The 68,560-nt window shown below is 35.1% G+C and overlaps 14 protein-coding genes across 23 annotated transcripts in view; 8 read left to right on the top strand and 6 right to left on the bottom strand.

Annotated features, from left to right (window-relative positions):
* Positions 1-4,887, top strand: part of LOC111809927 (D-2-hydroxyglutarate dehydrogenase, mitochondrial) — a 9,380-nt gene extending 4,493 nt beyond the window's left edge. The window contains exons 6-15 of one of the 2 annotated variants that reach the window (XM_023696402.1): positions 673-791; positions 1,065-1,160; positions 1,256-1,365; positions 1,727-1,807; positions 2,855-2,955; positions 3,508-3,616; positions 3,832-3,937; positions 4,016-4,101; positions 4,184-4,309; positions 4,410-4,887. In XM_023696402.1, coding sequence (XP_023552170.1) covers positions 673-791; positions 1,065-1,160; positions 1,256-1,365; positions 1,727-1,807; positions 2,855-2,955; positions 3,508-3,616; positions 3,832-3,937; positions 4,016-4,101; positions 4,184-4,309; positions 4,410-4,499 — 1,024 coding nt within the window. In that variant the 3' untranslated portion in view covers positions 4,500-4,887. Of the gene's footprint in view, positions 1-672; positions 792-1,064; positions 1,161-1,255; positions 1,366-1,726; positions 1,808-2,854; positions 2,956-3,507; positions 3,617-3,831; positions 3,945-4,015; positions 4,102-4,183; positions 4,310-4,409 lie in introns of those variants that run through there. The other variant, XM_023696403.1, reaches the window with a different exon arrangement.
* A 2,334-nt stretch (positions 4,888-7,221) lies between these two features.
* LOC111810876 (probable ubiquitin-conjugating enzyme E2 18) lies at positions 7,222-10,374 on the top strand. The gene is made up of 6 exons (XM_023697694.1): positions 7,222-7,355; positions 7,533-7,636; positions 7,945-8,047; positions 8,167-8,230; positions 9,827-9,915; positions 10,015-10,374. Exons 1-6 carry the CDS (start codon positions 7,326-7,328, stop codon positions 10,108-10,110), a joined length of 486 nt encoding a protein of 161 aa, XP_023553462.1. The 5' UTR covers positions 7,222-7,325; the 3' UTR covers positions 10,111-10,374.
* Positions 10,375-11,619: 1,245 nt separating this feature from the next.
* LOC111810614 (peroxidase 72-like) lies at positions 11,620-13,617 on the bottom strand. The gene is made up of 4 exons (XM_023697345.1): positions 13,339-13,617; positions 12,498-12,689; positions 12,262-12,427; positions 11,620-12,195 (listed from the first exon to the last, which is right to left on the bottom strand). Exons 1-4 carry the CDS (start codon positions 13,615-13,617, stop codon positions 11,780-11,782), a joined length of 1,053 nt encoding a protein of 350 aa, XP_023553113.1. The 3' UTR covers positions 11,620-11,779.
* Positions 13,618-18,189: 4,572 nt separating this feature from the next.
* LOC111810682 (pentatricopeptide repeat-containing protein At5g44230) lies at positions 18,190-21,616 on the top strand. Its single transcript, XM_023697428.1, has 2 exons — positions 18,190-20,310; positions 21,325-21,616. Exon 1 carries the CDS (start codon positions 18,277-18,279, stop codon positions 20,227-20,229), a length of 1,953 nt encoding a protein of 650 aa, XP_023553196.1. The 5' UTR covers positions 18,190-18,276; the 3' UTR covers positions 20,230-20,310; positions 21,325-21,616.
* LOC111810683 (dehydrin DHN3-like) lies at positions 21,500-22,213 on the bottom strand. Its single transcript, XM_023697429.1, has one exon. It carries the CDS (start codon positions 22,121-22,123, stop codon positions 21,707-21,709), a length of 417 nt encoding a protein of 138 aa, XP_023553197.1. The 5' UTR covers positions 22,124-22,213; the 3' UTR covers positions 21,500-21,706.
* Positions 22,214-24,620: 2,407 nt separating this feature from the next.
* LOC111809796 (bZIP transcription factor 44-like) lies at positions 24,621-25,792 on the bottom strand. Its single transcript, XM_023696224.1, has one exon. It carries the CDS (start codon positions 25,237-25,239, stop codon positions 24,784-24,786), a length of 456 nt encoding a protein of 151 aa, XP_023551992.1. The 5' UTR covers positions 25,240-25,792; the 3' UTR covers positions 24,621-24,783.
* Positions 25,793-27,928: 2,136 nt separating this feature from the next.
* Positions 27,929-29,672, bottom strand: LOC111810714 (mitogen-activated protein kinase 7-like). The gene is made up of 2 exons (XM_023697470.1): positions 29,258-29,672; positions 27,929-28,890 (listed from the first exon to the last, which is right to left on the bottom strand). The coding sequence occupies exons 1-2, from the start codon at positions 29,670-29,672 to the stop codon at positions 28,205-28,207; spliced, it is 1,101 nt and encodes a 366-aa protein (XP_023553238.1). The 3' UTR covers positions 27,929-28,204.
* A 5,958-nt stretch (positions 29,673-35,630) lies between these two features.
* LOC111810337 (GTPase ERA-like, chloroplastic) lies at positions 35,631-39,985 on the top strand. Its single transcript, XM_023697049.1, has 9 exons — positions 35,631-36,130; positions 36,204-36,349; positions 36,429-36,569; positions 36,653-36,766; positions 36,882-37,007; positions 37,949-38,047; positions 38,140-38,241; positions 39,297-39,377; positions 39,517-39,985. The coding sequence occupies exons 1-9, from the start codon at positions 35,737-35,739 to the stop codon at positions 39,601-39,603; spliced, it is 1,290 nt and encodes a 429-aa protein (XP_023552817.1). The 5' UTR covers positions 35,631-35,736; the 3' UTR covers positions 39,604-39,985.
* A 208-nt stretch (positions 39,986-40,193) lies between these two features.
* Positions 40,194-44,265, top strand: LOC111810336 (pentatricopeptide repeat-containing protein At5g66500, mitochondrial). 4 transcript variants are annotated; one of them, XM_023697048.1, is made up of 2 exons: positions 40,194-42,130; positions 43,532-44,265. In XM_023697048.1, the coding sequence occupies exon 1, from the start codon at positions 40,326-40,328 to the stop codon at positions 41,964-41,966; it is 1,641 nt and encodes a 546-aa protein (XP_023552816.1). In that variant the 5' UTR covers positions 40,194-40,325; the 3' UTR covers positions 41,967-42,130; positions 43,532-44,265. The 4 variants fall into 4 exon arrangements, with proteins under 4 accessions (XP_023552816.1, XP_023552814.1, XP_023552815.1 ...); XM_023697046.1 differs by having other exon boundaries at positions 43,524-44,265; XM_023697047.1 differs by having other exon boundaries at positions 40,194-42,284.
* Positions 44,266-47,553: 3,288 nt separating this feature from the next.
* LOC111810408 lies at positions 47,554-48,240 on the top strand. The gene has a single exon (XM_023697115.1). The coding sequence runs from the start codon at positions 47,554-47,556 to the stop codon at positions 48,238-48,240; it is 687 nt and encodes a 228-aa protein (XP_023552883.1).
* Positions 48,241-52,997: 4,757 nt separating this feature from the next.
* On the bottom strand, positions 52,998-55,180 carry LOC111810662 (salicylate carboxymethyltransferase). Its single transcript, XM_023697406.1, has 4 exons — positions 54,591-55,180; positions 54,073-54,483; positions 53,700-53,972; positions 52,998-53,422 (listed from the first exon to the last, which is right to left on the bottom strand). The coding sequence occupies exons 1-4, from the start codon at positions 54,663-54,665 to the stop codon at positions 53,090-53,092; spliced, it is 1,092 nt and encodes a 363-aa protein (XP_023553174.1). The 5' UTR covers positions 54,666-55,180; the 3' UTR covers positions 52,998-53,089.
* A 779-nt stretch (positions 55,181-55,959) lies between these two features.
* Positions 55,960-68,560, top strand: part of LOC111810667 (monoacylglycerol lipase ABHD6-like) — a 25,586-nt gene continuing 12,985 nt past the window's right edge. Inside the window, exon 1 of the mRNA XM_023697413.1 lies at positions 55,960-55,963. The gene's annotated coding sequence lies outside the window, so the exon portion shown is untranslated. The remainder of the gene's footprint in view (positions 55,964-68,560) is intronic.
* Positions 61,204-65,460, bottom strand: LOC111810665 (gamma carbonic anhydrase 1, mitochondrial-like). Of its 4 annotated transcripts, none has more exons than XR_002817422.1 (6): positions 65,233-65,460; positions 63,672-63,815; positions 62,774-62,899; positions 62,538-62,689; positions 61,604-62,082; positions 61,204-61,398 (listed from the first exon to the last, which is right to left on the bottom strand). XR_002817422.1 is itself a non-coding variant. In XM_023697410.1 (5 exons), exons 1-5 carry the CDS (start codon positions 65,345-65,347, stop codon positions 61,804-61,806), a joined length of 816 nt encoding a protein of 271 aa, XP_023553178.1. In that variant the 5' UTR covers positions 65,348-65,460; the 3' UTR covers positions 61,204-61,803. The 4 variants fall into 4 exon arrangements, 1 of the variants encoding a protein (XP_023553178.1); XR_002817423.1 differs by having other exon boundaries at positions 61,204-61,386; XR_002817424.1 differs by having other exon boundaries at positions 61,204-61,343.
* Positions 66,691-68,560, top strand: part of LOC111810663 — a 2,802-nt gene continuing 932 nt past the window's right edge. Inside the window, exons 1-2 of one of the 3 annotated variants that reach the window (XM_023697408.1) lie at positions 66,691-66,937; positions 67,491-68,357. In XM_023697408.1, the coding sequence (XP_023553176.1) occupies positions 67,498-68,357 (860 nt within the window). In that variant the 5' untranslated portion in view covers positions 66,691-66,937; positions 67,491-67,497. Of the gene's footprint in view, positions 66,938-67,425; positions 68,358-68,560 lie in introns of all 3 variants that reach the window. The other 2 variants (XM_023697407.1, XM_023697409.1) reach the window with 2 other exon arrangements.

The raw sequence follows: 68,560 nt of genomic DNA, 5'->3' as shown, positions 1-68,560 counted from the left end.
TATATTCTCTCTCTCGCTGGTTCTTCTGTTGTTTCTTGGTTTTGTTTATATACTTGATTAACACCTTTTGTGGAAGTTTTGGAAACCCTGTTAATGAATATTTAGGAAATTTTGAGTCAGTGTGCCAACTCCAATGGGATTAACCAACCTGAGGATAAATGCAGTGGCCTTACCCAAACTTTTGATTAACTATCTTTTGGAAATTCAAGAACAAAAAATAAAATTTGATCTTTCTTTATGTGTATATATATATGTCAACACAGATTCAAACACAAATAATTTGTATATAAACGCATATAATGCTTTTAGAAAATAAACTATATAATTGATGAGTCAAATGAAAAAATTGCATCCATAACATTATTGGAATTACTAATCAGAAAGTTGAGTGTAAAAGTATCTAAAGACGATCCTTCAACATTCTACCTTCTAATATTGTAATGATAATGAAAATATTAATGGTAATACACTTGATGCAATGACCTTACTTAGATATGATCTATTCTATAGGTTCTAAATCTGTGTACTTGTTGATGCATGGGGAATGAGTATAACATGATATCATATTTACTAGTTCTTTCATTTTCCTGTACCTCCTCCCTGCCTAGCTGAAGAATTCTTGTTCCTGTTCAGCATCAAATTTATTTCATGATATTTTATGTCTCCATTCAGATTTATAATGCCACTGGACTTAGGTGCTAAAGGAAGCTGCCAGATTGGTGGAAATGTCTCTACAAATGCCGGCGGTTTGCGCCTTGTTCGTTATGGATCTCTTCATGGCAGTGTACTAGGTAAGGATTGCATATGTTCATTCTGATTCATGATTTACATAGATATTGCATCTCTTGTTTTAATTGATACGTGCGTGAACCACAAAGAAAAGTAGCATTAGATGCTCTTGTCCATTCTTATTGAAGAAGAGAATCATAAAGGAGCTTAAGCTTTGATGACGGTTCTGATAAGTGGCTTTGATTTATTGCAAATGTGGGAATTTGAATTTGGTGCTTGCAAAAACTTTTCTTTGAAAGTGTATGTACTCAGCAAGCTTTTGTCCAATCTTCCAGGACTTGAAGTTGTTTTAGCAGATGGTAGTGTGCTCGACATGCTGACAACTTTAAGAAAAGATAACACTGGATATGATTTGAAGCATTTGTTTATAGGTGTGTGCTTATTATGTTATCTATTTCATATTTAATCTATAAATATACATCTCCATAAGTGGTTGTATCAGCATTGATAATGTTTTATCTTATAGGTAGTGAAGGTACCTTGGGAATTATAACCAAGATTTCAATTCTCACCCCATCTAAACTACCTGCTACTAATGTAGCATTTCTTGGATGTAAAGATTACTCGAGCTGCCAGGTATCCCACCTCTGGGTTTTACGTTCATCATAACTCTACTTTTTCTGAATAATTTTAGTTGATCCAATCAAATTATGAACCAATGGTATCTCAACTTTCAAAATCTTTGATATGTATGGTTAGATGGAAGGTTATTGATAATTGAAAATCTTCAACCTGCATGATTACTCAAAAGAATAGGTAAAAATGTTCAAGATCTGCCAATTATCAAGTCTAAGTTGTTATTATAAACTTATCGTTTGGGCCTTTTATGAATCCTTTTGCTTCTCCATTTTCTTTTTTGACAAAAAAAAAATTCCTTTTGTTTCTTTCTTTGCAAAAATATGTATTTTCTACTGACATTTATGTTCCTATTAAATAGAAACTTCTAGTGGATGCAAAAAGGAAACTTGGGGAGATTCTTTCAGCATTTGAATTCCTGGATAACATGTCGATGGATGTGGTGAGTTCTTCTTCATTCTTATTTTCTCCTTCAATCGTGGATATCTTAATAGTTTGGGACATCTTACTTGGGGATAGTTTTCTTGTTTGGATATGGTAATACTAGTGGAAAGCTAAGGGCCTGTACACTGCATGATCCGCTGAACAAATTATTTTTAATTTTTAGAGAAAATAAAAACATTGGACAAAAATTGAATCTAATGTTTTTAGTTGTTTTCGAAACACAATTATTGATTGCTGAAGGATTTTAAAATAATAGACTTGTTTTGTTTGTTCTCTGAATATTTTCAAGAATTCATTTTAACAAATATTAATCATTAACCACTCGCAGATGTATAGGAAGTTGTCCTTTGACTTAATTGATTTAGGGATGTATTATTTGTGTGCCTAATTATTTTCCTGACTAAAACTTGTTAATGTGGTTAACTCTTCAGACCCAACAAGTACCAGGGTAAGTTGGTCTTGAATTGGAATTCGTAGTGTTAGAACAACCTAAAACTTGATAGATTAGATTGAGATTCTTTTCTAAGAAAATATTGAGAATGTTCTAGAATCTTTTTCCAAGAATGATATCATTAATGCTAGTCTCAATGACTTATGTTTGCATTGTCCGAAAGAAATAAGACGTATAATTGGTTTCAGAGAACAAATAATATAGGAAAACACCAAAGACAACTATATTGCAATGTCAATGAATAAATTACAATAGAAATAAGTAATCTGAGATACTTGCACCTTCTCTCTTGTGATCTCTCCCAAGCCCTTTTTCACCCACCAAATGTTTTAACTCTGGTCTGACAGCTGGTGGATACAACACAAGTTTAGAAGTGGTTTTCATTGTGAGTAACATTTGAAATATAAATTTCTTTGACAGGAATGTTTGTATTGAAAATGAAAAAATAATTATGAACTAATCATATTCACTTTTTTGTTCTCATTTTCTCAGTGAACTAGTTAGGATACTTGCTCGTAATCTCTAAAGGAGATCTGTTTCTATTTTCTATTTTTATACTTTCAAAACGCCGCTCATTCATTTCACTGTGCATAGGTTCTCAATCATTTAGAAGGTACACGGAATCCATTGCCTTCGACAATGCACAACTTTTATGTTCTGATTGAGACGACAGGCAGTAATGATTCATATGACAAGTAATCTTCCACAAGTTTGTAATTCATTTATCTGCTTGGACAGTTCTCTATTGGTGTGATAAAAAAATCCTTGATGATTCGTCATTTTTGTATGCATTTGGAATCACGTGTAAGTTCAAAAAAGAGAGGAAATATATTGAGTTGTGAAGATCTACGAAGTTGTGAGAGATGTATATAATCCATCAAGATTAAAATGGAAATACATAAGCTCTTCGCAGCTAGGGTTGCTAATACATCTCTGTCTGCTCATGTGCTTTCACACTGTGAAAGGTGTTTGAAGTTTAGTACTGATAAGAAAAAATGCTATACATGGTCAAGGACTTGCTGAAATATTATTGCTTGCCTTAATTTCGTTCTGAAATCAATAAAAAAATCGAGTAGAAATGCATTGTCATTAACAAGGGATTGCAATTTCTTTTCTTTAACATAATGTCACAAATTAAACCGAACATTCGTCATGGACATTAGAGCCTCATGCTTAAAAACTTTAAATGTTGCTGCTGTGGCATGTTTTTCCAATCTCATTTGCTTCTATCATATTTGGATTACCAGGGAAAAGCTTGAAGCATTTCTACTTCGTTCGATGGAAGATGGTTTAATCTCTGACGGTGTTCTTGCACAAGATATCAACCAAATATCCTCTTTTTGGCAGATCCGTGAGGTATTTATCCCCTCTATACTGCGATCTTCAATCAATATTGCTGTCAGTTAAGGGAGTGAATGCTATATGGTACTCTAGCACACCTCTATTCTCATTCATTGATTACCCTCGAGATACTGAGGCATTAAATGTCATTAGGAAACTGACTGGCTTGTGTTCTATTTGCAACTGATTGCATATTTGTCTTCTCTAGTTTGATCTTTGTCCGACTGTAGGGCATTTCAGAGGCATTGATGAAAGCAGGAGCTGTTTACAAGTATGATTTGTCGTTACCTGTTGAGAAGATGTACGATATTGTCGAGGCAATGCGAACACGACTTGGTAAGAGGTATTCCTCACAGGAACTTCTGATTTCTGAAGGCCACTATTCATAGACAATTCAAAATCTGCTCTCTTTAGGCAACTCTGCTATAGTAATTGGTTACGGCCACCTTGGAGATGGTAATTTGCATCTGAATATTTCAACTCCACAGTATGATGATGCGGTAATCCCACCTATTTATCCCGCCCAGCTGAAATTTTTAGGTATTTGGTATCAGTTTTTATTCACATGTGATACCTTTTCAGGTTTTGGCACAAATTGAACCCTTTGTCTATGAATGGACTTCCAACCATCGTGGAAGCATCAGCGCAGAGCATGGCTTGGGATTGATGAAAGCCAACAAGATTTTCTACAGCAAGTCACCTGAAATTGTTCGTATTTTAAAAACTTATTTAAGTTTTCTATTCTATTATTTATTCATCTATGTATTCGTTTTATAACATTTTAAACTAAAGCTACCAATTTAAACAGGTACAAATCATGGCTTCTATCAAGAAATTGCTGGACCCTCGTGGCATACTCAACCCCTATAAAGTTCTGCCGCACTCCCTCGGTTCCTAACCTGAGCCAGGTTCTCGACTCGTCTCTTCTTATCATGAATAAATGTCTCGAGTGTTTGAGTTTTAGAAAAGCATTTGATAGCTGCTTGTGAAATAAATAATCCACAACAAACCAAAAATAATGAACAAATCTAACAAATATTGCTTTAGAATTCTGAAGGGATGTTGTAGGCAGCCAATCATAAAATTAAGATGCAACTCTATGGTTTAGAGCTTCGGTTTATTATATATATCAGACATTAACTGATTGTATTATATAGTGAAGTACCTGCCATGTTTGAGTCTCACTATTTAACTTTGGTATATGTAAAAATAGCTTGAAACGTATAGTCGAAATAGCTAAGCGCTGTTCGATCACGTTTATGTTGTTATCTTCTGTTTTTAAAATTCACACTTGACTTAATATTCTTCTCTGTTCTCTAGTCTAAATTAAAAAACAAAATTCAAAATTTAACAAAAAAATTAGAGAACTTAGAAAACGTAGTTTTCAGAGCCCTGTTTCATTTTCAAGGATCTTACATTCGAAATCGGATTTGTATTCTTGTAAGTTTGAAATTTTATCTTATTGGAATGATGTTCACCAAATCTGCTTTGTGGAAGTATGTGTAGGATTTTATTCTGCCTTTTGTCTTTACAAATAGTCTAGAGGGTACCAATTCCAAGTTTTGTGTTTAGCTTTGGATTGACGCATGTTTGAATGCGTGTAAATTTGCCTTTATTTTCATCTTTTTCTTCTTTTTCTTGTATCGATTTGGTAACCCATAATTGTTTCTGGAGGGATTATTTGAAGTTGGTAACGATTCTGTTCTTAAAAACATTAATTTCTTAACTTTAATTCATGTCAAATGATTGTGGGATATAGATAGATGAAAATTAATATTCTATCCCAACCCCTAGTTTATTCTTGTGCACTTGAGACTATACAATGTTATTTCGAAGGTAATCAAGACTCTTTTTAACTCTTTTTTCATATATAAAAAATTGTCTTTTCATCTTGTTTCTGAGTGGATGATATTCTTTTGATTAGGATAGATGAAAATTAATATTCTGCCCCTACCCACAAGTTTATTCTCGTGCCCCTCAGGTTATACAACGTTATTTTGAATGTAACTAAGACTCCTAACTCTCCTTTCTAAGTGGGATGGTTATTTTATACTACTTAGAATAGCTAAAATGAAACTTTTGAAATAAGAAGAGTGATTGAAACTTACGTAAGTTTTGGGACATAATTGAAACCTATCACTTTTGTTGTATATATCACTATTTTACGGGTCATGTGATATTACATTTTAGTCATAATTTTAAAAGTTTATAGTACGGAAAAGTTAAAGAAAGTTTGGTATAAAGGAATTAAAACATAAATCTTTATTGATTTATTTTCTTATCGAGTCAATATGTTCGAGGTCCTCTTCCAACCATACATGATTGAGAAGTTTGGAATTTTGACTCCTTTGTTGAAGAGATAATGTGATATTTGGAAATAGAATCAAATTCTCCCATCAAAAGTTTAATTATTGCATTAAAGCATATAACTTTACCAGCTACCAATTTCTCCCTTCAAAATAATTATTTAATCATAATGTGTCAAAGGAACAAAGACCCATTTTATCAAATAAAATTTCAATTATTATTAATTAATTGTTAGTGACTTATTTTCATAGATTTAGTAATTAAAGACCATAAAAGTCTGTATTATTTCTTCATTTTAATACTCCATATGTATTCCACATAATAGTNTTTTTTTTTTTTTTTTTTTTTTTAATATTAGTGTAAATTAACAAATTTGATATATAATTTAAAAAAAAAAAAAAAAAAGAATGGCCTAGGACTTTTGGTTACAAGGCTTTGGACCATATAAAAGGTCTAGTCAACAGATATCCAATTTAAAAATAAACCAGATAATTGACTAATAATTAAAATAAAAATCCTAAATTATGAGAAGAACATAATTAACCTAGTTCNCTCTTCCATCTTGTCTTAGTTTACTTTTATGTATTCAACATTTGGGTGACGTTTTGAAGAATTTATGGAGAATTAAACAAAAAAAATTATGATGGTATGGAAGATAAGATCATGCAGATCCTATCAGCAACATTAGATCGACACGGTAGACAGGATTTCTTTATCCTTACTTTTTTTACTTTGATAAATTTTAGATTTGAATCTTGTTATTATTTTATGAATATGAACCGTTAAATCTTTTGATCTTAGAGATTAATGTAGTTGTTAGATTTGTAACTAGAGATGTTCACGGGGCTGAGCGGGATGGAAAAATCTTCCACTCCCCATCCCCACATTCTTACTCCTTGTAAATTTCATCATTTATTTATATATTTGCGTGAATTGGATTCTGGGTGAGTTCTACCTCAACCAAAATTAAAAATTTTCGATTTATTTCACACAAAATTAAGTATTTATATATAAACTAGAGACTAAATTTAAAGAAATTTACGTGAAAATAAGTAAATATTACGTTTAATGTATTAAAATTTCTCGTCGATAATTATATCAAACACTTGTCTATTACCAATTTCCAATTTGAACTTAGCTCAAAACTCGTCTAAAAAAATAATAATAATTTGACTAGATTGGAAAAAGAAAAGATATTTAAAAAGTAAATGGGAAAGGAATAGGAAAGGAAGAATGGGAGTGGCGGTATATATATATATATATATATATGTATATGTATATATAAATAATATATATAATTATATAAATATATATAAGGTCGTGGCCGCTCCACTTTGTCCCTTTCGTCTACATCTTCGTCACATTCACCATAAAAACTCTCCCCTCTTTCTCTGCCATTGCGGAGCCTAACCCAAGCATGACCAGCTCCTCCGACTCCGCCCGCAAGGTTCCTTCTTTTTCTCTTCTCTTCCCCCATCTTCATCATCTTCATCCTCCTCCTCCTCCTCCTCCTCTTCGCCTTCTTCGATTCATCAATCCACTGCCTTCTAATTCATCTCCCCTGTCTCTTCCTCTTCTCCCTTTCCGTTTCTGATTTGATTCATTTTCCTTCTTTGATTTCCAGGCTCTGAGTAAGATTGCCTGCAATCGCCTCCAGAAGGAGCTCGTTGAGTGGCAGGTTAACCCTCCCGCTGGTTTTAAACACAGGGTCACCGATAATCTTCAAAGGTATTTCTTCTTCCCCTTTCCTCGTAGGGTTTTTTTAAACAAAATTCCGTTTACTCGCTTTCTAGGTCGTCGTTCATACTCACCGTCGTAGAAAAACAAGGCTACAATTCTATTTAATTCCGTGCAATTAGTGGTGGTGGCGTCTTTGTTTAGGTCTGATTGCGTCGTCCTTGGCTTCATTTTTGTATCACGACGAAGTTTTCTTGTTCCTGTTATTTCCTGTAGTCGGTTCTGTAAGGAATTTTTGTTGTTGTTGTTGCTTTTAGTAGGAATTTCACGTTCATTTCTGGGTTTTTTTTTGTCGGAAGGTGGGTGATTGAAGTCAACGGAGCCCCTGGAACTCTCTATGCAAATGAAACCTACCAGCTTCAGGTGGATTTCCCCGAACATTATCCAATGGAAGCCCCACAGGTCTAAACATAATCATCCAACTCTGAGATCATTTCCATTCCATAACCCTATGGCAGCTTTGTTTATTTATCGATTGTATTATGATTGCCTTTGATTTTGGCCTGCCCGTTTCATTACAGGTTATATTTCTGCATCCAGCTCCCCTGCATCCTCATATCTATAGCAACGGTCACATTTGTCTAGGTTGGTATATCTATTGTTTTCTCTTGGTGCCTCTACTGGTGGCAGTTCTGCAGGATTATTGAGTTCTTATTATATTCCTTTCTTCTCTCTGTTGTTTGTGTTCATACTTTTGTCCCCTTTCCAATCTACACTGTTTTGAGTTCAATGCTGTCTAAGGAGTTTTGCTTAGAATATTTGTGTCAGGAGAGTCGGAGTCATAAGGTCTGAGTTCAATTGAATTTCACCCAAGTAGTAGATATCTCAATGGGGGGTGGGGGGAGGACGTTTCTAGACTTTCCCATTATATAGTGGCACGTTGCCTGCAGCCTTATCACTGACCTGTCATGGGGAACCTGAATGATTTGATGTTACAGGAAGGTTTTGGTATACATCCTGTCCTTTTAGTTCAACAGTAAGAACATCACTTTTTGTTGATGCGACAACAAGTGGCTTGCATCCATTCACTTACTACTTTTCAATATAAACTAATTTACAGAGAAAGTACCGCTTGAGTTGGAATTCGTTTCTTCTCTTTTTTTTTTTTGGTAATAACAAGTTTGTATAGATGAGAAGACCCTCTATGCTGATAATTTATTGTAGGATCGGTGTTTATTGTGTCATGTTGTTTACTAGGATGTTCATTGGTCTGGTTTGTTTTGGAATCTTTGAACCAGTTATGTACATACATTCACACACACACACACATAAAGAAAAAGAACAGAACCAAGCTGCTCAAACAATAAGTACTAACGTTGAAAAAATCCCAAACATGTTAGATTGTAATTGTTTTTTAATGTTTGTCTTTTCAAACTTGCCTTTGGACTTTACAAGACATCATTAATTATATTATATTTTGTGTTATTTAGGAGTTAATATGTGTAACAACTCAAGTTCACCGCTAGCAGATATTATTCTCTTTGTGCTTTCCTCTTCTGGGCTTCCCCTCAAGGTTTTTAAAACGCGTATGCTAGGGAGAGGTTTTCACGCCCTTATAAAGAATGTTTCGTTCCCCTCTCGGTTGGAGATGTGGGATCTCACCATATTTGTTTATTTTGGCAATCTATGTCTTAATTCTTTGGTTTGCTTTAGATGGAATTTTTTTGAACTGAACCAAACTATAAATGCTGGAACAAAGGGAAAGAAACCTCAAACCAAACCAGTTTAGCTTGGATCGTTGGTTTGATTTCGAACGCCTCTATAACTTGCAATTGATGTAGTTGTTCCGATGCACTTTACATGTGTGACTAAGATGATGCGTTTTTTTCATAATATGGTGGTGTATGTAACAGTCCAAGTTCACCGCCAGCAAATATTGTCTGTTTTGGCCCATTATGTATTGCTATCAGTCTCTCGGTTTTAAAACGTGTCTGCTAGGGAGAGGTTGCCATACCCTTATAAGGAATACTATGTTCCACTCTCCAATCGATGTGGGATCTCAGTGTAGTTGTTACGTCGGTTTCTTTTCCTCTGATATATGTTTCTAACCGTTGTGAATCCTGTTAATCTATGATATGGGGTTATATGTGATCTATTGGCTTTTGTCTGAGAGCTTAGTTATCACCTTTGTAGCTAGCAAGACTGACCATTATGACTTCCCTGCACTGTGAAACTATGTAGATATTTTGTACGATTCATGGTCGCCGGCAATGACTGTAAGTTCCATCTGTATCAGCATTCTCTCCATGCTGTCAAGCTCCCCCGCAAAGGTCTGATATACAAAATCAATATGTTTTTCAGCATTCTTTGACATTGTTAAGATGTAAGAAGCAAATCGATGTGTGATGGTCTGTTGTTTTGAATTGCAGCAACGCCCTGACGATAACGATCGTTATGTAAAGAATTGTAGGAACGGAAGGTCTCCAAAGGAGACGAGGTGGTGGTTCCACGACGACAAGGTGTAACGTAACCTCTTCCATTGTGTTATGGGTGTGGCTTCCGTTGTTTGTAAGTTGAAAAGGAAGTAGAAAATGATTATGGAAACGAAAAAAGGAAGTAAAAAAGTGGAAAGGCGTGGCATTTTGTAAAGGAGGAAGATGAATTTGTGCTGTTTTTTTTGTCTTTTTTTTTTTTACCAATTTCTGAAGAACAACAGAAGTAGTAGTCTGTTCCTTCCTTGGCTTCATAAATCATCATCACTACTAATATGCCTCCTTCCTTTCACATCATCATCATACTACTATGAATTTTTTTTAATAAATTAATAAATATGTATTATGTGTAATTTAATACCTCTTTTTATTTTAGGTTTTGTATTTTTTTTTTTTTTTTAACTATGTTTCTGATAGTTATTTTCTAAAAATATTTGGGAAAAAAAAAAGTTCTCAATTATTTCATTTCATTTTCATTATTTGAATCTAAATTGTAAAAATATTTATTAACTTTGTCAACTTTACCTTTAAATATTTTTTCAAACTTCACTAAAATCTTAAAAATACTAAGAGTTTTTAAAAGTTTTGTAAACATTTTTATATAAATTTTTGTTATTAGCTTTTTGGTGTACGTATTGGAACTGATAACGAGATTATGTGGGATTATATACAAAAGATTTATCCATTTTCGGCAAACTCCATTTATCCATTTATTCGGGTGTGGATGGCAGGCAGGCCTATATTTCTTGGGAACTTCAGGCCTATATTTCTTGGGAACTTCATTTACAGACCTATATCTGTGGGTTTCAATAAGACTCTTTACGACTTTACGAGCTTGGGAACTTCATTTATTCTAGTGGATGGCAAGCAATCTGTGGGTTTCAATAAGACTCTTTACGACTTTACGAGCGAGCGTTGTTTCTATCTACTATCATCTTTATCTACTACTATCTCAAACTAATCAAGTCTACTATTAAACCAAGAAATAACCCTTCACGTGTGAAATTCCTTACGAGCGTTGTTTATATTNTTTGAGTTTGACATTATGGTTATGAGAAGATATTTACATGTTTATAAATAAAATAATATAAGATTGTTAACTACTATTATTAATAAAATGCTAAACATACACGTTTGTATCATTTTTCAATTGTGATAGTAATATTTGAAATGTGTGTTTTTTTTTACTCTTTTTTTAGTTTAGCTTTTAGAATCTATTCCTTTATGAACTTACCCTTAAATTGATTAAATTNAAAAAAAAAAAAAAAAAAAAAAAAAAAAAAAAAAAAAAAAAAAAAAAAAAATTACAACTTCTTTATAAATGTTAAGAGCGTTGATGAGATTTTTAAAAGTTTATAGGTATTTTTTAAACATGTATTAAAAATAAAAGTATTTTTGTTAAATCTCGATCCAAAACTAAGGATAAAGTTATTTTTGAAATGTTTCAATTGAAACTTATAAAAATTCAAGAATATTTTTTTAACTGATTCCTTTCTCGAGACCGAGACAATCGAAACGTTCTGTGTGAGGATCAAATTTATGAGATAAAAAGGTTAATGATTGAAGGAACACACAAATACATGAACTTCTGAGTTAAAAAACAGACCATAAAAACATTGAAGAATTTGACAAACAAACCAACAAACAACAAACTTCTCACACACAAACACATTCAAACACCTTCACCTTCATCTTCATCTTCCTAATCTTTGTTAACTCTCCTACAATGCTTTCTGATCTCCCCCCTCGAACCCGTGAGCGGAGAAATGTTCCCCATCTTAACCATCGACCTCGCAAACTGCTCGAAAAACGTCTCCGAATTCTCTGCATATGTCTTCACCAACTCGGCGGATTGTTGGTTCTTTGTCAACAGAACTTCATCCGAGTTCAGTAGTCCCTTCCCAGCCAAAAGGTTCTTGAAGTAGTAGTTGTCGAACTTGGTCGGGCTGACCAAGTCCAGGAAAAACAGGTTCTGATCGCCCCCTGATCTTGGGCATCGTTGGCGCAATTCAGCTGCATACGACGGATCGAGTGATGGGTCGGGTTTGGCATTGCCAGTTTGGTTGTAGAGCCGTTGTCTAAAGCTAGTGCATCGAGAGTTCCCGATGGTGTGACTTCCTGTATTCGTCAAAAGTTATAGTATTGTCTTTGATCTTTTGTAAACGTTTCAAAATTAAGTCTTACCTGAGAGAGCGACAAGGTCGACTATGTCGAGGCCTTGTCTCTTGAACTTTGTGAGAATGGTTTGGAAAGTGTTGTTTGGAGCTGGAATGTCATTGTTTGAGCCACTAAGGCTAGCTCCTCTTGAGTCTCTTCGCCCTAATGGAACCTCCCAACTCGGTCCTCCTGTCTTTTGTACCAACAAATTGGCTCAGTTTTAAGCTTAAATAGACGAGGGAAAAAGAAAGAAAGAGGCTTACTATGACGGTCGAGTCTCTAGCAGCAATGGCTAAGATATCAGCACAAGAAACAGTGCGAGGACACTCTTTTTCCAAGGCGGATTTGATCTCGTCAATGACTTCAAAGCCTCGAGCGGAGTCTCTGTTTGGGTTTGACCTTTTCTCACTCGTTATTGTCCCACTACTATCTAACAACAGGGAGGCATCACAGCCCTGAAAAAGTCAAATGTTTAAGAAGATGAAATTATTAGACTCTCGAGAAGCCTTTCCTGTCTCCATCTCTAAAAAGCTAAATGTTTAAGAAGATGAGACAGGATAGAGAAGCCTTTTCTGTCTCCAGCCCCGCTTCCTATTTCTACAACAGCTCAAGCCCACCACTAGCAGATATTGTCCTCTTTGAGCTTTCCCTTTCGGGATTCCCCTCAAGGTTTTTAAAACGTGTCTACTAGAGAGAGATTTCCACACCCCTAGAAAAAAATGTTTCGTTCTCCTCTCTCATCAATATGGAATCTCACAATTTCATTCTCTACGAACATGACAAGTACGAGGACAAGGAATGTAATTCTCGTCCCTGTTCCCATTTACTCAAACTAATAAAAATCTCTCCCCCATCTCTCCCTCGTTCTCCATTTAAACATAGATTCTCCAACCCATTTGGAGTTCGTCCCTACATGACCCAATCTCGCAGATTAAACAGACATCCTCATAACCTCGTATCTTCAATTATTTCACAACAATAACAACTTCTCCGTTCAAAAACTCGTTCTATTTCTAAACAACCCGATACCCATTAGTCTCAAGCAACTTTAAATTCTTAATCAAATTTCAAATTCGAAAAAAAAAAATAGAGTTAGAAATGAACCTTAACAAAGCAATCATGGAAATGAAGCCTAAGCAAGGAAGCAGCCATGCGAGGATCCTTAGCAAAAGCCTTACCCACTATGTACTTCACTATCTCTTGAGCTCTTGGACAAGAATGGTCATAGAATTGTGAATACAAATAATACCCACCACCACCACCACCACCACCACCACTCCCGCCGCCACCTCCGCCGCCACCGCCGCCAATCTTATGAGACAAACCACCAGAAGCCATGGCAAGAAGAGCCAAAGCAAAGACAAAGCTCATAGACATAGCCATAATAGGTCTTAGAAGGAAGCTTCAAAGTATGATCCAAAGAAGATTATGAGATTAAATTTATAGACAGAGAATTAATGAAAGCAATGGGAGTTGGTAGCTAACAACTAAAAAAGCTTTACGTAACAAAGAAATAAAGGATTTGGAGTTGTTAATTATGAATGTTTTACTTAATTAATCAATTCTAAGCTGATTAAGGAAGGATTAGCAAAAAACCCTTTTCATTTTTGCTTAATCATATCATTATTATTGCTACTTTAATTGTGTTCTATAATTCATAAGTCGCACGTTTTAATTTAATTTTTTAAAACAAAGTTTAATTGCTTCGAAAGTTAACGATACCTTGTTCTTAATGTTTCCATTAAATACAACATTTTTCTTTAGTTTTCCCGTGTCTAGAATAACTTAGATAACACACAAATCGAGAAATGGTATCAAACATAGACACTAAGTAGTGTGTCAGCGAATACGTTAGGGTCGAGAAACAAAACATTCCTTATAAGGGTGTTGAAAGAGCACAATATCTACTAGCAATGGGCTCGAGTTGTTACAGTTATTTAAAATAAATCTAAAAAAAGTGTTTAAATTAAAAGATATTCCGACCCAACTCGTATATAGTTTAATTTATTGTGTATTAATTCAAAAGTGGTGTACCAATTTAAAGGAGGTATAGATTATAATTTATGTATCAAAAAGCATATGGAGTGGTATTAATCATGTAACCTAAGCTTTTTTCATTAAGGTCAATAATTCATTAAAAAAAAATTAATATACACATTTATTCTTTAGAAATAAAAAATAAAAAGTTATATTGGACGAATAAAATTAAAACTTTAGCATAATTTCAATTTAGTCTCTATAATTTAATTAAATTTTATCGACTAAAATTCACTCCGAGTAACCAAAATTTTAATATTATTGAAATTAATAAATTTAAATTAAAGAGATTTTTTAGTTTTTTTTTTTTAATTTGTAAATTTTTAAAATTTTCACCCAATATCCACGAAAAACGACGTCGTATTGATAGGTATATTGCCACGTAGCTTGGAATCTTTTTTTAATATTATTTAATTTATATTTTTGTAACGGTGTTCTTTTCACTTCAAGCCACCTAATTCCCTTGATAATTGAGTTGCATTATTATGAATTAGGGTGAATTTGGTATAATTTTTTTTTTTAAATAATTAAAAATATATTTGGTCAATTAATTTATTAATATTTATATTACTTTTGTCTTATTCAAAAAGAAATATTTTTAAATTTTTCTAGTAAAAAGTTGATTTTAAAATTTAAAAAAAAAATGCAATAATAATTAGATTTAAATTATTGTTGGGAATTGAAGGGGGAAAAGTAGAGACACATTCAACTGCTTTGTTGAAAAACCTAAACCATATTCGAATCGTGTTCAACTAATCCAACCAAATCAACAAACCGTTCGTGTAAAAAAATTGATACTAATTTCGACCGATTTTAACGTAGTTCAAAGATAGAGATACCCAAGAAATCAGAGCTTTGAATCTCAGTTTGGATCGCATCGATAAGAGAACCATTGTAAATAATATCAACGTTAGATACTGAGTGGTGTATCAGAAAGGACACTGACCTCCAAAGAGGGTAGATTGTGAGATCCCGAAGTTGAGTTAAAATAAAATTAACATTTTTATTTAATTAGGGTAATTTAAGTTGAAAATATTAATTAAATTTATAAAATTGTGAAAAAGAAAATCAATGAAAAATCACCCATAATTTGGCCAACAACAACATAAAATGTAAAACCTAATTCTAAATCAAGAAGAAGGAGACAAAAACAAAAATCTAAAAATAACAATAAAAAAATAAATTCTTAAATTAAAATTTTAAAATTGTTCGTGTCCGATAGTTTTCACTCATAAAAATAATTAAAGATAAGTGGATAAAGTAATTACAATCGAGAACCCATAAAAAATAAATTAAAATATAATATTTCGACTTAAAAATAAAGCACCAAAGCATAAATATAGCATATTCCCTCACCTTTATCTCAATTAAGCTATGAAATAATTATTTAAAAAAAAAAGCTTAATAAAATAAATAGCACTCTTGGATAATTCCCACATGAAACCCATGCAGCTTAAAATATATATATATATATATATATATATATATATATCAAGTTGAAAAAGAAAAAGTAGTTTTTAAGTTAAATTAATAAAAATACGCGAGCATATTCATAAACTTTCAAATTTTTTAATAATATTATTAATTTTTTTTAAAAAAACGAGTCTATATATATACTCTTATCATTAGTTTTGGATGAATATAAAAAATATCCATAAATTTTAAATTAGTTTTTTAAATCATTTAAAAGTTTAAAAATACTTACGTTTAAAAAATATTCATAAAATTTTAAAATAACATTAATATCTTTTTATCTTTATAAAAAACAGTTTTTTTCGTGTCGTATATGTTCAAACTTTTTAATATTATTTTTGAATGTTCGAAAATATTTTTGACGTAAATATATTTTTTTAATTTTTTTTAAAAAAAAGTTGAAACTTTTAAGTTAAAAAATGAACTTTTAAAAGTTGGGATCATTTTAATTTTTTTATTTCTATTAATTAAATTATAGATTATATTAATCTTTCTTTGCTTTGCCTCTAAGTCATCCCTATTTTTAAATTTGATAAAGACATTACACATAATATTTAATAAAAAAAAGGGAAAGAAATACCCCTACCACTTGATTAGATTATTCCAATTATTCTCTTTTTAACTTTTAAATTTAATTAATTAAGTTACGTAAAAAATACTATTGTGAATATTTTACGTCGAGTTCAAACGTTCAACAAATTAAGAAAAAGAACACAAACAGAAGATGAATGAAAGATACTTTGACGACACAATGTGCTTAAATGACCGACGAAAACGAACACTCTATCTTCATTGTTAGTGAAGTGAAAATAGTTTATAGATACTCTTCAATGAAGCGGAGACAAGACGATATGACATACTATGATAACGTACAAAAGTGCTACCTTTCAGTTTCGGTTCGATAATATAGAACATCTCAACAACTATCTGTTTCTTCGATCGAGCAGTAGTTCTCCACGGTTGACAAATAGAAATTTAGGCAGTAAAAGAAAGATCCCGACCTAACGAGTTTGACTATAATCTTTATTTTCTATTAAATTTCTCGTTTTAAAATTTATATTTTAGCAAATGTAACGTTAAAGCTTCATATAAAGGGAGTAAATTGTTGATAAAGTAAACCATAAATAAATCACTTTATTAATATATTGAATTGCAAATAAAATATTAAAAAAATTATAAAACTACGGGAAATTAGGTAACGGGAAGAAATCAATCAATCTAACCCAATGTTCGGGAAGTTCATTTAAATAAATAAAAAATAACTTAGAGTTAGAACGAATAATCATTAATTTTAAAATATATATTTTTTTCTTACTATGCATATATTTATTATAATTTTATTTAATTCTATCTTCTTTATTGGAGGGGATTCTCGGTTTAGACGGGAATAGGAGACGAGTGTAAAACATTTTTCTCAATTATTGGGATCGAAGACGGGATTATATTCCTCGTACCCGTTCGCGCCCAATTTCTCCCCTTAATATAAATATATTTTCAACANATATATATATATATATATATATATATATATATATATATAGTTGACGTTCGTTACTCAAGTTAACAAAAATAAGACTGAGGACGATAGGGGCATTACTAGTAATTGCTAAGGTGCTTTTTTCAGTATTAACCCTTGGGTAGCACTCATCTCCAGCTCGGTTTCCAGCCTTTCATTTCATATACCATTCCCGTCTGCCATACCTCTTATTCTTTCTTGCTATACGTCCAAGCCTTCTCTCATCGGTCGTTGGAAACAGAACTGAGACTTGATGTAACTGAAGGAACGAAAGGGGATATAGATACGGTTAGGAAGCCACGGTTAAACCGGTAAATATATATATATAAATACTCAGTAAGTGTGCCACATCATTTTTCAGATAAAGGGCAACGCGCACTTGTACGAAGGACGGCGGCATCGCGAGCAGAGACTGTGGCACATGCATAAGATAGATTCATATTTAAATTCTTAGTTTTAAGTTAGAATAGGGTGTTTTGCATCCATTATTTTAAATTACCTTGTATTTGTTTTTATTTTCTCTAAACTTTAGTATTCTGTATTTAAACACGTAAGACTATGGTTGCATTTTCCAGAGAAGAAGTTGTTTTAAACGTTTTTGAAGTTTACGTTATAGATGATGTTCATGTAAGAGTTATATTTCCGTTTTATAGATGAGCATGAGACGTTAGTGGCGACTTTAAATATGTGAAAATTTATGGTCGTTACAGTTATATATATATATATATATATATTGGTTAATTTAATGCCTAAAAAATTATAATATTTAAACGGTGTAATATTAAAATTTAAAATTTTAAAAATTAGGTTCAACATATTATATTATATTATATTTATATTGATTTATGGATTTATTAAGATTTTTTTTAATATTTTAAAATAAATATTATATTAAAATATAAAAAAAAATAAATTGCCCTAACTAATCGAACCCTTGTATGTGCCCCGTCTAGCGATTTATCGAAGTCGCCGGAGTCACCGTCGAACGGTCCGCCTCCAATGCCTGCAACTTTGTAATGATTGGTCTCTCCCGCAACTTCTCCACAGTCTGCAAGCTTAGTCATTTACAGCCCAGCCAGACACAGGCGACGTCAAATTTCATACCCTTTTCTCAGCTTCAACAGCAGCGGAAGCTCTTAGAATGGCGACTCATAAGTATTCTCCACGACTGCACGGACTTTTCTCAAATCAAGCAAGTTCATGGCCAAATCATTTGCAATGGCTTGAGTCAATGCTCTTACGTCCTCACCAAACTCATTCGCATGCTTTCGAAGGTAGATGTCCCAATGGATTGCTACCCACGTCTGGTTTTTGGACAGGTTAATTACCCCAACCCCTTTCTTTGGACTGCCATGATTCGTGGGTATGCCCTTCAAGGACCCTTCACTGAGTCTATTAACTTGTATACTAACATGAGGAGAAATGGCGTCAGTCCTGTTTCGTTTACGTTTTCTGCGCTTTTTAAGGCTTGTGGGGCTTCTCTTAATTTGGATTTGGGTAGGCAGGTGCATGCTCAGACGATTTTGATTGGGGGTTTCGCTTCTGATTTATATGTTGGTAATACGATGATTGATATGTATGTGAAATGTGGGGTTTTGGGTTGTGGGCGGAAGGTGTTCGATGAAATGTCTGAGAGAGATGTGGTTTCATGGACTGAGCTGATTGTTGCGTATGCGAAGTTTGGGGACATGGAATCTGCTAGGGGCCTGTTTGATGAATTGCCTTTGAAGGATATGGTGGCATGGACTGCAATGGTCACTGGTTATGCCCAAAATGCTAGACCAAAGGAGGCATTGGAGTATTTTCAGAAGATGCAGGATGTCGGTATCGAGACCGATGAAGTTACACTTGTTGGTGTCATCTCAGCCTGTGCACAATTGGGTGCAGTTAAATATGCTAACTGGATTAGAGACATTGCTGAAAGATCAGGCTTTGGATCTTATGAAAATGTAATGGTGGGATCTGCTCTTATCGATATGTATTCTAAATGTGGCAGTCCTGATGAGGCATACAAAGTTTTTGAAGGAATGAAGGAAAGAAATGTGTTCTCGTATAGTTCAATGATTGTGGGATACGCTATGCATGGTCGCGCTCATTCCGCTTTGCAGTTGTTCCATGAGATGTTAAAGACTGAGATCACGCCAAATAAGGTTACTTTCATTGGGGTGCTTTCAGCGTGTAGCCATGCCGGTATGGTCGAACAAGGTCGACAGCTATTTGCTAAGATGGAAAAGTATTTTAACGTAACGCCTTCACCCGATCATTATGCGTGTATGGTTGATCTCCTTGGTCGAGGTGGATGTTTGGAAGAAGCTCTTGAACTCATTGAAACCATGCCAATGGAACCCCATGGAGGTGTATGGGGAGCACTGCTTGGAGCTTGCCGCATCCATGGGAATCCCGACATTGCTCGGGTAGCTGCCGATCAATTATTCAAGCTAGAACCAGATGGTATAGGGAACTACATTCTGCTATCGAACATATATGCATCAGCAGGAAGATGGGACGAGGTGTCGAAATTACGGAAAGTGATTCGAGCCAAAGGCTTAAAGAAGAATCCTGGCTGCAGCTGGTTTGAAGGAAAGAAAGGGGACATTCACGAATTCTTTGCGGATGATGCAACCCATCAACGATCAAGTGAGATTAGACAAGCCTTGAGGCAACTCCTTGAGAGATTAAGAGCCCATGGATACAAGCCAAACTTGAGCTCTGTGCCTTATGACTTGACCGATGACGAAAAGGAACGAATACTGATGAGTCATAGTGAGAAGCTGGCGTTGGCATACGGGCTGTTATGTACTGAGGCAGGGGAAACCATTACGATCATGAAAAACCTTAGGATATGCGAGGATTGCCACAATGTCATGTGTGCTGCATCTGAAATCACTGGAAGGGAGATCATTATAAGGGATAACATGAGATTTCATCACTTCCACAATGGGACTTGTTCTTGTGGTAACTTTTGGTGATCCAAGCCAGAGCCCTCTTAATTCCTTGCGCTTTCATCGCCTGCTAATGCTTATTGTTGATCAATCATCAAGTTCCGACAGGTATCAGAAATTCTTCTTCTTCTTGTTCTTCAATTGTAGTTGGCTTGTTGTTGAAATCCGTTCAGTTTCCTCTGTCACTCAAAAATTTTGTATTTTATATGGTGAAAATTAAGGAATGTGAAAACACGACGTGTAGCCTTAGTACCGAAAGAAATTTAAATCTCAATGGACTCAGTCTGTAAGACGAATTGGCTTTATGTACCATGTACCAAAAACAAAGGATGGTTTGGATGGTTTGGATGGTTTAGAGAAGAGAGTCCACATTGGCTGATGAATAGGGTCGATCATCCGTTCATATCAGTTCATAGATAAGGAATATATCTCTAGGTACATTTGAGAAAATTAAAAGAAATACCATGAAAGCTTATACTCATGGACAATATCATATAATTACAGAGAGTCGCGATTCCTAGCATAGTATTAGAATTATACTCCTTTGAGAAAATTAAAAGAAATACCATGAAAGCTTATACTCATGGACAAATATCATATAATGATAGAGAGTCGCGATTCCTAGCATAGTATTAGAATTATACTCCTAAGTTAGTCATGTCAATAGAATCTCGAAGGTGTAGTCAAAAGTAATTCAAGTATCAGACGAAAGGTATACTCCGGACACTTTAGAAGAAGTCGAGCCTCGATTAAGGAGAGGATGTTCGAAAACTCCTCAATGATTACTTTGTTTGAGAGGAAGATTGTTACTAAGAGAAGCATTTCATATATTGACTAATTAAGAAGTTGATCGAGATGGATCTTGTAAATCTTTTTCGACTTTTTATCTTTTTTTTATCTTTTTTTTATGTTCACTTGATTCCTTCCCATTATTCAGTTCATATCTTTTTAGAATGAAGTTTGATCCCATTAATTCAGTTCATATCTTTTTAGGATGAAGTTTTTGATCAAAATAACTATCATGATGTGATTATGGCCTCTTCTCTTTGAGTTCATATTTGGTTAACATTGTTGTGTTCTACATTCACTTCACGTTAAACTTGAGACCGTGTAATCCATCAGGGGAAGGCGTCTTGTACGACATGTGGCATTCGAATCCACCGTAGCATGCAGGGAGACGTCGGTAATGGAGATTAGCTTGCACTTCAGTTTGCCAAATGAAGTGTTCTTGGTGGATGTTACCAGGTTTGAGACCCTGTAAATCTTTTAAGTTTTCGATATTTTTTTAAGTATTTATTGAAACTTCTTACTATTATTAGCATAACTTCATAATTTCACGTTCGAAGTAGACAAAAAACAGCGACAAAACACATAAATTACTTAATAATACACAGACACTCACGACCCTTGATCATTATTTAGTCACATACAGGCAGGCAGCTCTACAAGCTAACAAGCCGCCATGTCCTTTGCTGCTTCTCTACTAATTAAACACACAGCCTCCTCATTGGTTTCCTCCCGGAAGCTTCTCCTTAATCTTCTCCATCATCCCTTTCTTCTCATGACGCTCCCCCTGCTCCCCCGTCGTGTACCCGACCGATCCCCCCGTCGATACCGGCTTATCATGATGAAACATTCCACCCCTCTGCTGCTGCTGCTGCCCTCCGCCGCCTCCTTCATACATTCCAGTGCCAGTGCCTGTGCCAGTGCGTCCAGTTGGGTCACCGACACCGTGCTGGTCGGTCCGATGAATTGGGTTGCCATACTGGTCGGTCCCACGGAATTCGTCCGTCCGGCGAAGTGGGTCGACGTGCTGTGCGGTGTCGGAAATGACGTTGCCGTATTCATCGGTCTGGCGAATTGGGTTGCCGTACTGGTCGGCGCCAGATTGTGCGCTGTACTGGTTCTGGTAATGTGCCATTGTTTTTCTTTGAGATGATGCGTTTGGGAATGAGGGGATTTGTTCAATCAACAATAAATAGTGACGGAATTTTGCGGATAAGATTTTGACAAGGCATTGGGTTTGCCACGTGGCGATTTTGTGGACACGTGGCCTCTGACACTGGGGACATGTGTCACTCTCCTTCAGTTCCGAGTGTGTTCTCTAATTTCCAGCGCCCGATTTAAATTACTTTTAAAATATATATGTTTACAAAAAAAACATCATTTTTATTATTTCAAACACAATCCTATTTAGTCTTCTTAGGTTATTATATATATATATATATATATATATATATATAATGTTAAAAATAAATTTATAAAACATTAATCACAACTAAATTAACTACTTACGTTAAACTAATAATTAATTATAACCATACTTAAGACAAGTAGCCGACTCTCGTTCTTTTTTTCAACTCATATCATTATTTTCTGATCTTAATATTTGACTTTCATATCGATACAAATTTAAATATTCCTCTAATATTGATTTCAAGTTAAATATATATATATATATATACTAAAAATGTTTAAATATCATAAAAAATAAAAGTTTTCTCGTATGCATTCAATGAGTTATATATAATATTTTTATGATTTAAAATTTTAAAATTTTTAGAGAAAGACGACTTCAAATCTAATTTGTCTATTAGTCGAATCTTGACTAATTTCTATAAAAAAAAAAAAAAATTAATGAGTTTATAAAGATTCTTTCACGAGTTTTTATTGAAATTAATACAAAAATTAGCGGTAATTAAATTGAGGGTAAAAATTGTAACATTTATTTAAATTTAGAATAATTTTTTTTAATAAAAATCATAACTTTTTGTTTTATTTTATATATTATGATGAAAAAGGAAAAGGGTTGTGATAAAAATTTGGTCTTGCATCATCCTTTCAATAATGTCAAGAAAATAATTGAAAATTAGAATAANTATATATATATATATATATATATATATATATATATATATATATATATATTTAAAGAGAATTCCCCTTATTTTCTCGAGAAACAAACACAATTTTTAAAATAAAATATTTTGATGCAAATCTGAAGGCAACCAATGATGACCAAATAAAAATGTTATCTTTTCTTCACCAATAATGCTCATTTTTTAAGGCCAAAAATGGAGCATTGAGAAATATAAAGTATTGTTATAATAAAGGCCTCTCTTTTTGTTCTTAAAAAATGGTAATGCATTATACAAATTCTTATAAATGGTAAGAAATGTTTACTTTTTTTGCTCATTTGTAATCAATTTAATAGGTTTTGATTGTATTCTATTTTTAAAATCTTTGTCTTTTTGTTTGATTTAAACCTACCTTAAATTAACGATACTTTGAACCCGAATGTCTTTTTAGCTCTGACCTTACCAACTCTTTTTAGTTTTTTTTACGAAAGAAAAAGTAACTGTTTCGTTTCTCTCTCTAACCGATGTGGGATCTCAAAATTCACCCTTCCTTGTGACCAATGTCCTCGCTAGCACTCGTTCCTCTCTCCAATCCATGTGGGATCTCACTATCCACCCCCTTTAGGACCCAGTGTTGTTGTTGGCACTAGTTCCCCTCTCCAACTATGTGGGATCCCTTCGAGGTCTGGTGTTCTTGCTGACACTTGTTACTCTCTCCAATCAAAATGTGGGATCTCACAATCCATTCCTTTAGGGCCCAGCGTCCTCCTTGGTACACTGCCCAATGTCTAACTCTGATACCATTTGTCACCATCGCAAGCTCACCTGTATCAAATATTATCCTCTTTAAGCTTTCTCTTTCGAGTTTCCCTTCAAGGTTTTTAAAACGTGTCTACTAGGGGAGATGTTTCCATACCCTTATAAAAAATGTTTTGTTCCCCTCTCCAACCGATGTAAAATCTCACAATTCATCCCCCTTTCGAGGTCCAACGTCTTTGCTAGCACTTATTCATCTCTTCAATCGATGCAGGATCTCACAGTTCACCCTCTTTAAGACCTAGTGTTCTTGTTGGCACTATTTCCCCTCTCCAACTATGTGGGATCTCACAATCCACCTTCTTTCAGGGTCCAGTGTTCTCGCTGGTACTCGTTACTCTCTCCAACCAATATGGGATCTCACAATCCACCCCTTCAAGCCCTAGTGTCCTCCTTGACACACTACCCAATGTCTGACTCTGATACCATTCGTCACCACCGCAAGCTCACCAGTAGTAGATATTGTCCTCTTTAAGCTTTCTCTTTCGAGCTTCCCTTCAAGGTTTTTAAAACGTGCCTATTAGGGGAGATATTTCCGCACCCTTATAAAAAATGTTTCGTTCCCCTCTCCAACCGATGTAAAATCTCACAATTCACCCTTTTTCGGGGTCCAACGTCTTCACTAACACTCATTTCTCTCTTCAATCGACGTGAGATCTCACAATTGCTCCTTCGGAAACAATAATGATCATACCCTAACAATGCAATATGTAGTTGAACAAAACTTTTAGTGAATCAAATGTATTGGGTGAACACTCTTTAATAAAATGAGTTTTCTTTTTGTTTAATATCATTAAAGGTACATTGATTACATTCCAAATAAGAACACAACCACATTAAACAAGACCAAAGTACCAATGAACAATGATGAAATCCACCCTGGTTTGGTTGTCTTTTTCCTGTCCACTCAACACATAAACATATCACCAGCCGCCATGATTGGCTGGTTGAGAAAGGGAATCCCCCAAGAATCAACAACCCCATCAATCTCACAAACTTCATCATGTTCCTCACAATCATACAGATTTCTAGTACTCGACTTTATAAAGCTTATGATTTCGTTTAATGAGTCCAATCTATGGCGGAGCTCCGCCATCTGGGCTCGGAGAACCGAGTTCTCCGCCTCCAGATTCAGGTAAAGTTGGGTGGTGAAATTGAAATTGACAGCGATTTGCTCATTCTCTGTTTTGAGTAGGCTGGCCTGAGACGTCAGATCGTCGAGCTGCTTCTGTTTTCGCATCCTAGATCGGCGAGCAGATTCTCGATTCGATATCATTCTCTTCCTCTTCCTCGGATCCACGATCTGCCGCAGATCTTCGTCGGAGCTCAGAGATTTAGACGGACTTCCGACAGTAGACGCCATTGAAACCGGCCGTGTCGAAAACAGAGGAAAACAGAGGATTTTCTTGTTTTGTGTGTGTTCTCGAAAAGATGATGAATTTCGATATGGGTTTTGCTCTAAACGGCACGAATTAAATAACCCAGATGATAATTTCGGCAATTATTGGAAATTTTTGCAGAATTTAAGATCGAAATTGGGGATTAGTTCATGAGAAAACGTAGAACCAGTAGAGAAAGACGAGGGAGAGTGATTGAACAAGATGGGTACCACGGCGGAGGGCGGAGTTGATGGTAAAACCAGAGAGAAGGATCTCACAGACTACAGGAGACATGAATTCAAACCATCAGCAGACAAGAACGGAAGCATTAAAACGCATCTGCAAATATTGTCGGAAAAATCTGGAGAAAAAAAAAACAGAGAAAAAACAGAGGAGGAACAGAGAGATAGAAAGAAGGCTTAAAGGGAGGAAATGGAGAGGAGAGGTTTTGGGAAGAACTGGTGGAGGATTTTATAGATCAGAAATGGCCACTCGAAATGGATAGAATAATCACGAAAATGAGCGAAGCTGCTTGGTTGCATCATAAAAACTTTATAAAATGATAAAGTTTAATGGATAAATGAATATATATGGCAACATTTCTCAAATAGACATGAATCATGTGACGGGATGTTCCGAGAGTCAACGTCCTAGTTGCTACATTGTCCGATATCTTGGTTAAATATTGTCATTTTTTAATTTTTTTTAGTTTTACTCATGGGTTGACGAGTAATGTTTGGTTTCCACGTCAGAAGGAGTGGAGAATGTTTTTTCCCTATTAGATAAATAGGGTTGGGTCGGGGATGGAATTATATTCTCTATCCTATCCTACCCCTTATCCTAACTATATTTTCGAAAAAATACGGATTTATTATGATTTTTGAAAAAAAAAATTATATTAAAAAAAGGAAAATTTTAAAAGAATAATAAATGAGTAAAAATTATCTAAAAACACGATATTTACAAAACATCGATAGAAATTTCTCTAGAACGAGGAATAAAATAGGTGGCGTGCATGCTCGGTCCCGAGGACATCTCTAAATTTGATAATATTATATGGAAATATCTTTTATAAAAATATTTGACAGCAAAGAAAAATTATTATTATTTTTTAGGAAAAATTAAAAAAATTAAAAAAAAAAAAAAAAAAAGTGGTTGAAAATTTTAGGAGTGAATGGGATGAATCATCTCATGTTCACAAGCACGCGCAAAATGCGGCTCACGAACTGAAATTGCCAGCTGTATATTTATACTTTTTTATTTATAAAAAAAAATCACAAATATTTTAAAATTTACTTAAATCTTTGATTAAGGTGCTAATCAAAAAATTAATTCCACTTAAATAAATTATTTTTATCAAATACGAATTTTATTAATTTACGTCTCTTTGAAAAGGATAAATAGATCCTTTTTAATTAAAAATTAGCCACCGCTATTATAATTATTTAATATAAATGGTTTTTTTTTTTAATTCTACACCTCTTTTAGCTATTTTTTTAGTACAATAATTTAATATAAACCAAACGTTTATTTTATATTATTATTGTTTCATTGTTATTTTTTTTATTTCGATGGAATATTCTAAAAATAAAATTGGAATATTCTAATTTCATTAAGAAAAAAACCAATAATAATAGTAAAAAAAAAACATCTGCCCAAGTTGATTGGATGACGTTTTTTTTTTAATTTAATCTAATAAAAATATATTATATTTTGACTGTAAGGTCACTTACTTCAATAATGGTTTAAATGGCTATAAAGTGACTATCGAAACTTCAAACAGAGTATGCCGAACTCATATCGTGCATAGACCCCCACGGGTTTGGTGGCCATTAGATTTGACTAAAATGAAAACCCTTTTTTTTTTTTTGTCTTTTTTAATTTGAATATTAATTACCCATTAGGTTGTGGATAATGGTAATTAATATTCAAATTTGAATGATTCTAATATCAATATATACTCATACATTGATATTAAAACAAATATTTAAAAAATATGGTATAAATTTTGAAAAGTTTATGGTTACATTCATTGAATTGTTTCAAAATTCATAAGATTTCCTAAAATTCTTTAGATTCACGTTTTGTATTTCTTTTGACTTTGTTGGATCCTTGTCTCCCTAACCCACCTCATTCACACATGACAATGGAATAAGAATTTATATGATCCAAATTTTGTAATATTTAGGAATCATCGAATCAATCGACCCACCAGGCCAACCCGTATGGTTCGATTCAAATAAATGAAGATTTTATAGATTGTGCTAGCTCTTGAAACTTCAATCGACCCACCAGGCCAACCCGTATGGTTCAGTTCAAATAAATGAAGATTTTATAGATTGTGCTAGCTCGTGGGTTCTAAAAATAGATTAGATCGAGCTGAACCAACCAAATTTACATGTTTACTACCATATAATTATCTATACATATATTTACTATAGATTATGATTGGGTTGGATTATTATTTAATTAGAGTTGTTTGGGTAATTATAATTAGATGGGCTTATAAAGGTCTAAACCCACGAACACCAGGCCCAATTGAATGAGGAAAGCTCATGGGCTGGCCCATGGGCTTATCTATTGGAAGCCCAAAGAGTGTTTTTGATCCAATCTAAGGCTATGCGATGAGTTATCGAGGATCTAACGGTTTCCTACACAAAATGCAAAACTACATATATTTGAACCCAAAACAAAAGCTTCTTCTCATACATATCACATTCATCACTGGTACAAAAATAGTTCATACCTTTTCTGGATCCATAACTTCTTCATACTTGTATTTACAGGTTGAAAATACGGCCACAATCGTGTCGATACGCTAAGATTTCTAATCAGAGCTGTCGAAACTACGCTGATGAACTCGTAACATCAGATTCCAGCATCCCAAAAAGTATGAGAATCAATCGGATCATGTTACGAAGCGTGTCTTCGAATAGGATTATACGTACCTCAAGAATATGCTGCTTCGGGATGGTAATAGAGCATCTCGTTCAACATCATTTCCCTGATTTTGTTCTCCTCGAGTGAATCTTCGATGTCGAGAGTGAGGGGAACATTGGCTGGAGGATTGAATTTTGGGTCGTATAGCCCCGACATGTATGGATGTTGAAGTGCTTCGTCAACTGTAATTCTCTTAGTTGGATCAAACACAAGCATCTTTTGTAATAAGTCTAGAGCTAAAGGTTCGGCGTGTGGATATAGATGTGAAAGGTTTATTCCTCTTGAAAACGGCATCCCCTTGATATACTTTCTGGCTTTTGCATTGTCGATGAACTTGATATCAGCTTCCTTCGGAGAACCGAGAATGTTCATGATTAAGTTGAGTTGGTTGAAGCACTCCGTCCCCGGGAAGATAGGCTGCCGACCCAGAATCTCAGCAAAGATGCAGCCCACCGACCATACATCAATAGAAGTCCCATAGTTGTCACAGCAGAGAAGAAGCTCTGGTGCGCGATACCAGCGAGTGACAACATACTCAGTCATGAACTGGTCATGACCCATGCTAGTTCGTGCCAACCCAAAATCGCATATCTTCAGATCACAGTTAGCATTGACGAGGAGGTTCCCGGGCTTCAAATCCCGGTGAAGAATATTCGCTGAATGAAGATATTGCAACCCGCAAAGCAACTGTAATAAAGGAGAACAAATGTCATAATCAGACCTTAGAACTTAGGAAGGCATCGAATTCGACATGCATACAAGTTTCCATTGCAACTCTCTTAAAAAACTGCTATATCAATAGATATCGACACAAACGAACTGAAATGCAGCTACATCAAATCTTAGAAATCTATATCAAACAAATGATCTACCATCTTGGTTAGATCAAGCAACATCAGCTGATTATCTTTGCCTCTAAAAGTATCTAAACACCATATCTTTGAAACACATAGTACAATGAATGATTGAAGATAACCCATATAAATTTTCAAGTGAAACTTCAGAGAGATAAACAAAAAGGAATATCAAAGGAGAATCCATACCTGATAGATAAAATACTTGCAAAATACTTGCAATGATCATTGGAAAGGGGCTGAGAAGACTTGATAATCTGATGAAGATCCGTATCCATGAGCTCATAAACCAAATACACATCCTTAAAGTTTTTTCTATGGATCGGCATCATTACATCCTTCAAAGCAATAACGTTGTCGTGCCTAATATGTCTCAGAAGCTTAAGCTCCCTCAGCGTTCTCATGGCGTCCGTGCGATTCTCAAACACATTATGAATCTTCTTGATCGCCACTTTTTCATTGGTCTCTCGGTTGATCGAAGAACACACCACACCATAAGCTCCTCGCCCAATCGGTTTGATTGGGACATACTTAATATCAATTTCAAACAGAGTTTGCCACATTGTGTAATAATGCTTCCCCAATGACCTGATTCCGTTCGGTGGCTCCACGAACGTAGCCATGTTCCTTCAAATTCAAATCAATCGCTAATTCAGTACATCAGAAAAACACGAATCACTCAAAAACGAAAAGGGGCTTTTCAAAAATCGTCACGAAAAAGAGAAAACCCCAACGATCGTGATTACTCTGAGTAGTCATAAATCGGAGGAATAATTAACAGAAGAACACACACAAAATTGTAAAAGGGGGTTTTAGAATTGATCCTTACTTGTCGCCGCAACTCTTCGAGATTCAGACAGGAAAAGTCTAACAATGATCCGTTCCCGATTTCCTGCAGGTTTTGATGTTCATCCACCGATCATCCAAATGTCGATCGTCGAGTGGGATTTCGTCGGAAAAATTGGTAACGGAAACTTGGGGTTTTGGATCCAACAACGAAGGGGGAAATCGTTCGAACCAGAAGAAAAGGGGAAAGAAAGCGAAAGGAAGATTAAAGTTAGTGGGAGAAGAGAAGGATCGCCATGAAATTATATAAGTTTGAGAAACAGAGGAATGCAATGAACTTGAAGAACACGAGAGAGAGACGGAAAAGGAAAAAAATGGAAGACGAAGATTGAAGGCTTCGTCCGCCCACGTGGGCTTTATACACCCAACTCCCGCGCACCGCACTCCGACTCCTGCAAGTAATTGAAAAAAAAAAAGGAAAGTTTTGTTTATTTACCCGTTTCCATGTTTAATTACCAAAATGGACAATATAAACCGACCCTCGGCTTGAGCTATTACAAAATGTACAAAAAAGCTAGACATTGAGTGGTGTGTCAGCCCGAACCTTGACCCTCAATGGAAAACCTCTCTCTAATAGATGCATTTTAAAACTCGTAACGGATCAATGTGGACAATATCTAGTAGCAGCGGGTTTGAGCTGTCTTTTAGTCATTGAGTCTTGAATTAAGGTTGGCCTTAGTTGCAATATGACTTCCAGTTACCGCATGCAATCGTTAACCTCGGTTCAGAAATATGAAAACCCAAGACGTCAAAATAGAGGGCTACTGATTTCCCGTCTAGAGAACGAACCAACATCTCGACTTTGATGGGGGGCGGCTGAAGTTATCAAGTTTAATTACCCGTTTCCAAGTTTAATTACGAAAATGAACAATATAAGCTGACGGTGGGCTTGAGCTGTTACAAAATGTACAAAAGAGCTAGACACTGAATGTTGTGCCACCCATAAACGCGGTTTAAACTTATAAGGCTGACGGCTATACGTAACGGACCCAAGTGGTCAATATTTAGTAACAGTGGGTTTGAGCTGTTTTTTAGTCGGTGGGTCCTGAATTAAGGTTGGGTTTAGCTGTAATATGACCTCCAGTTACCGCATGCACTCGTTAACCTCGGTTCAGAAATATGAAGAGACCCAAGAAGTCGAAATAGAGGGTTACTGATTTCTCGTCTCGAGAACGAACCGACATCTCGACTTTGATGGGGGGCGGCTGAAGTTGCCAAAGATTTACTTAAGGTTAGTGATAATTGGGGCGGGAAGGCCGCAAAAGATAGTGATTTTAATTGTACCTTTGGAAGCAATGTTTCATTGATTGATTCAAATAGTAAAAGAAAAACCTTCCGTATCTTCAAAGGAAGCCATTATTGGCCTTTTTGTTCTTTTTCTTATCCACACCCACTTTTCTTTTTTATTTATTTTTCCTTTTCTTTTTGGTACTTAACATGAGTTCGTTCGTTTTATGTCGGGATAAATTCTAGAATTGTTTCGGTACACATCCACGTTACTGTTCATCAACAAGTCCAAAACAATTTCCTCTAATGGTTGAGGAAAACGCTAGGAAATCGAAGGAGGACTACAAAGAGAGCACTGAATGTGATAGGCAACTAATCTCTATTGTCCAACGAGAAAAAATGACCTTTTTATGACCTTTTCCCCCATTTTTTTTTTATTACCTATGACACGTCTGAGTAAATGGTTCCAACGTATTTGTAGGCAAGAGCCATTGACTTGAACACTGTACAAGTTCAAGGCTCCTTGAAACCGTGACCATAATTATTTATTATAACTGACAAGGGTTCGAATTAATCTAGCCTTGATCAAAAAGAGTGTTCAAGAAACTTGATGACCCAGTCAACCAGATCAATCCAACCCAACCCAATTTAATCCGTACTGTCTGAGTTGGGTTATGAAAATTTTATAGATTAAATTGATTTTTAATTAAAAACAAAAATTTTAAAATAAATAATTCAGAACAACCTAAATTTTGTTGTTGGGTTCATTATTTAATAAATATTCGAACAATTGAGTTAGTCCCGAAAAATGTTCCAACTCGAGTCAACTTAACTCAACCCACGAACATTATTATTTATAAAAATAAAATAAAATAAAAAAGTCAACAACTTAATAANTTTTTTTTTTTTTTTTTTTGGTAAAAAGAAAGTGGAAAGGAATAATTCAAATATTCCATTCTTGTAAATGATGAAAAATGAAAATAAAAATAAAAAAATAAATAAAAAAATAAATAAATAAAGTGTATTTTTAGGTACCCATTATGCTATAATGCTAGCGTTTCATCATATTCCTTTTTGACCACAAAGTTTAAAACCCCACTACCTTACACGTCATCATCAATTTCGGTAAGCAAACAAATATTTCATTCCTGACGTGTCGCTTTCTGGTTGGACTTTACCGCTCCCACTGCATTTTACACGCTTCATATTTGTAAAGTGCATAACTCATTTTTTTCCTCCATGGATTTTAATTTCTTTCTAATTAAAATAAAAGCTTACAATTTGTCACCTGACGTTTTCTTATCTCTCAACTGTATAAAACATTCTTTATAAAGGTGCGGGAACTTTTTTCTAGTAGGCGCGTTTTAAATCCGTGAAGTTGATATCTACTAGCGATGGACTTAGATTGTTACAAGTGGTATCAGAGTTAGACATCTGATGGTATGTCGGTGAGGACACTGGTCCTAAGGAAGTGGACTGTGAGATCTCACATCAGTTGAAGAGGGGAACAAATTCATTATAAGATTATAGAAACCGTGAGGTTGATGTCGATACGTAATGGAAGAAAGCGAACAATATTTATTAGCAGTGGGTTTGGGCTATTACAAATGGTATTAGAGCCGGACGTCGAGTGGTGTGTTAGAAAGGAGGTGGATTGTAACATCCGACCAAGAGATGTGAACGAAACATTTCTTATAAGAGTGTGGAAACCTCTCTCTAGTATACTCAGGCCAAAGTAGACAATATTTGAGTTGAATCCAAGTCTCAAAGAGGGATGGATTTTATTGGGGGGTGGAATCAGATTCGGCTGCCTTTGCTTACACCGCAAGCGCCATGGCATTCAAAATCTTGTGTTTCGCCTTATTATTGAGGCCCTCCCCTCTTGCCTTTGCCACCTCCACGCTTGCCTGCTCTGTGACACAATCGCGCTTTCGAAGGCAGCGGACTAGCGATTGTGCGGCACTCACTTTCCAGCAACAAGTGAGCTTAAGCCAATTTGTTCTTGCGTCGCCTACGGCCAAGCGACGTACGATCGAGCCTCTAGCCTCGGTTTTAAAAGAAAGTTTTAGAAAACGAGGAGAGAGAGAGATTTTAGAAAGAGACGTTATATAAGCAAGCAAGAGAAAGATAACAACCAGTTATCATATATAACCTTGGGTAGGGAGAAGTTGACAACTAGTCATATCCCCTATACTACACTGTCAGCCATTTTAAGTTTGGCAGGCCTAGACATGATATTTTTGACGCGTCATACGCCCTACAATTACAAAAGTAAAAACACTAGAATGAAAAGACATGACAAGGGTTGGCTTGTCATGGGCATGCGGCCATGGGCAACATGCCCGAGACGAGTATGACCGTGACACTCTGCTCTCTCTACCGCCACTTGCTGGTCGCTATAGCACCTCATACTAATCATTCCAAATCTCTCAACGAGCTGTTCTCACAAACTATGCATCTACGTCGTGTTGGGATATGAAGTCTAATGCCTAGATCTATTAGATCTGGTAGAGATATATTTAGAAGATATTTTGTAAAGATCTATATTTGAAAGATATCTGATACAGATAGATATATATATTTGAAAGATATTTGATGCAGATATATTTGGAACATATTTAGTAAAGATCTCCTACAAATATATTTGGAACATATTTCATAAATGTAACTGCCCAGATCCACCGCTAGCAGATATTGTCCTCTTTGGGCTTTCTCTTTCGGACTTCCCCTCAAGACTTTAAAACGCGTCTGATAGGGAAGGTTTGCACCCTCCCCAACCAATGTTAGACATCACAATCCACCCCCCTTCAAGGCCTAGCGTCCTCGCTGGCACTATTTCCTTCCTCCAATCAATGTGGGATGATCTAAGGTGCTAGTTTTAGGTATTGGTTCGAAAGGGCATGGGTTTGAATCCCATTATTGTGATGTCCCACATTGGTTGGGGAGGAGAACAAACCAGGGTGTGAAAATCTTCCCCTAGCAGACCCGTTTTAAAGCCTTGAGCGGAAGCCCAAAAGGGAAAACCCAAAGAGGACAATATCTGCTAGCTGTGGATCTGCGTCCTTATACATTATCAATAATAAAACCACCTTTAGCCAATATTCCTAGTACTAAGTACCCGAAACACACATTATTATATAAAAATCGTGAGGCTGACGACGATACGTAATAAAGCAAAACCGTTATTACAACTATATTAGATGTAACCGAACATACATTTGAATGTGGCCCTGCAACAATTAACCAATTGGTTTGGTTTATGTTTATTCAATTCCTTTGAATTGTCACTTTCGGGTCCGCCTAAATTCATGGTGTGTTAGAGGCATCGTCCATTGTATTTGAATTTTCAGCCATCACCTAAACTATTCTTTTTCGTTGTTCGCCAAACTTTCTAATAATACGATGGTAGGTTCGAGCATAGTTAATTTAATGTCTCGTGCTCGAGATTTATATTAGAATATATAATTTCGATTTGGCACCATACCCGACTCTCTACTAGTTTTCCTTAATTATATTGTGACACATACTTAGAGCTCGTATGTAAGACGCTTGTATAGCTAAATACAGGTTGTTTATTAGGCGTTCTTGTGAGCCTAATAGTTCAAATTAGTGAACATTTATATTCCTATTTATTTCATTGTTGGTTCGATTTACTCGAACATCAATTTAGATAGTTGGACATTTATGATTTTATTCATAAATTGTTCGTTAAAATTTAATTTGTTTGGTTCATGAATGTCTTGAAAATTAGATTGGGTTGCTTACGATGCAATTATATATATACATATTTATTTTATTTTTATTTAATTTCATAATATTTTTATTATTTATTCTTCGACCACTCTTAAAAATAACTTTTAATTTATGGAATATAATTTTTTCAATTGCAAATTTTAATTAAATGTTGGAAAATAAATAAATAGATATTTTACGAACTACCATTTTACTTTTATAAAAAATAAAAATTTAAATAAATGACTCGAACTAATCCAACCAAAAAATATTATAACTAAATTGAGTTGAGTTTATTATTTAATAATATTATTAGACTGGAAAAAATTTAGAATAATTGGACTGAAACTAAAAAATTAATAAATAAAATATCATAAAATTCAAATATCAAATATTCATAAGTGTCAAATATTTTTTATATTTATAATAATTTAAAAATTACAGTAGAGTAGAGTTGGATTATAGCCTATTTTTGAGTTGATTGGGTTGACCCGACTAAAAAAAGGTCAAACTCGCAAACAGACTCGAATTTTTTATTTTCTAAAATTTCAACTCAGCTCGATCGAAAAAAATCAAACCCGAGCTAACCCTTGTAGTTTGGGTTAGGTAATTCAGGTTCATCGGATTCTCGAGCCGTTTGAACATGAACAAATTTGATCTCTAAATAATTTTTTAAAAAAATCTAAACAATATTTTTCATAATATTATTAAATGCGTATAAATACGCAATGCATATCGAGGGGACGGGTGTTGCTTCCCGAAACGGCGCCGTATCGATGGTTTATCTACTCCACTCTCTTGATTCCAAATTTCGAACAAGCGAGCTATCAACAACGTCTGTAAGTAACAGTCTCAAATCGCTTCGTCGCTGGAGCTCCGACGATGGAGCTGGCGTTACAGGCACCGGCAACTCTTTCCCGGAGTAAAATCCACGCTCATAATTTCTTCTACTCCAACACTATCTTCATTTCCCCGCCGGAGAAGCAAACCCCATTGCCTCTACTTTCCCGACAAAACCACTCCCGATTCCAAGTCCGAGCCAGAAATTCAAGCCACAGGACACGGAGGTCTGTGTTGAAGAATCAATCCGTTACCATTAGTGAGAATGGATTCAACGAAGAAGAGGAAACAGACGGTGAAGGGACGAGCTCTTTGTACTCCGACGATGAGTTGTCGTTCTTGTCTCTGAATGAGAAGCCGGATCGGAACTTGACTTTGCTTGATGATTACGAGATTGAGGAACTTGGATATGTCAGCGACCCTAACCATAGAAGCGGTTTGTATACTTTCCCTGTTCTTATGGAGAGAAAGAGATATCGAATTGTGAGTGTTTATGGTTGAAATTGCAGGATTCGCGGCTCTGTTAGGGAAGCCGAATGTTGGGAAGAGTACTCTTGTAAACCAATTGATAGGACAGAAGTTGTCCATTGTTACGGATAAGCCTCAAACGACGAGGCACCGGATTCTGGGTATATGTTCTGGGCCAGAGTATCAGGTTTGATAGTTTTCGTTATGGTTTAGATTCACAGCCAACAGTGATTTTGAAGAACTTCCAGTTAATCCCTTAATGGCAGGTGATACTTTATGATACACCTGGTGTCATTGAGAAGAAAATGCACAAATTGGATTCAATGATGATGAAGAATGTGCGTAGCGCTGCCATTAATGCAGACTGTGTTTTGGTTGTTGTTGATGCATGTAAAGCGCCTCAAAAAGTATGATTTCTGGAGTTCATAATTGCTTTTGAACATATTGGCTTCTTTTCATATACTTAGCCCTTTCTATTTGGAGTTTGTAGATTGATGAGGTTTTGGAAGAAGGTATAGGGAACCTTAAAGAAATGCCACCCACCTTGCTGGTATTAAACAAAAAGGATTTGATCAAACCGGGCGAAATCGCTAAGAAACTCGAGGTCAGAATCAGAACCCATTGCTTGATGTTTTTGTAGGTGTGTTCTAGTAGACTCATGCTGTTCTTTATTCGTTTGAAATTTTGATTTATCTCAAAGGAACCTCTTGTCTTTGTAGTGGTATGAGAAATTTACTAATGTTGATGAGGTTATACCTGTGAGCGCCAAGTATGGCCATGGGATTGAAGACGTGAAGGAATGGATACTATCCAAACTTCCTGTTGGGCCAGCTTATTATCCAAAGGTAGGTAAATAGCGAAGGAAGCCATAGCCATGCTTATCTCTTTTCATATCTATTGTCATTGATTTCTTTTGATGCGAGGTTGTGCATTCAGCTCTTTAGTTGTTGCGTTCATAGTGATGATAGAATTCATTAATCAGGCCGATATCTTCATTTAAAGGTTCTACCTCGAGAGATGATATTAGTGTCTTAACTACTAAGCTATGCGCACGTTCGTCATATTTTGACTAAATTGCAGTTAGAAGAATTTGAAGGTAGCTTTGATACTAGTGTACCATCATCATATCAAAAAGCATTTAAGTTTGTTTAAAGAACTTGATACAACCTTGTTAAAAAGTTAGTATAAGTCTCTTAGCAGTTAGTCAAGTTGATTCTGGAACATGGTTGTTACTTTCATCTCATTCGATCAAGAGAGATTTGGCAATTCCGGAGGTTCCACTTTTACTGGGAATCATGTGTCAGGTGAGCAAGAGCCGCTTCGTCATAGTATAGACTTATAGGCTAACGGTGTTGAGGATTGTTGGTAGGGAGTCCCTCATCAGCTAATTAAGGGGATGATCATGGGTTTATAAGTAAGGAATACATCTCCATTGGTATGAGGCCTTTTGGGGAAACCAAAAGCAAACCCATGAGAGCTTATACTCAAAGTGGACAATATCATACCATTGTGGAGGTTCGTAGTTCCTAACAAACGGGTCACTGCATTTCACAGCAGCTTGTTCCAACACCTCCGGATATCGGGTGAAAGATTCTAGACTTGTTTGTAATTGTCTGATAGCAAATCGAGCTTATTACTTAAATGATATAGAGCAGACAAGCTTGAAACTTAGTCTGTCTCAGATGTCTTAGTTCGAAAGTAAAATTAGAGAAAATTATGGTTCTAAACTTCTTCGTCATCCTCTTTAAGACCTATAACCTTTACCTTTTTCCTCATGAATTTTCAGGACATAGTAAGTGAGCATCCAGAAAGATTTTTTGTTTCTGAAATTGTCAGAGAAAAGATATTCATGCAATATCGCAATGAAGTTCCTTATGCATGTCAGGTGCATAACTCTTTTTTTCCCCTTCTCTTTCATTATCAATTCATCAGGAGTCTAGAAAGTATTTATAAATGCTAGAATTTTGTTCTTTCCAGGTGAATGTAGTGAGCTACAAGAGTAGACCTGGTGCTAAAGATTTTATTCAAGCGGAAATTGTTGTTGAGAAAAATTCTCAGAAAGTCATTCTCATCGGGAAGGTAAGTAGATAACAATTTTATCAGTCATTTAGTGTATATAACTTAGCCATTCTTAGCACTACTCTTAAAAGTCATATCAGATTATATTGGCCGTGTATATAACTATTTCCTCGCCGTTGAGAGTACGACGGATCGTACTCTAATCTACTTAATGGCAGAATATCAGAGGGCTGTCATGTAGTTAAATTTTGTAGTATTAGCATGGGATTGTATGTTTCCAGTTTTTGAATCCCATCTTGTTCTTGTTTCAATAATGTTCATGCGACCTGGTTGAAGGGGACAAAATTATCAATGGTTTCTGGTTCTAAAGCATCCGAGGCTTTGGTTAACTAAGGCCCGTTTGATAACATTTTTAGTTTTTGAAATTTATGTTTGTTTCCTCTGAATTTATTTACCATGATTTTCATCTATTCTTAAAGAAATGTTTCAATTCCTTGTCAAAAGAACATGTTTTTCACAAACTATATATATTTTTATTTTCAAAACTTGGCTTCGCTTGGCTGGTTTTTGTGATCAGTAGTAGAAAGTGGATAACAAAGAAACTTATATAGTAACGGCCCAAGTCCACCGCTAGCAGATATTGTCCTCTTTAGACCTTGACTTTTGGACTTAAACGTGTTTGCTAGGGAGAGGTTTCCACACCCTTATAAGGAATGCTTCATTCCCCTCTACAACCAATGTGCGATCTCACAATCCACTCCCCTTGAGGGCCAGCGTCCTTGCTGGCACACCACCCGTTGTCTAGCTCTGATACCATTTGTAACCGCTCAAGCCCACCGCTAGCAGATATTGTCCTATTTGGGCTTTGATTTTCGGGCTTAAATGTGTTTGCTATAAGGAATGCTTTATTTCTCTCTCCAACCGATGTAGGATCTCACGTATATGGTGCAAGTAATGTTTATAAACTTAATTTTAAAAAAAACCAAATGGTTATCAAACGAGTCTAAATTATCCAGATATCTGAAAGACCTCAAAAAAAATCCTAGAAGATCTAAAGGTATGTTTAATAACGTGCAAGCGCTCGATGCCTAACACTGCAATCTGATTGTTTACAGGAAGGAAAGGCTCTGAAACTTCTTGCAACAGCTGCTCGTCTCGATATAGAAGATTTCTTGCAAAAGAAGGTCTATATTGAGGTATTGATTCTTTTTATGAGCTGCGTGTTTATGCAATAGCTTTGTCTTCCATTGCGAGCTAGTGTACTCGAATGCATTGAGTGTTTGTTTATACTGTCGGAGAATGAATGTAAGTGCTAACAAAATCATGGTTGAACAGATTGAGGTTAAAGTGAAAGAAAATTGGCGGCAAGATGAAGGGCTGTTGAAGAACTATGGCTATGAAGGACGAATTCAAGCATTGTAATGTTAGATGCTTTCATTTGTTTGGTGATATCAATTGGGTAACTCTGTAGTTTGTAGATTTTCTTCCTATCCCATCAATTGAATGTGATGATCTTTGGATGTCATTTGCAAAACTCGTCTAGTCATTCGAGTAGCCTTTCGGTCCGTGAAGATCAGTGTGAGATGGTAGAATGTGAGAAATTTGTTTATTGTATGGACGGTATGCAATATATTATTACTTGTTAGTCTAGTCAATATGATTAGAGATGTCTACCGGTGGGTATAGGGAAGCCCCAACCCCGCCCGAACGTTGCCCCCCTTTTCATTTCTTATTTTTGTAACATTTCTCATTTATTTTTCAAGGAATCAAGGGGAGAATCTTCGTGGAGAATCTTCATGGAGAATGTGCAGGGATCGAGTTCTCTACGGATAATTTTTTTCCTGTATATTTATTTTTTTAAAAAAATAGTTCTTCAGAATAATCTTTTTTAATGCCTAATACATTGTTTATTATAATTTGTAATAGAAATATAAATAAATATATACATATATATGTATATGTCTATATATGTATATCTACATATGTATATGCATACATACACATACACATACACACATATATATATATATATGTGGAGGATTCGATTTGAATTAGTGGGTGCAGCTTAGTTGGGCTCTGCTCCAAAAGAAACATGCTCGGACCGCAATGTCTCTGAAGGCGAATTCTTCACAAATGTCCAAGCAATGCGTTCACCAATCGCTAAATCTCTGTACGTTACTAACCCATTTTCACGTTTCTGTTTGCCCATTTCGATTCCTTCTCTTTCTGCTTTGAATTCGGCCACTACCTCCTTTAATCCCTGTTGTTCCGAATCCTTTTGCTCTCTTGCCCACCAACTGTTCGATGAATTGCCTCGAAGAGATATTCCCTCACTTACTTCCCTTCTCACCTCGTATGTGCGTGGTCATCGCCACTCAGACGCCTGGTCTCTCTTCCGTCAAATGCACCGTTCCTGCTCTCCTCTCACCGCCCACACTCTCACCGCTGCCTTGGCTGCCTGCTCGGCATTACCCACCTCCGATTATGGCCAACAAGTTCATGGGCTAATCATCAAAACAGGTACATATTCCGGGATTGTAACTAAAACTGCCATTTTAGACATGTACTCCAAATGTGGGCTTCTTGATCACTCTGTTCAGGTCTTTGAGGAAATGGAATTGAAAGATGTGGTTGCGTGGAATGCGTTGCTATCCAGCTTTTTGAGAGAAGGTCTTGCTGGGAAAGCACTAAATGTGTTTGAAGAAATGAAGAGAGAAAAAGTGGAATGTAGTGAGTTTACTTTGTGTTCGGTGCTCAAGGCTTGTGCGGTTTTGAAAGATTTTCAGCTGGGTAAGCAAGTTCATGGGATGGTTGTTGTTATGGATAGAGATATGCTTGTTTTGGGTACTGCCTTGGTTGATTTCTACTCTACTGTTGGCTGTATCAGTGAAGCCATGAAAGTTTACACTAGTTTAGATTGTATAAAGGATGATATCATGCTTAATTCTTTAATTTCTGGGTGTGTTGTGAATAAACAATATGAAGAAGCCTTTTCATTGATGAGCAAGATGAGACCTAATGCAATTGCATTAACAAGCGCCCTGGCTGCTTGCTCTGAGAATTCTGATCTATGGATAGGGAAGCAAATACACTGTGCTTTGGTCCGTCATGGTATGACATCCAATACCCAATTGTGCAATACTTTGCTTGATATGTATGCAAAATGTGGGAAAATTTCGAATGCTCGAATAGTGTTCGATGAAATGCGTCATAGAGATGTAGTATCATGGAGCAGCATGATACAAGCATATGGAAGTCATGGAGATGGGCTAAAAGCTTTCGAATTGTTCAAGATGATGCTAGATGGAAGAACTGGAGTGTTGCCAAATTCAGTGACATTCCTTTCTGTCTTATCTGCCTGTGGGCATTCGGGGCTGGTGGAACAGGGACAAGAATGTTTCTATTTGGCAAAGGAGAGGTATAGTTCATATCTAGCTCCTGAACACTATGCCTGCTTCATAGATATATTAGGCCGAGCTGGTAAGATTGAAGAAGTATGGAGTGTGTTCCATGATATGGAGATGTGTGGCGTTAAGATTACATCAAAACTATGGGCAGCATTGCTTAATGCTTGTAGTCACAACCAAGATGTTTCCAGGGGTGAGTTTGCTGCTAAAAGACTGCTTCGATTGGATCCGAACAAGGCTGGGAATTTCGTGTTGGCATCGAATTTTTATGCGTCGATAGGAAAGTGGGATTCGGTCGGTGAATTGAGGAGAATCATGTGGGAAAAGGGACTGAGTAAGGAAGCTGGGAATAGCTTGGTCAGTTCTTCTTGCTTCTAATGCAGCAGATGAGAGAATTGGCTGAGTTTTTAATGCAGAAAAAGAAGAAACGCCTGATTGTGGGTTGAATCATCAGGTTTAATGCCACTCGTTGTTGATCAAGCCTGCAACCAACATGTCCTGTGGCTGAAGATATACAAATTTTGTTGTGCTCTGTTCTTCAGGTATGTAAACCTTTTCAAATTGAATTTCCTTTTTGTTATGCTTGTGAAAGATCAATTAATAAACTATTTTTGCATGCGGGTGAGTGCTGGTTTGCGTATTACCTCATACACACGAGACTTACCTGCGAGACTGCTGTAAGACAAGTTGACTCATGTGATTACAACCTAACCCTACATTATGGTACGAGAGGTTTAACTATACCCCTTGGAGTAGGAGTGTATAGGGTTTAAGTACCTAGGAACCTTATAAGCTAGCATAAACGATAAGTCATGACATTTGCTAACTTTAGAGTCGGTATATGAGCACATAGCTTAAGAAATCATTAGAAGGATTAAGTCCAACAAGAGCCTACAGGTAGGCTTGCTAGGTATTTTTATATTTATCTCATGTTTTTCTATTTGTTTTAGATGGAGTGTAGACTACTCTCGATGATAAGAGAGCACGGTGTCGGGGTGCCCTTTAGATCAAATCGTCTTCCTTGTCATTTTAATATTACATCAAATGTTGCTTTTGTATATTTTTGCAAACTGTTTTGATTTGACTCCGCCATTATACAATTTGAAAAACTTTATTGCCCTTTTTACCCTTGAGTCTACGTGACGATCTGTCACGCATCGAATAGTAGGTCGTTACAAGTTATCCCTTGAACCCATTCTTCTCCAAATCCTAATAAAAATCCCGGGGAAAATGGTACACTTTTTAAAGATCAAACAAAAAGGATATTTCCGAGTTGGATAAGAGAAAAGAAGAATGGGTGTTGGTTGATTGAAGTATCTCCCAAAGCTTTACATAAAAGTGAAGACTTCCCACTTGGGAATCAAAGCACCTTCTCTTGAAGAACATTCCTTCTTCTCAAGTTTCCACCATTAACTAACTTCTCTCTTTCATTCTCAAAGATAATGAAAGTTTAGGTAATGGTTGAAAACACAGAGATAAATATATATATATATATATATATATATATATATATATATGTGTGTGTGTGTGTGTGTATGTATATGTATATATAGATGAAGGTTGAGTGGATAAGGAATCAATGCCAGTTTAAAATTAGGTTAATGTCATCAACATTAGGAAATAGAAACAGAAGTTGAAGATGATTTTTATACCTAAAAATGACTAAAAGTTATGAACAACAATGACCCATCACTTCTTTTTTTGCACTTTTTTCTTTCTTTCTTTCCAATGGTGATTAACATTAAAGCATCTCTTCACTTTCAAGCTTTTATTTCAATTCTGCATTTTTATTCTTTGGTTATATTACCCGTTTAATCTTCGTGGTTTTGAGTGTCATGGTGCATTGTCTAAATTGTCTACTTTCGACATTAGTCTGCATGCTTTACTTTTAGCATCACCCAATAAACATTATACTTTAACGGGCACATTTTTCAGCGAAGCAGCTCGACCAACAGACAGGAGGTTTAACCATAATAAGTTTTCGGGACTTGGCCCTTCATTGAAGAGCAGATTTTGCATATGTAGTACTGTACTTTAGAAGAACTAAATGTATGAAATTAAGGACTCAGTGCTGACCATATTGAGAGAGACGAAAGCGCAGGTAACGCCAGTTGGCGAAGTGACATTAAGCATCTTTAGCGGTACAAAAAGAGAGGTCGTGATGATGTCATTTACAACTGTACCGCTCCTTGTGGAGTAGATCCTGCATCCAACCAAGTCTTTGACCAGGAAACGGGAGAATTCTCACCACCACTAGACCGTGAGCGCAATGGGAACAAGCTTCCCGAAAAGTCAGTCCAGGGTCAGAGTCAACATAGAATGAAGGGGACGACTCTAATATTGTGTTGCCAAAGCCAGCTTCTTGGCTTGCGGGCAGAGAAGAGCGAACATAGGGACTCGGTGTAGAGCGCAACGGAACTAAGAGAGTCATTCCATTTAGAGCAAGCCCATGTGGTTATGGGAGCGGACATGGGGGCTCGGTTTAGAGCAAACCCGTTTGGTTACGGGAGCAGATACGAGCGATTGATATCCGAATCAATTGGTCAAACAACAACAGAACAAAGTCTACAATGATGTGATGAAATTAAGGATGAAAGTGGAATAAATTTGAATTCTATATATTTTTTTGAATATACATAATAAATGTATGAAATTAATAGAAGGTAGGTTTCTTGTAAGGGAGTACAAATTCAGATGAATTCCTTTGACCAAAAAAATGTCAGAATTTACATCTTCCCCATGCACCCAATATAATTGCATTAAAAAACATTTCAATAATTTGCTCAACATACAAGAACAAGAGGAATGTTGACACGTGTACGGCTAGATGATATTACTTGAGTGGGTCCCTTTAGTGACCATCGGCGGTGGTGGTGCGTCAGAAACTTCTATCTCAGACTACTCATGACACAGCCTTCTAAACCCTAATTAAACCTACTCTCTCTCCTCTGTAGAGAGAGAAGGAACACGTGGCGTTTAATGAGGATATGGTGCATCAAATTTCGGTGTGGCTTTCGTGTACACTAACAAACGCAGCACTACAAACATAGGGCGGATCTATTTTATTCACAATTTTATATTTTTTTATTCAGATAAATAGTGGACCAAAAAAAAAAAAAATTTAAAATTTATGAATTTCAGATTTAAAAAATTAAATAGCTTGAAAATTTGATTTAATTTGATTTAAGTTCAAATAAATAAAATTATATGGATAAGATTTTATTTAAGTTAAATCAAATTTACCCAAATATAATACACTTATATATATATATATATTATTTTCTTAAAACCCTTTAAAATAATTTTTAATTGTTTGAAAACTAAAATTTTAAAATACATGGTTACAAAATTTAATAAAATGCTAATATTTTACTTTTATAAAAATAAAAATTTAAATAAATGATTCAAACAATTCAAACCAACCAAATGAAAATGGTTATTTGGGTTAAAAAATTTACGCCTCGAACAATTAGATTAAGTCTAACAACCTAATTTAATCTACTACGAACACTACTGTTATGAATCATTAGACATAAAATATAATTTTATATTTATTAAATTAAATAATTTTAAAAAATTTTGAATACTGAATAATGGGGAACAACTTATAAAGTAATGGGTAGTACAGAATTGAATTAAATTTTGAAAAATAACGAAATAAAATATATAATTAATTAAGGAATGAACCTACGACAGGGCTGTGACTAGGGTTGAAGGACAGGATCGGTTGGGTAACCTCTATATTTCCATTTCAAATTTTTAATTTAATAAACTATCTATTCAATAATGTAAAATAGTGGTTGAATTTAATTTCAATTTTTTATATAATTTTAAACGCTCCCATTTAAAAAAATTTACGCGACACCCGAGTAAAACAAAATTTACATGAACGAACCAAAATTACACAGTGTCTTTACTTTGAGAACTGAGAAATAGGTAACATGGTCATGTTACGAGAGATGTAGATGAATGTCGGGACATTATGATGTCAAATACGGATTCCAAATTTTGATCTGCCTACTTAAAAATGACTTGTTACGTATTGTCCGTTTTGACCCGTTACATATTGTAAAAAAAAAAAAAATGGGAAGATTGTGAATATAGCGTGTGGGTTAAGGCAAAGACTGAGGAAATCATCTCCATTTGCGTGCATTACATTACACCTTCTTCTTCTGTGTTCCTCACCCGCACTGACACACACACACACTTATAAATTATTTAAATAAATAAATAAATAGACACCACGTGATCCAACCCTCCATATGAAGGGAACAGCTTCCAAGATCTACGGCTGCGATTCACTGACATTCATAACTACACCCTTTGTTTACTTCTCATCTTACTCCCATTTTCTACCTTCCCCCTTTCATATTTAATAAAATAACGACATGCCTAAATGAATCGAACCCTCCATTTACCTATTCATACCAATAAAATTGTTAGATTTTACATCAGGTGGAGAGGAGAACGAAACTGTAATGGCCCAAATCCACCGCTAGTTGATATTGTCCTCTTTGAGTTTTCCCTCAAAGTTTTAAAACACGTCCACTACGGAGAGGTTGAATGCTTCGTTCTCTCTCCAACGGGATCTCACTAGCACACCGCTATGTGTCTAGCTCTGACACCATTTGTAACCGCTTAACCCCACCACTAGTAGATGCGTTTTAAAGCCTTGAGGAGAAGCCTGAAAAGAAAAGCTCAAAGAGGACAATATCTACTAGCGGTGAATCTGGAGCGTTACATAAACATTCTTTAAAATTTCCCTCTAACTAACGTATCTTACAAACTTTGAAGGAAAACCCGAGAGGAAGAATCCAAAAAAGACGTCTCATAAAAGTGAGCCTAACGACTCGAAAATTGAACGTATTTGACTTAGAACTGTACGGTACAACAATGGGTTTGGAAGGGTGTGTTTGAATGGTTCGTGGGTCAGTTGTTGACATGGTCAAGAATCTAACAAATTGGTTTTTATTTTTTTTTTGGTTAATAAAAAAGAAAAGTGAAAATATTTAATTTGGTTGGAAAATCCACGTGGAGAAAGCCCATTGATTCACGGCTTTCTGACCGTGATCCAGATAATTGGCGATTAAGACCTGGGACGACAGACATGTCTGTTTCTATTCCAATTTAAANTTTTTTTTTTTTTTTTTTTTTTTTTTTTTTTTTTTTTTTTTACTTTAATTCAATTTTTAATATTTTCATATTTAATTTATTCCATAAAAAAAATTACTTTTTCATTCTGTCTCTCACTTACATCATTTTATTATTTTTTTATTTTTTTGTGGAAATATATTATACTATTTATGTGCATTATCCTCATTTTCACCACTATCATAATTCCCATCATTAAAATATATAATCTCCATTATAAAATTAACCTTCATAATTTAATTTAATAAAATTTATAAATACTTTTATAATTTAACTATTTTTTTAAATGTAAATCGGATCGACTAATTAAATACGTTCACCGCTAAGATGTGAATGAAGAAGTGTTTCTCGTCCCCATCTAAACGTAAAAAAAAAAATTCCATTCTTGCCCTTTTATATTTTTGTTTCAAAAAAATTTTTAATGGATAATTTCTATTTTTTGGTATAAATTATTATTTTTCATAAACAAACCTATAATAAGATATTAACATAATTTAAAAAAAAATTAATTTGTAATATGCAACTTATTATATTATAATATAATATCATATATTAAAATAAGCAAGATGGGCAAATTGGTAATTTGGTTGAGACGGGATAGAAAATATAATCTCGTCTACGATCCCCCGGAGCTACTTTCCTCGGTCTCCCATCTCCCTATAAATATCCCCCAATTATCCACGCCCAAGCTTCACTTCTCTCATTTTCTTCAACATTCTTCAACATTCTTCAAATTTCTCTCTGAAATCAGTCGCCCAATCTCTTGAATCCGGCGACAATTTCTGTTTCTTCCCTAAAATTTTTCAATTTCCCGATGGATTTCTTCTTCTTCGACAAAGCGGAGAAGGTTTCAAGCTCTGTTCCGAGATGCAATCTCCTCCAACTCTTCGCCAAGTTCTTCCGTTTCATCGAGTTCTGCTTTCTACTGGTTTTCCTCTCCTGGACTTTCTCTAGGCTTCCGATCGCCGTCAGAATCTCCAGCGAGTATTTCGGAAAACTCCTCGGCTTCATCGCGAGTCCTCTCTTCGGATTCCTCCTCTGTAACGCCATCATCGTCGCACTCGTAGCAAAACCTAGCCAATTCTCAGGCTACAGCGCTGAAACCGAACGGATTTACGAAAACCTAATTGAAAAATCCGGAAGTCGCGACCTACCTGATTCGCTTGCGGAACGCGATTCTTCAATCGCAGAGGAGGTGGAGATTGTGTACCAGGATAAACAGATCATCGTGGAGTCGGAATCAGTAGTAGATCATCCGAAAGTGATTTTGAGGAGTTTATCGGAGAAACTTACGCGAGAATGCGTGACGACACAGAGTGAGAAGCTTCGGCGATCGGAGACGGAGAAGTGCCGGAATCTGGAACATTCGCACGACATTTTGTTCTTCCAGGAAGATTTGAGTAATGAAGATTTTCAGAAGAAGATTGAAGCGTTCATTGCGAAAGAGAAGAAGTTTCGTCGGGAAGAATCTTGCGCCATTGTACTCCGCTGCGACGGTTAACCTCCGCCTGAAAAAAAAAAAAAAAAAAAAAAAAAACTCGGTTGTACTATTTGATCCTGTGGAATGTACAGAGTAAAATTTCTTTTCACTCATGAAGGGTAAAATTGGTATTTCACCTTCGTTTTTTTTTGAAATTGGGTTCTATTTATCTGTTACTCGTCCTATTTTTACTCGGTGGACTTGCATTTGACAATTGATCTGCACCGTTAATACGAGATCATGAAAATAGTATATGTTTAAATTAATATGCAATTTTTTAACTATTAATTCTTTTTAAGTGGTATTTTTTTTAGTGAAAGAAAAAGATATAATTAAAGAAATTTAATCATATAGTTTGATTATTAATTATTTAGCTAGAGCTTATTATAGGAATAGACTTTAATGATTAAGCAATAAAATAACATTATATTTTCGCATAAATGATTATGACATCAGCATTAATTTGAAAGCTTTAAACAAATTTCACCATTAATTCTCTCTCTAAAACCCATAAAAATTAATTATTTTTGTTGGGCTAAGTGATTTAATGTATTGGGAGAGGGCAATTAATCATCAATAAATGATTTATGTTCATCATATTGTCCCTTATAAAATGTAAATTTATATGCGGGTTTGAAACGTTTTTGCTTGTTCACATATCGTTTCGTTACTTGATTTTGTACCGTTATGTTTCAAATTCAAGAAAGAACGAAATAAGCATTTGTTTTGAGACTACATTCTAATGGTATGTTGTGTTTCTACTCCCATGACCCTCCGTCGTACATACTATGCTCGAAAAGTCGATGAAAAGTAAGAAGAAAAGAGAAGTCCGGAAAAATGCTTTACTTAGCATTTCTATAGTACGACACTCAAGTAAATGAGAGATACATAAATAAACTAAGACCGCGTCCAAATGAGAGTGATTTTGAGTATAGGATGACTGAAAAAAACATAAAAGAATTGAAAGTTACTACGTATACTAATAAGGTGCACCTTCCTTATCAGTGGTTCAATCATAAGAACGTTATGATTAAGCATGTTTCACTTAGAACAATTCTATGTTCCTAAAATGCATGTAAGTGAAGACAAAACGTGCCCAAAGAACTTGTGTTGGTCTATGCGATAGTAACATGATCATTAGTTCCACCATGATTACCGTTTGAGTGTGTCTTTCCATTTGAAATGACTATCTACTTCGATTCTAATGGACAAACCATAAGAGCAGACATGTTAATAGAGTTAGACAGAGAGACAAGGCTACTTATCAGGTCAGATAGACGTCTGGTTTGTAAGCTATCCCCTCTTAAAAACCCAGAATTGGTTACGCGCAATACGCCGATAACTTACTCTCGAGAATCATAAATGTCGTAGAGCTTCTCATAAAAAATACAAAAATGCATCGCCCACTTCCTACAAGTCGGCCTAAATATATAGCCCACCACCTTTTTGCCCTTTTTCTTCTTCTTTTGGCTTCTTTCCTCATTATAATATTATCATGCCTCTTCAATTGTTTTTAGGTTTAGGGTTTTTCTTTAATGTTCTAAATAACATGCTCCTTGTCCTTATCCATAACTAGGTATAGCTTTATCAAATTTTGATGATAATAAGATTAATTAGTTAATAAATTATGTTTAACAAAATTAATCCTAGTTCGTGTGTTTTTTTATTATTATTATTAGTACACTGATTCGGGCATGAAAATTTGAACTTTTAACGTGTGTCCCTTGATATGGGGAAATCACTGCGATGGGAGTAAAATTCAGATTACCTTGTTGATCGAATATCTCAATGCAAGAACATTGATTGAGATTCGAATCACTCCACAAGCAAGATCGATCATGTCTAGCTTGAATGATTCTTGTTGATCAAATATCTCAAGGCAAAAACACTTGATTGAGATTCGAATCACTCCACAACCAAGATTGATCATGTCGAGCTTGAATGATTTTACATGCAACCTAAACTCCATACAATTACAAAAAAACTTAGTCATTGGCTAAAGAAAAGCACAGATGCTTCTTTTACTATATTTTTCAAGTCTACTTACAAATACAACATACATGACTTTATATAGTCTCAAAATGAAACTATTAAAGACATTCCGAGAGTTGTAACATTCATACTTAATAACCCTAATTTAATAAATAACTCTAAATTGTAATCCACCCAAAATTTATAACATGAAACTTCATTCTTCTTCAACGTGGCATGAATTGAAATATCTTTTGATAATTTCAACAATATTTTCTTCACATTTTCATTGAAGTATACTGTATAATTGATGTCTCTTGGTTCATATCATCCCTCGTCCATCTCAAACGAGTTTACGGCTCTGCGACCCTTTTCAAAAGGCCCTTAACCTGTTTCCATACTCAGATGGCACCAAAGGTCACCTTAATGCACTATCCTATCAAGCTAATCTAGGTTAAGCTCGACAGTACGAGTTCCCAAATACCTAAATACATATCAATTGATTAGCAAAATTCTTCGATCGAGTCAACAATTAAAAAAAATTAGAGATAGATTTGTAATTTAAAATTAGCAATAAGTTATGGCATAAAAACGAAAATTTTATTAAAAAGAATATGATTCTCTTTTATTCCCATAAAAAAAGAACACAAATATTCTTCAATAATATTCTTATAAATTTGATTTAATAAAATAAATTATTCTCGTATCAAAAAGCATATTAAAAATAATAATTATTATTATTATTATAAAGTAAGAATTTAATGAAAAGAATATGACTTATTGATGACATTAAAGAATGGTGGATATTACAAGAATTAATATCGAGGCATCTTTTATATTACATCCATCTTTGACTTGTCGTCGGTATTTAAATTTAATTTCTATTTAGTCCCTCGACTTTTAAAATTTACATATTTAATTTTTATAATTTAAATTTAATTTTTAATTACTCTAAGAGATTAATTCATTAATTAATATAACATAAAATATTTTCTAAGTTTTGGAAAATTTAAATTCGATTAAAAAAACTTAAAAAAAAGTGAAAAATATACGAATAATTACGAGAAAATAAGAAAAAGATTAAATAATTAGGACATGTTGGGGTCGGTACATGAATAAGAGATTATTCTATATATAAAATATAATTAATTTACGACTTTTTTTATTTTTAAAATAGGCTTTGAAATGCTTAATCTTAAATTTTAGCCCATGTTGGGGTCAGGTTGGGTTAAGTTAGTTGAGTTGGTGACCCTAGTAACCCGAGTAGGTTTGGTTAGGTTGTTAGATTATTTTTTTAAAAAAAATCATATCTATCGATAATATATGTTACATTAATAACTAAAATTTTAAAAAATTCGAGTATCAGATATTCACAAGTCGCAACACATCACTAACATCGATTATAAACGTCAAATATTCTTAATCTTTATTATAATCTTAAAAATAGGGTGGCGATGGGTTAGGATACAACTCAATTCTCGAGTTAGTCTGGTTAACCTAATTAAAAAAATGTCAAACGGGCTAACTCACCTAAATTTTTAGTTTTCAAAAAGTTCGATCCAACCAAATCAGATGGTTCGATTCTTGGGTCACATGAACCCGGGGTTAAAATAGTATTTATTGATTTTTCTTTTAGTATTAAAAAGTTTTATTTATAAATAAATTTTTATGCAATTAAATATTTTGGTTGACTATTTAAATTTTTATTTCTATAGTTAAATTAATTTGATTATTAAAGTGTAAAAAATATTAGGGAAAATTGTAAATATACTAATTAAATTACTTAATAAAATTATGACTATAATTAAAATACAGCCCAACTTATATTTCCGCTTTTGCTGAGCTGGCCCAATATGATAAAATCTTTTTTTTTTCTTTCTTAGTTGAATTTTTTTTTTTAATTTTAGGTTTTTTAAAAAATAGAAACTAAAAAAACTCTCGTGTGTTGGTCAAGTTGACCCGTGATAAATTTACACGGTTTAATATACTCGATCGACTAATATTTAGATGAGGAAAAACGATTCTCGAGAGAGAGAAAATTTTCAAGGGTGGCTACGTATACGACTGACGCACTTAGGCCATGTGCCACATCAATTTTCAGGCAAAGGCAAGGCGCACTTGTACGGAGGGTGGTGGCATCGCGAGCAGAGACTGTGGCACGTGCATAGGGTAGACTGTTTTCTAGAGAAGAAGTTGTTTTAACCGCTTTTCAAAGTTTACGTCATAAATGATGTTTAGGTAAGAGTTATATTTCTGCATTGTAGATGAGCATGAGAGGTTAGTAGCAACTCTGAGTATGTGAAAATTTAGGGTCGTTACAAGCATAATCTAAGAGTACTTGTAAATATGACACGAATTTAAACTCTCACTAACCGAGGTTAGACCTATCACTAATTAAGGTTTATTATTGATTGTTTGCTATTATGTTTGTTACGAATATATCCCGATCAAATATTATTAAAAAAAAAAAATAGTTTAAATATTATGAAATGGGCCTACTAATTTTGTTCTTTTGCACATTACTCCTTTCATTTGTACCTATTTTTAATTATAGCCCCGAGAAATATGATTAGAATTCACGACTTTTTGACTCTTAATTGAGTTTATATCAAAGTTAGTTGCCCTTCAATAATGAATCTTTTTCGATTTGGTCGTAGTAGATTCAAAATAGCTCCCGAGCCGTTTAGAACTAAAGAAAACTAGTTTTTTACAACGCTGTTAGTGTTCAAACTCGATGTTCGGGATTTTACATAATCACAAAGCTCATAACTCTGTAATATATTCAGCCTAGTAAAAGAACAACGAGATGAGGCAATTAGAACGACACTGAATCGATAAGAAATGGAGTAGAAATATTACAAAAAATGTGAGACTAAGAATTTTTTTCGGAATAAATAATTTAAAACTTTGTAAGAACGATAACAAAAGAGATGGGTTTGATATCTTGTTTGGCAGATTCTTCGTCCAAAATGGTACCGTAATTATGAAACAAAGACTCCAAAATGGCATCACCGAAATGGTGAGATATCATAGATTCTTGAATGGCTCTAACAGTCTTTGCCACTTCTTTCCCGTAGCTCTCGCCGTTTTTCACCTTCTTTTCTAACTCAAACTTCTCTATTCTCTCCAACCCGAACGACCCTTCTCTTTTTACTTCCTCTTCTATCTCCTCTTTGTTCGGTGCGTAGAAATTCACGTCGTATCTATCTACCTCCTCCTCTTTCACTTTTCCCTATAATATAACGAACAAAATACATATTTCGTTATAAAACGCTCGACCCTCATCGATAATCCACTCTAATCCAATATCGTTAAGATATACATGCCTGGATGAACAGGTCACCCGACGTCACTATTGAAGATTCTTGATTACATTTNTATATATATATATATATATATATATATATATATATATATGCTAAGGAAATTTATAAATAAAATAAAATAAAAAAAAAACATTTTAAAAAATAAGCAAATATTTTTATGTTTATTTATTTAATTTTTGTTACCTGCGAGACTAAAATGGCGAAGGCTCGAGCAAGAAGGTGCCACAAGAAGGAATTTCCTCTGTCGACATGATCGGCACCGTCTCTTCCGAGCAAGATCAGCACCATCCGGCCGCCGGAAACCACCTCCTCCGCTCTCTTCCTCAGGAACTCGCAGAAATCTCGCCGGAATTGCTTCACGTAAGCCTCCGCTATGGAAATCGGACTCCTCTCCGATATATAAATGGTGCCTCTATTCAGCGGTTCCCCCAATTCATTTCGAAGCCCCTCAGGAACCTACAAGGATGATCACCGAAACGAACAATTTTAAACATTAGAGAAAATCCAAAAAAAGAAAAAGGAAATGGGGGAAAAGGAAATAGCAATGGCGGCAAACCCTAGAAAGCCAGTGGAGGCTGTAAGAGGAATAGACAAAGTGCAAGCAATTATTGGGGAAAAGTCTCTGGTAAAATGAGCCTGGATAGGCCCCAATGAAAAACCCCGATGGATTTTGATTTTTCCCTTCGTTTTGAAGCTCTCTGCAGAAATCAGGGAGAGCTTTGAAGATGGAATTGAAATCGTTGGTCGGAAGGTCGTTCAAATAGACGCGGAACTCCGGCGGCGGCTGGAGATGACTGGAGCTTAGCGATTGAATGGCTTGGATTATTTCTTTGACGATCGATAGCGAATTTGGACCGGAGGAGCAGCCCAGATCGGCGATGCCGAAGCTCGCAGGAGCGCCGGTGGAAAGGTAAACTTGCTCTATGGCCTCCATTGTTATGTGCTTTACCATATCTGAACCTTTCTTCTGTTACAATCATGTGGTTTAGCCATTAGAAAACAAACAGAAAAGGAAGGAGAGAGTAGGACAAAAAACATTTCAATATATATATATATACATATCAGAGAGAGGACCTGAAGATGGGAGTTTTTGGCATAGCTATTGTTGCCAATTCCACCATTCATGTGGAAAACTTTTTCAATATCCATATGGGTAAAGATTTGGAGCTGGTTCTGGTTCTGGGTTTGGTTCTTGTTCTTGTTCTTGTTCTTCTCTACTTGGATGAGTTCTTTGTGTTGTTCAAATGCCCCTTTTAATGGTAGAATTTGATGAAGTACGAAAGTTTTTTTGTCTCCCTTTTTTTTCTTTCTTTTTCTGGCCTCATGTTCTTTTTTATGATATTTTCTTTCATGAATAGTGCCTATTTACTTGCCTTCTTGGGAGGGGCCATCATGTTGGCTATTGATTCAAACAGTGTTAATAAAGAATGGACGATTAGCAACAACTGAAACCTTTGGCTTCTTGAGTTCTTACATCACCTTCACTGTTTGTAAATTAAACTCAAATTAACAACACATCCAATACTTTGGGTTTACTTTGTTTGACATTCCTCCCTCTGCTCCACTGAGCCATCTTCTACTACCATAGTACAAGAGGCCCACCGTAAGCCGATATTGTCCTCTTTTTGGGCTTTGACTTTCCGGCTTCCCCCCAAGGTTGTTAAAATGTGTATGCTAGGAAGAGGTTTCCACATCCTTATAAAGGGATTTCCCTTTCGCGCTTCCCCTCAAAGTTTTTAAAACGCGTCTGCTTGAGAGAGGTTTCCACATACTTATGAAGGGCTTTCTCTTTCAAACTTCCTTTCAAGGTTTTTAAAACGCGTATGCGAGGGAGAGGTTTCCACATCCTTATAAAGAATGCTTCATTCTATCCCCAACCGACGTGGGATCTCACAACTAGAGATATTTCTTTTGTTTCTTTACATTTCTCTGAATAATCCCTTGGAAGAATAAGAATCTTAAGCCAACATAACTCGTAGAATAAATTAGGCTTCAGGATTCCCATCACCACTTCGTAAACTAATGAAAATATGTTCAAAGATTTAGAAACTGAGCTAACTTTTGGAACAAAAAGAAAAAAAGGCGATGAAAAGAAGAAGAAAAGTGACAGTGAATTGTGTGTTTGAAGCTTATCTCATATGCCACTGCTTTTCTTTTTCCTCTGACTTGCTCATGTTAGTTGGCAGAGTATGTGTTTTGTTCCTTAAGATAAGGTTTTTGTAAGCAAAAGCAAATTGTTCTGTGGAAATGGAAAACAAAGCCGACTCTATCAAATCAAGGAGTTGATTTATTCATTACAAATTGACATAGATTTTCCAGCATTGTTCATCCCAAAAGTTGCGGCTTTGGCCACGTGTAACTCAAGGGATATTCCTAATGTTGACCCAAACTAAGAGTCATTTTCTTTTTCCCAAGACGGGGTGTGGGATGAATGGATCAGTGGATCAGTGGATCAGTGGGGTGCCCATCACAAACTGATTGCACCATTTTCCTGTTTTCCACTACACCATTCATGCACCCTTTAAGTAGAGGCCTACATTTTGGTTCTTGCAGCAATGGAGGACTTTTGGGTTTGCTATTCCATCAACCATGAAACTAAGAATAGTTTTGATTCCATTGGGGGACTTTTGGGTTTTTGCTATTCCATCAACCATGAAACTGAGAATAGTTTTGATTCCATTGGGGGATTCAAAACATCCCCTTTTAACTTGGAACATAGAACATGTTAGAAATATGGGAAACCACCGCTAATAGATATTGTCTTCTTTGGGCTTTTCCTTTCGGGCTTCCCTTTAAGGTTTTTAAAACGCATCTGCTAGGAAAAGGTTTTCATACCCTTATAAAGAATGTTTCGTTCTCCTCCCCAACCAATGTGGGATCTCACATGCACCTTCTTCATTTCTTTCATTCATAATCTCTACATTTGTTCGATTCTCGGACATCTCATGTGAGTATGGTTAGCAAAATTTTCTTACTGCATGTACACGGGTCAAGCTAACGAACATATGATTCTAGGAGTACCGAGAGGTGGAGTCGGACATTTTATAGGAATGTGCAACATTTTTTCTTCTACCATCTACTTTTTTTTATATATATCCCCTCTTTGAATGTGTACAGTGCGGTCTCATGCACTAGGTGTCCATAGTAGGCCGGCCGCCCTACTTAAACCAATCATCATATTGATCCTTAGGCCCCGTTGTTGGAAAGGCTTGGCTTCAAAACCGTACGTGGAACATCCAAAATTTAGGAGAAAAATTAGAAAGAAAACACCAAATTCTTAATTTTTTAACTCGTGGGTTTCGGTTTTGGTGATTTGTTTAGGTAGTAATGAAGCATTATGTGTTTTTAGAAGATTAGCATATGGACAAAAAAGAAAATTGAAGTGGTTGAATAGTAGTTTAACTAAAAAATAATCATAATGATTGCAATGAAGTGGAGTTTGATCATTTTATTGGTGTTGGATTATGGTGACTTGTTAGAAAATTATGGGTTTAAACATCTCTTTCTCTCCACATTTAAATGAACATGAATGGGGAGATATAATTGTTTTCAATTTCAAATATGCTCATACCATAATCCAACAGTTGTTCAAACAGAATTATGGAGAATCTCAACTTGTTTCTCCCATTAAACCCCCCTAGTGCTTTAAGCTTCTTCGAGAAACAAAAACTACCCGTATAGAAAAAGATCATATCATTTCCGTAACTTATTTCTAGCTTGTTTATTTAAAATATTTATTTTATGTCAGTTGAGTTGTGTTCATATTAGTAGAACTTTTTTCGTATGTTCTTTTTAAAGAATTTTTAGTTCATTTAAGTTTAGTATGATGACATCTCATTGGTCATATACTAACTTCTTATTTGTTTGCTTGTTTAAGATGCTTATTTTATGTCCGTGGAGCTATGTTCATATTGGTGAAACTTTTTTCGCGTGTTATTTTTTAAAGAATTTTTAGTTCATTTAAGTTTAATACGATGACTTCCCCATTAGTTATATACTAACTTCTTACTTGTTTGGTTAAGATATTTATGTCAGTTGAGCTATATTTTATATTGGTAAAACTTCTCTTTAGTTCACTTATGCAGTAGTAAGTTTATAGGCATTTTAAAATGCACTAAAAGTCTACTTTTGTTGCAAAGATAATTTCGTCTAAACCAACGGCGAAAAATAATCGTGATATTAGTGAAAGTGTGACTTGGATTTTGTGTGGTGAGCAAATCATTGGGGGAAAACTGGTTGGAAAGGTGTTATTTAAAGCCTATGGTTAAAAGTGGAGAAATGGAGCAAATAAAACACCGTACGAGAAATGGCCAAATTTGGGCACCAACACTGCGGAAGCACTACTCTAGAGCACCATGGTGCTACCTGGATAGCTCGTCATTGCGCTTGTGTGATTTTCCTTCTCTTCTTAACCTTAGTTGAGCTTGTTATAAGTTAGAAACAACTAAGAAAAGTTGTCTCGACAAACACAACGGATTCAGACCATGATTTTGATATCGATACTGACTTGTATGATGTGATTTACTTGGAACATAAGAGTTTCTCAAATGGTCTTTTATTGATGGAGATAGTGTTGATAGTATCTCTTACGTATATAATCATAATTTTTCTTTTATCTAGTTAGTGCAGAGTTCTGTCATATTTCCAACATCTTTCTTATCGTTTCTTCTTCTTTCCATTTTGAAACTCTTTATGCAGTTGATTTCGTAAATGATGCACGTCTAGTGGGGAGGCGGTGGAAAGAAAAAGAAAAAAAATCTTCTCAAGTTGGATTCCCATCTCGATACTCGTCCCTCCCTCGTTTTTTTTCCCCTTTTTTTTAAGGTAAATTACTTTTTTGATCGGGAAAGCTTAAGTTTTGTGTCAAATTAGTTTATAGGTTTCAAAATTAAATAATTGATTCACCAGTTTAAATAGAGCCAATCAAGATGGTCGAATACATGGGTCATGTTGTTGGGAATCAATGAGATGTGACGTTGTTGTGTTGCAAATATATGTGATCAAATAAGCTTGGAATCTGTACAACGATTTAACAAACATGCATGTGCATACAACATATGTGGTCAAACAAGCATGGATTTGGCGAAACATGGCGAAACAAACCTTAAACGAAGCCACGAAAAAAATCCTTTTCTTTTTAATATTATTCTATTAAAAAAAAAACCAGATCAATTTTACTTTTGAATCACTTAATTATATTATGAGGGTTAAGAAATTTACACGTAAATTTCATTTGATTTTCGAAAATTAAATTTTTCACGACTCTAAGAATACTATTGAACAAATTTTCGGAGATGTAGAATTGAATGAGAGCGGGGTCAAAGAAGTCATCCTCGTCTCTACCTTGCCCCGATTCTTCGTCTCTGCCTCGCCTTGTCAACACCTCTAGTACTAACACGAATTTTATTCAAACAAAGAAGCTTAATTCGTGTGCAATTTTTACGAGTAAAACATTCCTTCTCTAACTCCTCAATATTGTCCACATCATTACAAGTTCCATCCAACTTTTGAAATTTTGTTCATTGTTTGGGTGTGGGGCTTTCTTTTGTCTTGTTCGTTCGAAAGTGGAGTTATTGTAACGGATTTTGGGTGGATCAAATTTAGTTTCGACGATATTGTTCAATTCTCGTTTATATGACTTGATAGCGTTGTTTTTATCTTTTCTAGTTAGATGCAAGCTTTGTTGATTGCGTTGATTTTCAATCCCTTCGAGATTTTTTTTCAAATATGGACCACAAAACGCTTCAACTTCACGTTCTTATGTTGTTGTGATCCAACGTTAATTCCACTTTTCTTATGTTGTTGTGCTCCAACGTTACTTCACAAAAATGATGATTTGAAACGCTGATATCAAATTATTATCTTTTGTGCTAATCGAAGTGTGTTCTATGAGATAATAAGTTTTATTCGAATTCTGTCATTGTTTGTCCTTTTTACAAAAACCCTTTATCCAAGAACATTATCAAAATTCCCAAAAGAACTTATTGAATTTTCTTGAATTTTTGTTACTTACGGACTCTAGAGCCACGTGTGATGTACGTATATTTTGAAGTTTCAAAAATTATTTCGAAAGTGTTTGTAAGATAGTAAGACATCATGTCATAGTGATTATATGTTCAATTCGATATCACAAAAACGTATTACTACCACAAATTTTCAAGCATGGTATCCATCAATCACGTTAACATCATCTAAACGCTTCCATTTATACAAACTACTAACACGAACCATTCCATGAAGGAAAGGCGATAAACAAAATACGAAGCAAGAACAAGAACAAAGAACTAAAGTTTAAGAGGAAAAATGTTGGAATATTGATGGTTGGCAAACTAAATGAATAAAGTTTTGAAATACTTTTAGTGTCCCTTTGACGTAAAGCAGCCACGAACGAACAAACGAACGGGAAGCAATACAATTTTGTTAGTATTATAAGAAAAAAAGTGGGAAACAACACGACATCATCATTTCTTATTAAAATACCATTTCTAATACCCATAATGGAATACCCATTTCGTTTAATTCTCTCATCATGTTCGTGGCTTGAGTAATTAGATTCGTAGGTGAAATAATGTGTCGGGTTGGCTTCAACTGACCATCTTCATATCACTCAAACGTCTCGTGTATCACTTTTTTTAAGGTACAAGATTCAATCTTGAAACTTGAGAAACGAGATGTTCTTTATTGTAAAACTTTGAGATATACAACGCTTTAGTTGAGTTATCGTCTCAACTAGATCATAGAGACGAAATTGAAACAAAAACCGAGCGAAGAATTTGAAAGATAGTTGGTCAACGTCCACTAGAAAGAGGAGGAAAAATGGAAAATGGGGTTAAGGTATTTGCTTTGGTGTTTGTCTCTTTATAATGGCCAATGGCAAATGGGTTAGTTTGCCTTTTGCTTCTCCCAATACACAATGCCCCAATTGCCCATTTCTCCTCACATTTTGGTCCCAAATTAATGGACTCCACAACTTTATCGTCTTTCAATCACTTCACTTTCCTGCTTTCAATCACTTCCGTTCGTTTTATCTCTTAAACTTACATTTTTTTTCGATCGATTTCAATACTCAGTAAAGTATTTTACTTATGTATCACTTAAATATACGAATAACTGAACTTAGAACTTAAAAGTGATTTGTACCCACTTTCAATCACTTCCGTTCGTTTTATCTCTTAAACTTACTTTTTGTATTTCAATGCTCACTAAGGTATTTTACTTATGTATCTCTACGAATAACTGAACTTGAAACTTAAAAGTGATTTGTACCCAATTTCAATCACTTTCGTTCGTTTTACCTCTTAAACTTACTTCTTCATCGAACGATCCCAATGCTCAATTAAGCGTTTTACTTATACCCACTTTCAATCACTTCCGTTCGTTTTACCTCTTAAACTTACTTCTTCATCAAACGATCTTAATGCTCGATTAAGCCTTTTACTTATATATCACTTGAATCCACGAACCAAACTTAGAACTTAAAAAGGAATTTGTCCGGTTGACGTTTGTCCAGCAAATAAACAGTGTTTCTTGGGGGATCAAGTTGGAGCTATTGAATCCATGTCAAATCAAGTATGTACTTTACTCAACTTTGCCACTCAGGGAGATGGGAAGTGGGGATCTTAATAGGAAAAGCTAGTGGCTTTAATAATTGACATTTCTTNTTGTTTTTTTTTTTTTTTTTTGTAAAAAAAAAAAAAACAAAACAAAATGGCTGTACGATTATTATTCTTCAAAGAAGGCCGACAAACAGATTGGCCCATTCATCCCATTATCAACCAAACTCCATAGCCGCAACATTGGCTAAGAACATCCCCCTCTTCCACCCTTCTGCATTGCATCAGCAGCCATACATTTGCTTCACATGAGAGACCTTTACAGTTGGCTAATGTAATCAAATCAGACAAACATCAAACACTCCCAAACAAATATTAGCTCCCTGTTTCGATTCAAAGATTTGATCTATGAAAAAGAATCAGGAAGCGTCCTTAGTTTATTTATTTCCAACTAGTAACAGCCAATGAAATATTCAAAACCAAGAATAGATTCAAGATGATTAAAGCATCCAATGTAATGATGTCTCATTGTACCTGATTTCTCAAGATGGAGAAAAATGGGGTTTTGGAGAAGATGATTGACTCGAGCTGTGGCCAGAGGACGTTGTCCGTGATTACTGGCACTCGCTCTTTCTTCCAACCTCCATAAATTATTTGAGATGAAAGTCACGTCTTTTATCAACTCGACATTTGAAAGGGGAAGAATTTTTATGTGCCTACATTAAGAAAATGTCTTAAGAAGATTTTGGTACTTTGTTGGCCAGTATATTATCTGGAAGAATGAGCTCTGGGGGGGTTTCACGAACAACGCCCAGCATTGAATCATACTCTTCATCACGACGAGCAAACTTCTTGCGAAGAACCTTTTCGAATTCAATTTCGTCAAAGCTCTTTACGTTTTCAGCTGCATGAACCTGTGATAAGTTGGAATAATTAATGGCTGACTGGGAGATAAAGGCCATCTCTTCTTCTGTAAGCTTCCTCAGGAATTTGGCCGGATTGCCTCCCCATACCTGTGATTGCACTACTAATAGTTAATAACTTCTTTCAAACATGATAGAAGCAAATTACTTTGTAGAACGGAGAAGGGTTCGTATCCAAGGGACGATTCAGAGATCCCAGACTCTCCTTCCAAGACTTCGGTAAAAAGCCAAAACGACCCCGCTCATCACTCTAATGTATATTCTTTTGCACACATCTTACCCACATCATAAAAAACTAGTAACTACATGAACCCACACTTCAAAACAGATCAGCTCACACACTTGACCTAACCCCTTTAATACTCTTCCTAACTACCGTTCTCTCAATCACATAAACAAACAAGAGCAATTTTCCATTGGAGAATGGTGAATTGTGCCATCAATCCTAGAATTGTGGGAGTCAAGTAACAACCGTATCAATTTGACTATAAAATTCAAGACCGATAAATACACTGATACAAAGTAAAATGATAGTATTGAGAGACCTCTCCGCATGGGATCCTTGTATTCTGCCTCACAAGTGCTCCAGCAGCAACCATTGCATGTTTTTCGATGAAGACTCCATCAAGCAATGTCGCTCCCATCCCCACAAATGCCTCGTCCTCAATAGTACATCCATGTAACACGGCACTGTGACCTGTCAAGTTCAAATTTGAAACCATAACACATACACGTCGACTGAAGATACTAATATCATTTTAAACAAGATTATATCACTCACCAACAGTAACATTATCTCCAATGATCGTTGGTAAAACCTTTCCACTCAAATTGGATTTTGCTACGTGAACTAAAGAGTTGTCTTGTATGTTGGTCCCGGAACCAACACTAATGCTGTTAACATCACCTTCATAATATTTTGCAGTTAGACAAATATAAACAAATGGTGCGAAAGAAGATAGGGAAAGCAAACTGGTCAAACAAATTACTGATAAATGGTTGTTACCTGGTAAAAAAACAGTTCACTCAAACAAATTTAGGCAATAAGAAGAGTAGAGTTATTTACTATTTGCATTCAAAAGAGTGGTTATTTTTCTCAGAAAAGACACCAGTTATGTTCCCCAAAAAAAGTCCTATTCCTGATAGTGATAGGTCGTAGGAACACAAACATTGGTAATTGCTAACAAGCAAGAATACAGCAAACTGAGTTTCAATTGTTGCAAGACCTCATGCTTAGGCACAACCTAGAACCTAAAATTTCACTACACTCGCTGAGATGGCATTTACCTAAAAATCAATAATGAAGCACCAGTATTAACCTAAAAATCACAAACATTTCTTCTTCAGCCTTTTTCTTCTATTATTCTTGCCTTATAGTACTGTTCAGAATATTATATTTTGAAACATTTTAGTACCAAACATGCTTTCATCAGATTTTCTCCAGAACTGGATGACCATTACTTCAACAGGCATGCAAATTATTCCATCAAACGAATTTCAATTTCAAGTCAAGATTAATGGATGAGTACTATTAAACACTATTTGATGAGGAGTAAAGTCCACATTAAGGAACTTTGGAAATTGGAAAAACTATCCTGGTGGGGGGGCATCAAAATCAACATACTACCAAATATAGGAAATGAAACAACATTCTTCAAATAGGCTAATGTTAAGCTTACCTCTCAAAACACACCCATACCAAATGGAGGAACCCCGTCCCACCTGCACATCACCAATGATAGATGCACTAGGCGCCACAAATGCATCCTTGTCAACCACAGGAGCCTTGTCAAATATGTTCATGAGCGTCCTATGCCTAGATACTAAAGAAATAAGAATCAGAATTAGATAATGTCATTTGAATAATTTACTTATAGAGAATTCAAACCAAAAGCCTAGCACAGCAAAAACAACGGTTCAACTCCAAGGCATATACAATTTGGCAGTGTATATAAACAAAACCTCAGTCAAGTACTGAATATATACATGACCAAAATTGAATTTTAAACTGATGGTGGAGGTCATTGTGGGCGTATAATTGGTAATAAAGGTGGTTGTGGGTGTGGTGGCTTTTGTAATAGAGGTGGTGCAAGGGGCGGCAAAGGTTTCCCTCCACGAGATGGTGGGAAATCATAGCATAACATAATGCACCAGCATTGTTTTGCTATTTGCATTTTTCGTGTCTTTCTAAGAAGCATTTTGCAACAGCCCTTGTTTGCAAGGGTTTTGCAACAGTCTTTAGTTTGTAAGTGTTTTGCAACAGTCTTTAGTTTGTAATCTATTTTCTTTGACATTGGAGTTCTCAGTATAGGAGGTGCAAGTTAAAAAGAAAAAAGGAGTGACAAAAGGATGCATTATCACACAACAAAAGATGGATTCAAGTTAAATCCAAACAGCTAAAATGTGTACAAACAAACTACTATAACCCTCAGATTATGAAATAATCAATGATTGAAATGTCTATTCAGATGTCGATATATCTTTAACTCGGATGGTTCGACATTGATATTAAGGATTAATCCATATCTCCAATATCTTTTATGAACAGATATAAAACATAAAAGAATCTCATCTATTAATCTCAATATGAGTATGAATACTAATAACAAGATTTATCAACCGAGTTTTGAAGTAGAAACAACTTAATTATTAATTTAACAAGACTTACAGAAGTATCCACCAATAACAAAAAGTAATCCATATATATGTAAAATTGAAATACCAATATTAAGATCGACATCGATATTTTAATCCTTGGGTATAACAGATGATGATGATGAACTTTTACTGCTTCCTGAAGTGAAATTCTCAACAATTAATGTCTAACATAAGCTCTCTCAATTTATGGTGCTGTATTCTGAAAGATTATCTGATGAATGCCATAACCTAAAAATCAACACCGTCCCTCACAGAGGCGGTTTCACCAAACAAACACTAAACACAAATGCACATTCCTCTTAAGCAATGATAAGAGACTAAAACAGTTCATATCTACAAGTTGAAAATCGCAATACAATGTCTAAGATCATGCCTTCTCTAAATCTTGTCCAACCAACAAAATTCTCGTTCGAATGTCCATACAAGGCAAACGTAATAATACACATCAAGATATATTTCCATTACATCGAAGACCGCAAATGATAACACCAAATGAAAATCGGTGGATAAACAATAACAATATTAATAGCATGGTGAGACTTGGAAGATGATAGAGTAGAATGTGGAGATTAAGAAGGTTACGTTGTTCTTGAAAGTAGCAACTCCCTTGGAGGCGGCAACCAAGACGATCGAGGGCTTGGCCGGTCTCCCGGATCCAGAATCCAACGGTGTAAATTGCCTTTCCCAATGTTCCCATCTTCCTCACTTGTTCTTCGTCCTCGTCGTCGTTCTTCAATTTTTTTGCTTCAATTACAGATGGAGAAAACGAAGGATTCAGACGAAAAGAGGGCTCTGTCAAAGTAAGTTCATCAATTTATTTTTCCTTCTTTTTCTTTTTTTAGATTTTAAATTAAGTTTGAAATTACATTTAAATATTGATTTCTAAATTTTAAAATAGTTTATGTGGATAAATTAGTTTCCAAATTTCAATTATAAATTTAATATTATTAAAATTCACTATTGAAGGAGACAGTATTTCTTGACTATAAATCCAGGATCATTTCTTAAATTAGTGGAGGTGGGACTTTCATCTTACAGTTTTTAGTTTAAATATGGTATTAACTACACCCTTTAATATAAGTTGAAAATATATTTATATTAAACGAAACGGAGCAAAGATTTAGGCTGGAATGAGATGGGAATATAATCTCGTCACTGACCCCATTTATCTAACAGGTATAAATGTTCTTCACTCCCTCTCCTCCTATCTAAACTGAAACTCCCTCCATCTCTATCTATCCAAGGGATGGAAAGGCAGAGGCCTTTGGTGTCCCCCAGCCTCACAATCACTAGCCAATATGCTTCTCTTATGCCTTTCTTCGTTCATGGTTCGGTATTCTAGTGTCCTAGGCTAGAGGAACCACACCAATCCATCCCGAACTTGGTGGTTAAACTCTACTGCAGTGACAATACTGTAAGGGAGGTTCTGCCGAAAAATAGCTAGACCCCATGATAATAAAAAGCTTAACACCTCTCCCTCGTTAAAATAGAGATCTCTACTTAAATTATAACAAACTTAAAAATAGAAAAACTAAATGGTATAAATTTATAATTACAAAAACTAATTAAATTACAATTTTTAAATAATTATCTTAATTTTTTAAAATCGATAATAAACATAGTAATAAGTATATTATTGATTCTCCTGCTTCACTAACATAATTTAAATGTAATTCATAACCCATAAATTTATCCATCATCGACGTCAATATTCTATATTTATTTTTTTTTAATATTTTAATTCAAATTTCTACGACATTTTTGTCCAATATCAATATTTAAATTATTTTTTAAAAGACTTAATTAAAATATTTAACTTTTATTTTTTTACTCTTCAATTTAAAAATTAATATTTACCCAACACCAAACAATCATAGGAATAATCAATTATGGTTGAAAAAAATTATATAAAATAAAATTTAATTATATATTTGAAATTTAAAATAAACATAAAATTAAAAATAATAAAATAAAATAAAATAAAATAAGCGGGAGAGAGAGAGAAGAATGTTAAAGGAAGAGGGTGGTTGGGNTTTTTTTTTTTTTTTTTTTTTGTTGAAATCTTGTTTTTCAGGTAACAGTAACAATCCAACGCAACATCGTTCTGACATTTCGATCTTCCTTTCTTCAGTTTGATTCCTTCTTCGTCTTCGTCTTGTTCTTGTTGTTGTTGTTCTTCCTCTTCTCAATCGTTTTCTTCTAATTCCCTTTTTCGATTGCATTTCTCACTTTTGAACTTCCGTTTTCCACTCTGAACTGCTTCTAATTCGCGCTCTCCATCATCACTGTGAGTATTTCGATCATTCTTGCAGTTTGTTTCTGTGTTCTTTCCGTTTGTTTCGAGTCTGGAATTTGTGTTAGATCAGGTGAGTTTTGGGGGGTTTCCAGTTGGGGTTTGGTGAGCGGATTTTAGGGTTTCGAGCCGATGAGACTACTTTTGTGTCTTCTTTGTTTATTGATTTGAATTTTGTTCTGATGACTTTGATGGATGTTTTTTTTTTTAAGGAATCTGATAGTTTTGAGCTCGGTCTTGCTTTAGATTTACTTTGTATCGTTTTGTGTGCATTCATATTTAGTTTGCTCGATCTTTGATCAGAAGGTTTAGTTGAACCAATTTTGATGGACTCATAATTTGTTTATACTCAGTTATCTACTTGTGTTTTGAAGTATTATGTCCGATGTAGCCTCGGAGATGCTGTTTTCGTTATTTCCTAGATGTTATCTATGTAATTTCAACGTGTTTCACTGATCGTGTTTGTAATGTGTGTCTCTTAGATGCCAAATGTTTTCCGATTGGGAGCTTATGTTTGAAGTTTCTTATTGCAAAGGTTTTTTGACAGAACGATTATGGCCACAGAGGAAGAACTTGATCTATCAGCTTTGAAAACTCAGCTCAGTGAAACAAATGGAACTTGGAAGCATGAAATGGAAAGGCGCCAATCCGAAGTAGATGTGTTGCAAGCAAGGCTTATGGAGGCAAAGGCTTGTATAGAAGGGTCTGAGGATGACTCGAGAAAGGAGCTAGAGGTTCTCTGGCGACGAGTTAAGACAACTTCTTCATTGTTGACGTACTTGAAATCGAAAGCGAGAATGTTGGCGATACCCCATTTGGCTCACTCTTCATGTGGTATTAAGCATTTAGAAGGGGTAGGATTAGTTGACAAAAGCGGAATACCGCTGTCTGGTTGGTCTAAGAGTATCGATCTTTCTTCATTCGACGGTACTGAAGAGGAATCCTTGGTTGGTATTGGCAAGCCATGTGGTTTATTGGATGAACAAGATGCTGCATATATCGGTCAAATACTTAAGTCTGTTCAGATGGTTTCAGATGTAATGGAAGCACTTGTCAAGAGGGTTATTTTGGCAGAATTGGAAACTGCTGAAGAGAAGGAAAAGGTTCATTTGGGTCAGGAGGAAATTAAAAAGAAATCAATTCAGATTGAAAACATGTCCTCAAAACTGGAGGAAATGGAACAATTTTCTGTGGGTACTAATGGGATTCTAAATGAAATGAAGCAGAGAGTCGAGGATCTGGTCGAAGAAACGTGTAGACAGAGGCAAAGAGCTGCTGAAAATGAGCAGGAACTATGTCGTGTTAAGCGGGACTTCGAGTCTTTGAAATCATATGTCAGTAGTCTCATTACTGTTAGAGAAACACTTTTGTCATCAGAAAAACAGTTTCAGACAATCGAGCGGCTCTTCGAACGGTTTGTACATTTTCTTAATGTTATATTGCTTTGACCTTGCTTGTTCTTTTCTTTGGTTATCATGAACGTTCAGTTTATTCTGTAGGTTTTCCTGGATGATATCATTTTCTTTTGATTCGCACTACACATAGATTTCTCCAATGCACTAAGATTTTCTTGTACTTGTATTGCCTTGTGAGTCAGCTTATGGTAGACCTTTATAT

This window comes from Cucurbita pepo, chromosome LG14 (assembly GCF_002806865.2).
Source record: "Cucurbita pepo subsp. pepo cultivar mu-cu-16 chromosome LG14, ASM280686v2, whole genome shotgun sequence".
In the NCBI taxonomy this organism is placed as follows: Eukaryota; Viridiplantae; Streptophyta; class Magnoliopsida; order Cucurbitales; family Cucurbitaceae; genus Cucurbita; species Cucurbita pepo.
Note: the sequence above shows the minus strand (reverse complement) of the source record. Positions and strands in the feature narration are given on the sequence as shown.

Coding starts and splice junctions, on each gene's coding strand:
- LOC111810336 (XM_023697048.1), top strand. CDS start 40,326: ATGCGTTCACCAATCGCTAAATCTCTGTACGTTACTAACCCATTTTCA.
- LOC111810682 (XM_023697428.1), top strand. CDS start 18,277: ATGATTGGTCTCTCCCGCAACTTCTCCACAGTCTGCAAGCTTAGTCAT.
- LOC111810614 (XM_023697345.1), bottom strand. CDS start 13,617: ATGGCTATGTCTATGAGCTTTGTCTTTGCTTTGGCTCTTCTTGCCATG. Junction 12,428..12,497: donor CTAGAGACTCGACCGTCATA/GTAAGCCTCTTT, acceptor TTGGTACAAAAG/ACAGGAGGACCGAGTTGGGA. Junction 12,196..12,261: donor CGACCTTGTCGCTCTCTCAG/GTAAGACTTAAT, acceptor TGACGAATACAG/GAAGTCACACCATCGGGAAC.
- LOC111810408 (XM_023697115.1), top strand. CDS start 47,554: ATGGATTTCTTCTTCTTCGACAAAGCGGAGAAGGTTTCAAGCTCTGTT.
- LOC111810876 (XM_023697694.1), top strand. CDS start 7,326: ATGACCAGCTCCTCCGACTCCGCCCGCAAG. Junction 8,231..9,826: donor CAACGGTCACATTTGTCTAG/GTTGGTATATCT, acceptor GAAACTATGTAG/ATATTTTGTACGATTCATGG. Junction 9,916..10,014: donor TGTCAAGCTCCCCCGCAAAG/GTCTGATATACA, acceptor TTTGAATTGCAG/CAACGCCCTGACGATAACGA.
- LOC111810662 (XM_023697406.1), bottom strand. CDS start 54,665: ATGGATATTGAAAAAGTTTTCCACATGAATGGTGGAATTGGCAACAAT. Junction 53,973..54,072: donor GCCTCCACTGGCTTTCTAGG/GTTTGCCGCCAT, acceptor TCATCCTTGTAG/GTTCCTGAGGGGCTTCGAAA. Junction 53,423..53,699: donor TCGCCATTTTAGTCTCGCAG/GTAACAAAAATT, acceptor GTTATATTATAG/GGAAAAGTGAAAGAGGAGGA.
- LOC111810337 (XM_023697049.1), top strand. CDS start 35,737: ATGGAGCTGGCGTTACAGGCACCGGCAACTCTTTCCCGGAGTAAAATC. Junction 36,131..36,203: donor CGACCCTAACCATAGAAGCG/GTTTGTATACTT, acceptor TTGAAATTGCAG/GATTCGCGGCTCTGTTAGGG. Junction 38,242..39,296: donor AAGTCATTCTCATCGGGAAG/GTAAGTAGATAA, acceptor GATTGTTTACAG/GAAGGAAAGGCTCTGAAACT.
- LOC111810683 (XM_023697429.1), bottom strand. CDS start 22,123: ATGGCACATTACCAGAACCAGTACAGCGCACAATCTGGCGCCGACCAG.
- LOC111810665 (XM_023697410.1), bottom strand. CDS start 65,347: ATGGGAACATTGGGAAAGGCAATTTACACCGTTGGATTCTGGATCCGG. Junction 63,816..65,232: donor TTGCTACTTTCAAGAACAAC/GTAACCTTCTTA, acceptor TTATTTCTTTAG/TATCTAGGCATAGGACGCTC. Junction 62,900..63,671: donor GTATGGGTGTGTTTTGAGAG/GTAAGCTTAACA, acceptor AATATTATGAAG/GTGATGTTAACAGCATTAGT.
- LOC111810714 (XM_023697470.1), bottom strand. CDS start 29,672: ATGGCTACGTTCGTGGAGCCACCGAACGGAATCAGGTCATTGGGGAAG. Junction 28,891..29,257: donor TGATCATTGCAAGTATTTTG/CAAGTATTTTAT, acceptor TTTGTTCTCCTT/TATTACAGTTGCTTTGCGGG.
- LOC111809796 (XM_023696224.1), bottom strand. CDS start 25,239: ATGGCGTCTACTGTCGGAAGTCCGTCTAAATCTCTGAGCTCCGACGAA.